The sequence below is a fragment of the Cajanus cajan genome, chromosome 2, assembly GCF_000230855.2.
Source record: "Cajanus cajan strain Asha chromosome 2, NIPB_CcT2T_4, whole genome shotgun sequence".
Lineage (NCBI taxonomy): Eukaryota > Viridiplantae > Streptophyta > Magnoliopsida > Fabales > Fabaceae > Cajanus > Cajanus cajan.
In genome coordinates, this window is record NC_138518.1 from 43,545,440 (window position 1) to 43,617,528 (window position 72,089).

At 38.2% G+C, this 72,089-nt stretch overlaps 3 protein-coding genes across 22 annotated transcripts; all 3 read right to left on the reverse strand.

Moving 5' to 3' along the window:
* Positions 1 to 2,917: 2,917 nt before the first annotated feature.
* LOC109808093 (uncharacterized) lies at positions 2,918 to 16,638 on the reverse strand. 20 transcript variants are annotated; one of them, XR_014431450.1, is made up of 17 exons: positions 16,439 to 16,636; positions 16,207 to 16,295; positions 15,836 to 15,930; positions 14,921 to 15,038; positions 14,487 to 14,583; positions 13,408 to 13,523; positions 12,474 to 12,557; positions 11,757 to 11,825; positions 11,233 to 11,292; positions 10,257 to 10,336; positions 6,467 to 6,518; positions 5,974 to 6,093; positions 5,274 to 5,508; positions 5,129 to 5,182; positions 4,739 to 4,850; positions 3,889 to 3,945; positions 2,918 to 3,480 (listed from the first exon to the last, which is right to left on the reverse strand). XR_014431450.1 is itself a non-coding variant. In XM_083068245.1 (14 exons), exons 11-14 carry the CDS (start codon positions 5,316 to 5,318, stop codon positions 3,277 to 3,279), a joined length of 360 nt encoding a protein of 119 aa, XP_082924371.1. In that variant the 5' UTR covers positions 5,319 to 5,508; positions 5,974 to 6,093; positions 10,257 to 10,336; positions 11,233 to 11,292; positions 11,757 to 11,825; positions 12,474 to 12,557; positions 13,408 to 13,523; positions 14,487 to 14,583; positions 15,836 to 15,933; positions 16,207 to 16,295; positions 16,439 to 16,623; the 3' UTR covers positions 2,918 to 3,276. The 20 variants fall into 20 exon arrangements, 3 of the variants coding, with proteins under 3 accessions (XP_082924371.1, XP_082924372.1, XP_082924370.1); XR_014431449.1 differs by having other exon boundaries at positions 15,836 to 15,933; XR_014431448.1 differs by lacking the exon at positions 14,921 to 15,038.
* Positions 16,639 to 23,250: 6,612 nt separating this feature from the next.
* Positions 23,251 to 27,101, reverse strand: LOC114916500 (uncharacterized). The gene is made up of 2 exons (XM_083068247.1): positions 23,594 to 27,101; positions 23,251 to 23,487 (listed from the first exon to the last, which is right to left on the reverse strand). The coding sequence occupies exon 1, from the start codon at positions 26,353 to 26,355 to the stop codon at positions 25,432 to 25,434; it is 924 nt and encodes a 307-aa protein (XP_082924373.1). The 5' UTR covers positions 26,356 to 27,101; the 3' UTR covers positions 23,251 to 23,487; positions 23,594 to 25,431.
* Positions 27,102 to 48,740: 21,639 nt separating this feature from the next.
* Positions 48,741 to 50,402, reverse strand: LOC145954930 (uncharacterized; the record flags this gene model as incomplete). The annotated part of the gene is made up of 3 exons (XM_083069623.1): positions 48,741 to 49,186; positions 49,747 to 50,039; positions 50,202 to 50,402. Coding segments are annotated over 3 exons (558 nt in total), but the record flags the coding sequence as incomplete, so codon positions are not given.
* Between the last annotated feature and the right edge of the window lie 21,687 nt (positions 50,403 to 72,089).

Consider the following 72,089-nt stretch of genomic DNA (forward strand, 5'->3'; position numbering starts at 1 on the left):
ATCGCGCCCTACTCCTCAACCGAATGAAGGATGATCTAAGAGAATGCCAAGACCAGGAATGACTTCCTAACCAAAGCCAGGAGTGGCTTCCAAAATAACACTCATCAATAAAGATTCAACAAATAACATCATCATGTGATCCCTCCACCAATGATGACAACAAAAGATAAAAAAACAGAAAAGGCAAGCTTCATACATGTTGAAAAAGCTGAAGCATTTAGAAAAATAGCAGAAAAAGGCAAGCTTCAAACATGAAAGAGCCAAAGCTAAACAAAAATGAACTTCAGAAAAATCTATCACAAGCAGCGCCTGGAGAGGCATCACAATACTCACGTGGTAGGGGCAACATTGGAATCCCTGCCAGCCATCCACTTCTTTGCCCACCAACACAGGGGCACAACAAACATCTCCTGCCCATCCACTTAGGGGCAGTCTTTCATTCCACAACAATCAATCATCAATGAATCAAAAGGACTCAACATTACGCCTGGAGAGGCATCACAATACTCACATGGCAAGGGCAACACTAGAATCTCTGTCACTCATCATTTACTCATTTGCCCACCATCACAAGGGCACCACCTACTAGCAATCCTCGTCTTCATTAGACGTCCTCCCAAAGAAAAGGGGAATCACATCATCATCATCAAAAGGCAGCCTGGAGAGGCCAGGCATAGTAATACTCGTCATTTACTCATTTGCCCACCATCACAAGGGCACCACCTACTAGCAATCCTCGTCTTCATCAGACGTCCTCCCATGGAAAAAGGACAATCGCATCATCAACATCAGCAGGCAGCCTGGAGAGGCTAGGTATAATAATACTCAACATTCAGCAGGCAGCCTGGAGAGGCTAGGCATAATAATACTCAGCATTCATTCAGCAGGCGGCCTGGAGAGGCTAGGCATAATAACACTCAGCAGGCGGCATAATAACACTCAGCAGGCGGCCTGGAGAGGCTAAGCATAATAATACTCAGCATTCAGCAGGCGGCCTGGAGAGGCAGGCATAATAATACTCAGCATCAGTAGGTGGCCTAGAGAGGCCAGGCATAATAACACTCAACATTAGCAGGCAGCTTGGAGAGGCTAGGCATAATAATACTCACCGTTTAGCAGGCAGCCTGGAGAGGCTAGGCATAATAATACTCATCGTTCAGCTTGCAACCTGGAGAGGCCAGCCATAATATACTCCCTCTTCAACAAGCAACAAATAAAGGCACACATTATCACAAGAGAAACAATGGAGCTTCTACTCGAAGACTAAAGATCAGGTGTACAGTTTATCAACCTTGTTACCCCATAGAGTACGCAATCAGTGCTCAACTGCTCTAAAGGGTGAGAATACGAGCAAATACACCTGTCCAAGGGAAACAACGCAGAAGCACCAACACAGAGACGGGAAGAAGACCTGGACGAAATGTCTACGTCTTTACCTGCCTTTGGAAAAGCAACACAGCTATTCCAAAGGACAAGTAAAGAGGGGCAGCTGTAGACACCCAATTTCGTCTGGGGGGCATACAAATAACAAGATAGAACATCAGAGGGCCCAAAGGCCCAAACCAATTTTTTAGTGGCCCGGAACGGGCCGTTCCAAAATCAGAATGGGCCATTCCAAGTCCGGAACAGGCTGTTCTCAATCAGAACGGGCCGTTCTGGACTTCTAAAAAGCCTAAAAAAATATAGGTTGGAACGGGCCGTTCTAGACCAAAACAGGCCGCTCCGAACCAATCAAAGTGGTTAAATTTTTACCTCGGAACGGGCTGTTCTCACTCCAGAACGGGTCGTTCTGGTTCCCTGGAACTGGCCGTTCTGATTTCAGAACGGACCGTTCTAGGGTACAAAAATGCAACACAACGTTCGGATTCGGAACGGGCCGTTCCAAATCCAGAACGGGCCGTTCCGGCCCACATCTGATGCCTATAAATTGGAATCTCGGCCACAATTCTGGGGACCCCAAAAATTTCGTCCAAAGCTCCTTAGAGCTCGAAATTTTTCTCTTTTTCTCTCTCTTTCTCTCTCTTGTATTTTTGGAGATTTTGTGAGGCATTGTAGTGTGAAAGGTTGCCACAAAGCACTTATATTTTTCATATTTGAAGATCTAATAAAGCTTGCTATGAGGTATTTCATTTAATCTTCTTAGATATTTAGGGTTAGTCGTATAATTTAATTTTTCAATATGTAAATAAATATTAATAAAGGAGATTTAATATTTAATTTATTAATTCTTATCACGTTAATTTCATCATAGGGTACCGATTGAGGGCGCTGTAAGGGTTCTTAATACCTTCCCTACACGTAACCGACTCCCGAACCCAATTTTGGTTATCAAGGCCATTATTGGATTTTTAAAAATCTTTTCTTTTTCCAATGTTTTGAGTAAAATATTGGTGGCGACTCCATGAACTCATTTTTCAAAAACCATTAATTAAGGATTAGTCTGGTGTCCGGACATTCTTTAATTAATGAGACTTTTAAAAAGATGTCTAAACCATACGTCGCGAGATCGGAAATTTTCAGGTTGCAACAACTTTGATTTCATGCATATCTAGATTTTCAAGCGTCTGTTTTATTTTCAGCACTTGTTGCCTATATGGAGTTATTATGCCAATGATTCACATTTTGAGTCACGCAAATCAATACAACTCACTCACCCTGTAAAACAAACAAGAGAGCAAATTGCAGCATGGACAGAATCATATCCTGAATTGCTGAACTTATCCTCGATGGATTAGAAACTGCAATTTAAGTGTTGCATTTTCTACGAACATCATGAAGTTCGTGCAGTCAGGTCAAATATGACCCAACATGACCAGAAGGGGATAAATATCTTCGTGCAGTCCAGTCAGGCCAAATATGACCCAAATCTAGCCTTCTAAATAAATAAATAAATAATTCCAACAAGAAAAGGATACCCTTCTGTTAAGTTTTTCTTGAATCTTAAGCAATAAAACAATATCAAATCTATTACACAAAGTACCCATCTTTTTTTATATTCTACAATTCTATAATAATCATGTTTGCTAATGTAGAGAGGAAATGTTAATTGACACATAACAAATGTTGCCAACATAAATGTATCACCACAGATGATATGGCATTCTATGATTCATTGGTTAAGATAACACAATCAAAAAGGCATGCACTTTTATTATCTACAAGAGCAGACTCTAGATCACATGAAAAGAAAATATAAAAAAATGTTAATAATTATGGTATCCATCTGATAGTATATAATGACCAGCTGATGCAACAATTTCTAGCTAAAAATTTTATTTATCCAAGTGAATGTGACCCGCAGCCAAATAAGGACCAAACCTGATAAACGGATGTGGTATTATTATCATGTCCAGATGAGAGTTTCAAAGATAAAATCCCATGAACCAGTGAGGGCCTTCTCTCAGCAAGCCCAGGAACCTCCATAGTCAAGAAATTACTGGTTCTCTTTCTCATAGATATGCATTCCATCCTCATGTCTTCCTGAAGTATAAGTCAGTATCAAGGAATTAATAACAGAGTAGAAAATTATTAGTATGAATTTTAAAGTAATTATCATAAAATATCAACAAACTTACCATATATTATATAATTTGTGATTGAATAACAGAGTAGAAAACCTTTACACAATCATTGCGTTATAATTAAATTCAAAATTAAAATAGGGAGTAATACTAAATATACATTATATTATCCGTATCAAAGCATATTTAAGTCCAATGAGACTGTTTGAGAAAACGCTTATGATTACTTTAGAGAAAGGCTAGTATAACATTAGCTAATGAGTGCTGATAAGCGATAATAATCAATATATTAAATTTGTTAATCAAGGATTCTATCATTTAACCAAATCACAGAAAAGGCAATTATGATGGTATAGAAAATACTTACAGAAAACATGCGTCCATCTCGGGTTAGAGCAACTGAATGAGTACCTCCACATGACACCTGACCCAAACCAATTATCTTCATCTCATAATTTCTTTTATAACTCTAAATAACAATTATTTTCAAAAATTCCTTTGTTTTTCCATTCCCCCCTCCCCTACTCAAATAGAAGATGTCATGATTGGCAAGACACATGAAGCACACAATATGGATGTCAAAGTATAATCAAATGTGACCAGCAGAATTCACAAATTCAAATTAAAATAGACAGAAATGTGTTATCTTTTTATTTATATTATCTTTTTATAGTCCAATTGATTGATGATTTTCCAGTAAGATGGTACATGCTTAGCTACTACAAAAAGCATAGGTGCACTTTAATTAACTCTAGCAAGTGTCAAGCCCCTCTTGTCAATGGGGTCTCGTGGATGGAACCACAGTCAAGATATAACCCGATTGAAGGTGCGGCGTTCTAATTAACAACCAAAATGAAAAGGAAAAAATTAATATACTAGCCACACCTCAAAAGCACCATTAAAGCTTACAGTAACATCATCATTGAACATATCAAGACACCAAAAAAGTTACAAACATGCACATACAGTTAAGCCTTACAGTAAAATAGTCATTAAAACTATGAACACACCAAAAAAATTAACAATGCACATACAGTTAACTACCACAGTAACATTGTCATCGAACATACCTAGATGCCAAAACACTAGAAACATGCACATAAAATTAAATCTTAAAGTAACATTGTCATGGAACACATCATGAGTCCAAATAACTAGAAATTCCAAGCATAGAGTATCATTTTCAAGATGCCAAAAAACAAGAAACATGCACATACAGACAACATCTCTGATGCTATTTTGAGTCCATTGGGGAGTGTAGTGATCTTGGTCTTGCTTGTTTCAACATGATCTGGAATACCTAGTGGATCTCAACTTCCCTCCATAGCCCTAATCACATGGTTTCATTAGACAAAAATCACAAACAGCAGCAGTAGCATTCACCACAAAAAGAATATTCCATTACACCAACGCCACCCCAACTTTTTCATGGGAATAACAAATTGTCAATTGTAACATGAAAAACAACCTAGGAATTTGCAAAACCTATTGCGTGGGATTTAATTTCGTATAATGAATCCGGGGGGTTCCAATATCTAACCCACCAACCTAATTCCCCAGAAAATCAAATAGATTAATCCCAATAGATTCCAGGAAAAAAGGGGTACCTCTCCTTCATCTATCAATGCAGTAGAATGCCATCCACCAGCAGCAATATCCACCTAGAGTTCCAAACAGATTAATAAAAGAACTTAGGAGATCAAGATACTCAATGATCTACTATAATATCATCATGCATATTACATCACATACCCGGATTGAGGTCAATTTTTCTATGGTAACAGAGTTTCCCAACATCCAGCATCTCCGAAATCGCGTTCCCAGAATCCGACGCTCTCTCAAACAAAATCTGAATCTCTTTCACTGCCTCAGAGAATCCTTTCGTAGAGTCACTACATTGCGCTTTCACCACTTCCTCTTTTTCCGATATATATATATAGTAACTTATGCATTGAGATAATTGAGAATTATCTTCCATAGGATGGGTCTATGCGTGAAACAAAATGACAACATCAATTAAGGATAATAGAGGAAGGCAAAGAGATTGCAATAACTACAACCTTGTTTGATCAAACTATTTAATTAACAAATAATTTGAGATCTATTGTTTGAAAAAAGTCCAATCTTAAAAGTTGAGATCTCTAAGAAAATTTTCAAAATGAGATTCCTTAAAAAAAAAAAAAGAATTGTAACACCTAATCACCTAACAGGTTGCCACACTTGGCACAACATACAACAGAAACCATGTAGCGGAAAACGTAAAGATCATCTAACCTAATATTCTCATACAAACATTACCTGAATATTTATGAAACAAATATATGTATAAGATGCATAAAACATAAAATGCTTTGTGACTATTTTAACTTTAAAACATAAATCCCTTTATGGGATTATATTAACCCCTATAACTATATACAAATGTCTACAAAAGGTATTCAAGAGTGGATACATAAAAACATAGGTGTCGGTCAAGCACTCTATAGAATGTTGTATCATAATAGCCCAACAAAATGTCATCTCTAACATGGTCATCCAACTTTGTGCTCACCCCCTCCAACCTAAATGAAGTCTGGCACATGGAAAAATAAGAGTGAGTTTGTGAAAGAAACAACATATAAAAGAAAAGTTGTAAAGTTAGCTTAACAACAAAGAATAACTTCAACTAAGACATCATCACGATACCACGTCATCTCTAGTATTTCAACACAACAAGCACAATTCAACTCCCAACTCAACATCAAAATGGCAACACAAAAACTTGGGGTCAACACCAGCTTATATGCACAACTCAACATTAATCATCATCAACCGTCTTTATTCAACTTATATAAACAACTTACAACATTAAAGCATCGTTAATCAATACACAACATCTTTAAAATTTATAACTTAACAAGAAAACATCTTAGAATGTAACCAACATGCATCTTAAATCAACTTACAACATCATATACAACATAAGATAGCATTGTAGACACCTAATTTCGTCCGGACCTGTAAACAAAGAAATGGACTTCTATTATGAAGGAAAGAAGCTCCCGAAGCATGGAAACAACATGATGTGACGTTAGAGGACCTAAAAGCCCTACAAGTTTGATTTACTAGCTCGGAACGGGCCATTCCAAAATCAGAATGGGTCGTTCAAAAGCTGGAACAGGCGATTCCTAATCTGGAACGGGTCATTCCTAATTACTAAAAAAGCCTGAAAACCCTGGCTGAGAACTAGTCAAAACAGGCCGTTCCAGTATAGGTTGTTATGAGCCAAGTTCAAGTTTGAAACAGGCCGTTCTAGCATCAAAACGGGTCATTTCAGATTCAAACTGAACACATAACAAACTGACCCAGAATGGGCCGTTCCGTAACTGGAACGGGCCGTTCTGGTCAGTTCTGACGTCTATAAATGTTGTCTAATATTAAATTTTTAATTATTAAATATTAAAAATTAACTAATATTTATTATTATAAAATTTAATCTTAAAATGTCAATATACATATAATCAATTTTTTCTTTGATGAAAATAAAATTGTCAAATCCAAATTAAAAATTAAAAATTTAATAAAATAAATTAATTTATTCAAATAAAATATTTAACAATAAATATAACTCTAATTTTAATAATTTCAAATTCCTTAAATTTTTAAAATAACTCATCATCCAAACATACTTAAGCTCACTCTTAAGAAATGAAAAATTATTCTCAAACTATTGCGCGTGTAGTAAATGAAATAGATTTATTGTTAAACTTCAATCAAATCTCTTTCATGCTTCTTTATCTACTCAAGCCATAGCAAATGAAAGAAGAAAATGAAGAATTGAGGTGAAATATAATTTTGAGAGTGATGGTTAACCTTTAGATATTTGGAAAATTGATGCCTTTTATGTTACCTTTTTGCTAAGAAAGCCAGCCAGGTTTAAAGTGCGAAAATCCAATTTATCATTATATTTTATAATATCGTTATATATGGTCTAGCCCCACTATGTGAGAGTGACAAACGAGATTACAGAACATCGATCTTAGGGGAAAAAAAAATAAAAAACATAGTGTTCTTATCGGAGATCGGTCGTAGGGACGATCTACTGGGCAAGATTGGTGAGCCTCCTTCGTTGGGTACGATTGCTGTTCCAAGTGGGGGTGGTACCTGCAAAAGAGACTCTGATGCTAGAGTTAGTGTTTGTGGATGTATATGTCTCGTATAAGTAATACACGTACCTTTGTGTGAATTAGGATTTTGTTGGGCCTTGGGCCTGAGATCAGTAATGACCTATTTAGGCAACCGACCTCATCTGGGCCGAGGTCGCCTAGCGCATGTCCGTGGTCAATTTGTGTTGTGATACTGAGCTGGAGTTCAGCTTCGTGGTACGGATAGTACACTAGCGCCCCGAGGGTCTTCAGAGTTAAGACCGAGCTCGATGAGGGGTTGTGACTCTTCGCGTACGTCTCACTATCATGACGCCATGTGTCATAACGGTCACCTCATTTCCAGAACACGTGGGCGGCGTGTTAATGGTGGGTGACGGTTATGTAATGATAGGCGTGCTTTGCCATGATGGGCCTCATTTAATGTGTCGTCAGTTGTGTTTTTCTCTTTCCACGTGTCGCTTGTTTTCAAATTTTTGAGACTCTTTCTCTCTCTCTCTCTCTCGCACCCTTCCCTCTTCACTTTACTCTTTTTCTTTGGCTTGTTCTTGAAGCCTCTTCACTTTCCTCTATCCGCTCTTCGTCCTCATTTCTCTTGTCTCCGTTCTTCTCCTTCGCCATTTCCGGCAACCATGTCCCTATCCTTCGTTAGTGTTCTTCCGTTTGTCAAAGGAGTACCAGGTACTTCGACCTTTCTATCTTCTTCTCCTTCTCGAATCTTTTCATCTTCTTGATGGCTGGTAGCAGTGGTGCAACTCCTTCCGCGCCGACCAAGGGTAAAGGCAAGGCGCGCGACAAGGCGGTTGCCGTCGAGACGGCCGCCGCTGAAAAGAAAAAGGGTGGGAACCACCCTAAGGAACCTTTCCCTGTCATCTCTGGCTACGAGTGGGTCAGGGGTGATGTCAGAGAGTTCCAGAGCATCTTCACGTCGTTCCTGGAGATCAATGTGATGTGGAGATCACACAGGATCTGTCAATCGTCCATCTCTAAGCTCGTCCAGCTCGAACCCTGTCAGCCAGGGGAGCGTGTATATATGGGGGGTACCTCTAATCCCCCCTTTTCTATATGTACCAGTGCTTTTTTAGGGATTTAGGTGTGTGCCTTCCCTTTTCCCAATTTGAATGCGATTTTTTAAATTTTGTTAACTCGGCTCCTTGCTAGTTGCACCCCAATAGTTGGGGTTTTTTGAGGGCTTTTCAAGTCCTGTGGTCGACCCTCGGGATAGGGTTGTCTCTGCCTGTTTTCCTTTATTTTTACCAACTTAAATTGGGTGAGCCTCCCTTGGTTGGGTGTCCTTAAACGGGAGTAAGGCTGGGGGGTTGTTTTCTCTTTACAACCAGTCTTACAAGAGCTTCAAGAAGGAATTCTTCCGGGTTTTGCCGAAGGAGGTTGACCCGTTGAAGGATGAAGAGTTTCACTTCGGCGGTTTGCCGAGGTTTCCTCTTTATTGGCAGTAGAATCCGGTCAAATTCAACGGGTCGGCCGATCTCTAGCTGTCGGAGTCGGATACTGCTGCCATCGCTGATCACATTTTCTATTGTCTACATGCCATGTAAGGTTCATTGCATCAGTTGCATTAGCAAACAATCGCTTGAACCTTGGAATAATTGGAAGATACCATAACACCTTCGCTGGAGGCCCCTTGTCAACTACATCTTCATCACTACTACGACCATCATCCTTCACTTTGTACCGTGACAACCCACAACGAGGACATTTGTGCAATGATTCAAACTCTTTTCTATACAATATGCAATCATTAGGGCATACATGTATTTTCTTATACTGTAGACCCATCGGACACAACTTTTTTCGCCTCATAATGACGATCTAGCAACGTGTTGTCTTTTGAGCATTAACTTTAACAACTCAACCAACTCTGTAAAACTTTTATCACTCCACCCATATTTTGCCTTCAAGTTCATTAATCTCAACACTGCTAATAATCGTGTGAAGGTTGTACAATCAGGAAACAAAGGTGTCTCTGAGTCACTTTTTAAAGTATCATACACATGTGATTGTGCTTGCTGGAAAAACTCTTGTCCCACATCACAAAGCATGTCTTCTATTTGATCTTCCATTTGAACATCACCTTGCTCAGTTTGGGCCACAGTTTGAGTTTCTTTATCTTCACCATGCCATATCCATGTTGTATAGCTCATTAAAAACCCATCACAAATAAGATGGTTTCGTATTTCGTTAATTACATGTCGTCTCCCATTTAAATAATTTACACAAGGACAATAAAATTTTCCATTCAAATCTGCTTGATTTTGTTGAGCAAATTCCAAAAACTGTGAACCCCGTTTTGATACTCATTAGTGATTCTTCTTGCATTTATCCAACTACGATCCATTTTTCTTCTTCTATGAGACAAATTTATTTACACAATTGAGTATTTAGGGCCTCTCTATATAGTACAAGAGCAAACCATACACTAATTCAATGTTATTTGAACCTATTATTTCATTTATCTAAGAAGGTAGAAGATCCAAATATAAGTCATCTTATTTCATCAACTACATAAATAAAATTCATCTCATTTCTTCAACTAGATAAATAAACTACATAAATATAATTGAGTTTAACGTACCTTACTAAGAAGATATGTGAAACTGGATATGTGTTGACTAATGGATGTCAAGAAGAGAAGTATGACCCTTTGCACACTTCCTGCCAAATCAAAAACAAGTTTCAGATTTACAAGGCTAGATATGTGCCTTCTCATTCTAAACTTCTGATAATATATAATTGAACAAAATATATGATAGTTATTGTTTTTAATGATATATTTATATATATTTTTATGATAATTAAATATACAAAATTTTCATAGCTTTTGGAATTAGGATTTTAGAATCATATATATAAGTTGCCAGCTAAGAATTTTGAAAGATTATCACTCTCAACACATATCATGTTTCACATGTACATTGTATTTTAGTTCCTCCCACTAGTAGTCTCTAAGTTTTGGGTATAGCTATAGCTTGTTGTATTCAATTCAAACTTTTATTAAAATGAAAAAAAAAATAATAATAATTTTTTTATATTTTTTAAATTCATTTTTTTATTTCAACCGACAATTCATTTTTTTAAATGCATGGGTTTTTTGAGTTTTTATGTTTATGTAATAATTTTTCTTAATGTACCTCAATAGTCATGAGTGATAATTGATGTGTGACTATTCTTGAAACAAACTAATACTCTAATGTTTGGAAATGATTTGAGAATGCAATTTTTCATGTTGATCATTAAAAAAAAAACAAGTTATTTTGAAATAAAACAAAACAGACTCAATTTTTGTTATTTTGAATAATGCTGACTTTTGGCTGGAAAATGGCCATCCTAGGCTGGATAAACCATGACCAGCTGAAAAAGTGACAGAAAACATGTGGGTTGAATATTGAGGGATGTGGGAAACCAGGTTTCATATAAGCTAAGTAGTTTCCTGTTCTAATCCTCAAATGGTTCAAGAGAAGATATGTCAACTTGTCAAGTCATAAATCAACTCTAAAAATAGCTAACCGATAAAAGAAAAAAGGAGGGGCCAGAATCCAATTGTCACATACCACTACCCTCAACAATTTGGCAGCAAATTTGACTGCTATCCACACACCACTATGAGTTCCCTGTAGCAGCCAACAAGCACAACATTCATTATCAATCTGAATTTTGAATTCCCGATGGCAAATGCTTCATGTCAGATTTAATACTTTCTAAATTCATTGCAGCCTAGTTAGATTTCCATACATAGAGAAATTTCACAGTTATCCTTCTCACAATATCATACTGAAAATGGTTAAATCCTTACAAGAAATTGAAGTCTATATTTTCTTCTACCATCTCAAAATTCATTCCATCTTTATCAAAAACAAATCAAACCACTTAGGAAATCAAAGACAAGGTGAACAAAACAGGTATTTTAAATACTTGAATGCAGAACCTATGCTAAACTCATTTTTTCATCTCTAGTGTTCTTGATCAAATTAAAACCCGTATGATAAGAGGAAAAAAAATAAGCCATGACTTGATTTTCCAAAACCATATTAAAGCAAAAGAAGTAATCCATCTGCACTGATTGAATGAAGCTTACCTTTCAAAGTTTTAGTAACTATGATTGTATATATTCTGATCTGCACTGAGATTCTTCAACTTGCATCAGCTATAAATCAATTATACCCTCATATTAGAAGTAGAGTAAACTTTCATGGTTCTAGGAAAATAGGAATCATATTCATTTTGTGAATTACACTTTGACAATACGGGACTACTATTTGTAATTCAGTAGCTGTCTTCTCTTTGTCTTTATTTTTTTCTTCTATTTTATTTCTTTTATTTTCCAAAACATAGTGTTATAAACTGGTTGAGATTTTTCATGAGGCAGACCCTTGCACTCAAATTGTCATTCACTTTTTTGAAGGTTCCGTCAGTTACTGTTTCTTTTATACTTTGTTTAATTAGGTTGAGGTTATATATTTAGGAAAGATTGAAATAAAGAAGACTCAAATATGGAATCGAGTTTGCAGATTAATGTCCAGAGAAATGTATAAGCAATTCTAGAAATGCCCAGAGATTAATTAGAAGGGAAGGCATTTTGATGATTAAACAGTGTATGCCAGGCAAACTCATTTTCCTAACTCATAGTGTTATTTAAGACAATGCTAATAATTTAACATTTGTGAAATAGGCAAAATAACCTTGTTGCCTCATTTTCCAAAAATCAATCATATGCCCAAGTCACCAGGAACATTCCAGCATTTATAATTGATTAGTACATTATAAAATTGCAAGGTAAAGGTTCTAAATTTACCTTTTCAATAGTGGAATGAATTTGTTGTAAAGGAGTTCCAAGCTAGTTCTGATTTCCAAACAGGTTGGTTACACCACTTGAATTCTAGTCTCAATGATTGATAAGTTTTGCAGCAATAAAAAGTGAAAAGAGTGAAAAAAAATGAAGCAGTTTTGCAGCAATAAGACAAATACCAACAATGTTCAGAGTTTTAACAAAAAATGATATGATTACATGAATTGACACATGAAAAAATTAAAAATTAAAAACACTCAACTAATCTCTTTTAAATGCCTCCTAGATACTATGAACAAAATAACGATTGTAAAATATATGAAATGCATAGATTTGATCAAACAAGATTTTAAAACCATTACTCATTTACACTAGATACTTTCATTTCTGTTTTGTTCTAATCATTTTTGTTTCTCAGATTGGAAAGAGAACTATAACAGCCAAAACTTGTTATTGGGAACTTCATGCAACAACCAAAACATGAACCACAACCAACAACAACAACAGCCAAAGCTTAAAAACTTCCTAGTGTTGATGGAGAGAGTTCTTCAGATAATAAACAACCACTAACCACAGTTGCACTTGATACCACACAAACTGGAGCCATTGAAACTGCACCCAGAAAATCCATTGACACGTTTGGACAAAGAACTTCTATATATATACCGTGGTGTAACAAGCTATTTTATTTTAAACCTATGAAAAGATATGCATGAATATTTAATATTTGTTATGTATGAATATGAGCCATCACAAATCTTTCATTACTGCTTCACATCTCAGTTTTTAAAGTTCCTTTAGTAAGTTTTGTTGTTGTAACTAGTTTTTTTTTTAAAATTTATTATATTGATTTTTTTTAAAAAAATTGTGAGAATGATGATGAAATTAGTTTTTTTTTTCTAATTGAAGGCATAGGTGGACAAGGAGGTATAAGGCTCACCTGAGGGATAATAGTTGTAGAAGAGAGGGAAAAACTCGCAAAGGAAGGCAAGGTATGATAAGCAGTCACTTCGCTTATTTATATTTATATCATACACCGGAATGAAACTGTAGTTACTGTACATAACAATTAGTCTTTATTAAGAAAGAATACGCAAAAAAACCACATGGTTAGACATAATTGAAAATTTGAAATACATAGCAACGTGATTTTCAATGAAGGAACACTGGTAATATAACAGAAAAATTACATGCACAATTTACAGAGGCAACAAGACTTTTAAATCATATATCTTTATCTTTCCCAAACTCAAATTTAACTAGTATACTATACCATACCACAAGGTTTACAATCAATAAATTAACATACGAGAATAGAATAATAAAACTAAATTCTAAGTCCATATAAAAGTTAGTCTGCCTTTATTTCCATGGGGATGAACCAATTTATATACACCTAAATTCTAAGTCCCCTAGCCACGGTCCATGGTAAATAAAATTGTTCATCATTATTCACATTTATACAAATGTTGATATATGTAAACTGATAAGATTGTTTAAAAAACCACAGTTTTTTGGTCAACAACCAACCAACAAAAATGAGAACTGCATAGTGATAATAGACATTCACTAAGGGTGTGTTGGCCCAAAGCACACCACAACCTGGGATCGAAATGGTAAATTTAGAAAAATGATAAGGAGGGGAAAAAATTAAGAGAAGATAATTTCTTTTCAAGAAGAACGTGAATGGCAATGCACATCCATTTTTTAGAGTTCTTCTGAAGTTTCTTAGCATTTTGAAGTGCAATTTTCTATCTTTGGACATGATTGATTGTGTTGTTGGCCTGAACAAGCCTCTCATTAATGCAAATCAAACTAAATATGCCCTGGTGTATCAATAATGAATTATGGTTTTCTAAGTCTTCTCTCCCCCTGTTTTAAGTAAAAGAGGAAGACAAATAGAAAAAAAATAACATAATGTGTTATTAGTTTTTTAAAGGTAAAGATAAGAAAACCAAGTCAAATCATGAGTGAATAGACCAGGCCAGGTCATGAGTGAATAGAAAATCAAAAACGTACATAGCTGTTCCAGCTGAAATACTTGGAATAATTCTACCACTTCTACTAGGAGTGTCCTCGGCCAACTTCTAGAATTTCTTTCTGCAAAATTTGCGCACTGTTTCCAACAATATTAGTAAGGTCACCACACATCAGATCTTTGTCACCACACAATAAATTTAGTAAGGTCCAATAATATTGATGCAAGTTTATCCTTAAATTTAATATCAAATATTTCCTAATTAATGCTTTGATTTGATTTTGTAATAAATTTTGTATCCTTAAATTTTGTATCAAATATTTCCTAATTAATAAATATTATCAAATTTTGGAACCATAAAGGCAACAAGGGAAAAAGGATCACATGGTATTGTCTCAGGGGTCTTTTCAAGGATTAGGAAGTTCAATGGGAGTGCATAACTCAAGTTCTGAGATATAGCCAACAAATTACCAACCTGAGAACCTAATGTTGGTTGATGCAATCTGATAGAGTGAATCCAATGGTGGATATGCTTTAGACATCTTTCATGCTTCTTTAAATAATTGAGATGACAGTGCTATGGATAGATATATCTACCAATACCATATAACAACTAATATTACAATGAGTGACAGTTACCAACGAGTAAACATTAAGCAGACCAAATTGATATCTTTAAATTAGTGTTAGTGGTGAGAAGAGAACTAATATTATACACATGATCAAAACTCATTATATGAACCACATTTTTTTTATGCAGCCAAATTCTAATAGGGTGTGAAATTGGCATACATTAAGCACATGGCCCCTGCTCCATTCCCTTAATAATTGTCAACATGATTCAATTATATCTTTTATTGAAGGAAATATTTTGCCATCACTTCAGAAAGTTAGCTACTATAACATGTTACGTTCATTATTGAGAAAGTCTTCTAAGACAACATGTATGGAAATGCAGTTAAATATCATGTTTCAAATATCAATGTAAGCATTGTAGTTCCGAACTACATAAAATTATCTTAGTCTAAACCTTGCAATTACAAAGCATGAAATTTAGTACACCAAGAATAAAATCTAATATACATTATTTATAAATGCCAATATAGATACCATTCACTGATCTAAAATATTTATCAACCAAAAGATAAAGGTAACAAAAGGGCTAGACCCATTTTTTTTTTCTCTGTGAAAGTCATCCAACATCTGATACAAGCATTCCATGATAACTTTCAACATTTCCATGTAGAACCACCAAGTCTAATAACCTTTAAAAGCATCTTAGTCACGACTAGGTGCCACAGTTATACCCCAATGAAAGCAAGAAAACACAAATCTTCTTAAAACTATACATATGATGGATGCAGCATGCTGAGAAGAATGCAAAACTCACGTTATTACTGCTGGTAAGTTCAGACACATAGTCTCTATACCATCATGAACCTCTCTGTCCACCGTGGCTACCTGTTTCTCTTTATCAAGGACAACCTACTGGAAAGCAAAAGTTAGTCATAAAATAATTTGACATTTTAGCCTAAAATTATTATTCAAATCTGCAACACTAAACTGCAATTTTTCTTGGGTATATGCTCAAAGTCTGCTGCATGTGCCTACTTAATCAAAACAATTAAGAAGTTCTACCACATGAAAGATTGATTGCTCTAATTCAAACCTTATATGCAGATGATGGCAATGAAATGGAGTAATTAACCTTTGAAGCAAACCTAAAAATTCATCAGAAAGTTACGACCAGGTGAGACAAACCTGCTATTCGAAAGCAACACAATGAGGCTTCCAATGCTTCCAAAGAGGCTTCTTCGAGGGACAGAGGTTGCACGAAACAAACGTTATACCTGAAAATAAAATAATAAGGTTATAGATGATGGTTAGAGAAGGTTATTCAGGGGCAAGGGATTCAGGGGCAAGGGCTCATGGGTGCGCGAGGTAAGAAAATCAAAGAAAAAAGGTTTTAGATGATGCTTAGAGAGGGTTATACAGGAGCAACGGATTCAGGGGCAACGGCAGGGCAACGACGGGGCAAGGGCGGGGCAATGGTGGGGCGCGCGCAGGGGGAAAGCAAAGGGTTCTCAATATTCAGGAGCAAGAGATTCAAGGGAAAGGGCTTCACGGACTGCGCGCGCGGGGTAGCAAAGACTTCTCAATATTACATCGGTCACTAACTTAACTGATGTAGATCTCTTTATGTTTTAGGCTTATTTACAAAAATGTCACCGTGCTTTTAATACTACATCGGTTCTCCTTAAACCCGATGTAGAACATTTAATATTTACATCGGTCCCACTTAAACCTGATGTAAATATGCTTTATATTATACACTTAATTACAATAATGCCACTGTGTCTTATTTTTACATCATTTTTTTGTTAACCGATGTAGAAATGGTGATGTAGATCAATATTTTTGTAGTAGTGTTAGTCTGGTATGCCCCGCTGAGCTGCTCCACCATGAGCTGAGTCGCTGTTGCAACTTACTCTCTACGCTCCGAGGTCGTGAGCCAACCTTAGCCCTGCTAGGAGTGCTTCATACTCTGCTTGGTTGTTGGTGACTTTAAAGCCGAACTTGAGGGACTATTCTCTTGTAACGTTGTTTGGTCCTTCCAGAATGATACCTGCACCACCACCTTTGGAGTTGGAAGATCTGTCAACATGTAAGGTCCATACCTGTTGTTTCGCTGCCGAGGTTGGGGTGAGTTCAGCTATGAAGTTTGCTAGGCACTGAGCTTTTAGAGGTCCTCAGCTTTCGTATTTGATGCCGAACTCGGATAGCTCTACTGACCATGCTAACATATGCCCTGCGAGCTCTGGCTTCCTCAAGATCTGCTTAATTGGGTAGTCGGTTTTGACGACCACCTGGTGACTTTGGAAATAAGGTCAGAGACGTCGAGCTATCGTGACGAGTGCTAGTGCGAGCTTCTCGATTGTCTAGTATCATTTTTCTGTGTCCTGAAGGACTCGGCTGATGAAGTAGATCGGTGTTTGCACTTTCTGGTGCTCTTGCACGATGATTGCGCTGATCGCGCCTTCGGCAACGACCAGGTAGAGGAGGAGGTCGGCGTGGTGATCCTGCCTCTGAAGAACCAGTGGAGTCGTGAGGAAGACTTTGAAGCTCCTGAAAGCCTCCTCGCATTAGTCGGTCCACTCTAAGTTCTTCAGCTTTCGCAGCAGCGTGAAGATGGCCCTGCTCTCTCCGCCAACCTGGGGATGAAACGGGAAAGGGGAACCAACCTTTCTGTCAGGCGTTAGATGTCTTTCACAGTCTGAGGGCTCTGGATCTGGATAATGGCTTTCCATTTCTCCGAGTTGGCTTCAATGCCCCTGTTGGTGATCATGAAACCAAGAAATTTACCTCCCTGGATGCCGAAGACACACTTCTCCGGGTTGAGGCGCATGTTGTGCTTCCTGATCTGGCTAAACACCTTGGACAGGTCGGCAGCATGACCCTCGGCCGAAGTGGTTTTGACCACCATGTCATCGACATAGACTTCCATGTTTCGGCTGATCTGTTGGTGAAAAACCTTGTCCATCAGCCTTTGGTAAGTGGCTCCCGCATTTTTGATGCCAAATGGCATCACGCGATAGCAAAAGTTGGCATGGTCAGCGATGAACGAATTGTGCACCACGTTCGGTGGGTACATCATGATCTGGTTGTACCCAGAGTAAGCATCCAGAAAGCTGAGGAGGGTGTGCCCGGATGCTCCATCAACCAGCTTATCAATACTCGGTAAGGGGTATGAGTTTTTGGGGCATGCTTTGTTCAAATCGGTGTAGTCGACGCACACACGCCACTTTCTCGAGCTCTTTTTAACGAGTACCACATTTGCTAGCCACGTGGTATACTAGACTTCCCTGATGAATCCAACTCTCATCAGTTTTTGTGTCTTAGCTATGATAGCTTCCCGCCTTTCCCCGCCAACCTTCCGTTTTCGCTGGGCGACTGACTTTGCCTCTTTGTGAATTGCCAACCTGTGATAAATGAAGTTAACGTCTATGCCTGACATATCGGCGCTTGACCATCCAAAAAGGTCGGCGTTCTTGGAGATCTCGGCTTCAAGTTGCTCCCGTAGTTCCAGATTTAGCTGTCTGCTTATTTTTGTGCATTGTCCAGGGAGTTTGCCGACTTAAAGGTCATCCAGCTCGCCAATGGGGCTTGGCCGTTCATCATGGGATTTCAACCTCGGGTCCAAGTCGGTGATATCGACCTGGGAAATGTGAGCTACTGTAGGAGGGTCACTTTTGTGGCGCTCCTCGGATGGTGAGACTTTCAAGCTTTCGGCGTAGCACTGCCGGGCTGTCTTCTGGTTTGCTTTGACTGAAATAATCTTGCCACCACTCCTTGGGAATTTCATCGTAAGGTGCGAGATAGACACCACTGCTCCGAGTTGGTTCGATGATTATGTTGTAGGATGTGTTGGCTTCAACGAGGAGGTAGCGAACCATGATCCTCCTTGAATCAGGAGAGGTCCCGAAGGTCGTCAGCAGATCTACGTACCCTCGAGTGTGAACTTGTTCTCCTGCAAAACCGACTAGAGGTTCTGTGTGAGGTTGGATAAGGGAGTGAGGGATGTCTAACCTGAGGAACGTCAGCCAGTATAAGACGTTAGCCGAGCTTCCTTGGTCGATCAATGTCTTGTGGACCTCCCAATTGGCGACCTCCACGGTGATGACCATTGGATCATCCTAGTTTGGACAGACGCTAGTGTAGTCGTTGTCGGTGAAGTTGATTGGTGGTGTGGTCTGGTGCAGGGTCGAGGTGGCGGAGTGAACATTGTTGATGCTGCACAAGTGTCGTTTTCGAGCTGAGATGCTAGAGCCTCCCCCTGCGAAACCACCTGCAATTGTGTTGATGACTCCTCTCAAGGGAGCTGACCTTGTTTCCTGGCTTGCCTCGGCCTGCACCGCGCCACCAGCATTTTGTTGAGATCCAGAGGGTTGGTCTGTACGAGTGTTGGAACTGCGACCTCGCCCTTGTCCTCGTCCGTTGTAACCTCCTCGGTGACCTTGTTGTCGTTGGACGTATTGTCCGAGGTGTCCCCCCTGGACGAGTTCCTCTATGCGATCTCTGAGTGTGCGGCACTCCTCGATTATGTGACCATAGTTTTTATGGTACCGACAATGCTTTGATTTGTCTGCACTATTGGGACTATGCCCGGGTGGTGGTAGAGTGAGCAGATTGTTGTTACTGACTTCCTCTAGGATGTATACTCGGGGCGCATTCAAGAGGGTGTAGAAGTCGTACCTTCGCCCTTTGTTCGCCCGAGCTACTTTCTTGAACTGACTGTCATTGGTGACCTTCATCTTGTCCTTGTGACTGTGGTCCTACTTTGCCTGTGATTTTCTGCGAACCTGGCCCCGGAAAGTAGAGTGCTCCTCCATCTGAATGTATCCTACAGTGTGGGCACGCAGTTCGTCCATGTCAAGGGGAGATCGCCGACACAGGCTGTCCATGAAAGGTCCAAGCTTGAGCGCCATGAGCATGGTGTGCAAGGCAACCTCAGGTTCACGTTTTGAATCTTGACTGAGATACTGGCAAAGCGTTCCATAAACGCCTTCAGTGATTCGTCGTCGCCTTGTCTGAGACTGGCCAAGGTGGTTGATGTGACATGATGAGGTCGACTCGTGGCATACTGCGCTGTGAATCGCCTGACCAGAGTGTCAAAGTTATCGATCGACTCCATTGGCAGTTGAGTGTACCAGTTGAGTGCTGCTCCCTTGAGCGAGGTCGGAAAAACCCTACACAGGATAGCATCCTCATTAGTGTATAGGTTTACCTATGTGAAGTATAGATCGACGTGTTCGTCCAGGTCAGTAGTGCCATCGTAGCGGTCGATGTGGAGGAGCTTCCAGCCAAAAGGTAGGGGTTTCTCCATGATGCCGTCCACAAAAGGATGGCGGCGAATGCTCGCCCGGTTTCCAGGGTCCCGGGCAAGAGCATTGCTGACTTCATGGGCCGACCTGTTCATTGGTGCGTGTGATCGATGTGTGGCAGGCCTGTGGGTCGGTGCCCTAGGTGCAGTTAGAGGTTGAGAGACCGAGTGCCCCTTCTCTTCGTGTTGATTACTCTGTTAAGGGGGTTGATCAGAAGGGCGCTGAGGAAGGTGGGCTCGAATACGCTCATTCTCGGCGCGTAGCACCGCTAGGTCGGTCTCTTTTACAGTACGCAGCGCCGCTAGGTCAGTTTCATGCTTGGCACGAATGTTTTACAGATCGGCGGCGTGTTACTGCCGTATTTGTTTGACCTATTCGATCAATCTTCTTAGTGCTGCTTCGCTGTCCATTCTTGTTGTGCGATCTGTGTCGTCTGTTGCTCGAATGTTATGGCTTCAGGTAAAAACCATAAGAGGGGTCGATAAGAGCTGTCTTGATTGGCCCCACGTTGGGCGCCAGATGTTCTTACCGGAGATCGGTCGTAGGGACGATCTGCTAGGCAAGATTGGTGAGCCTCCTTCGCTGGGTACGATTGCTGTTCCAAGTGGGGGTGGTACCTGCAAAAGAGACTTCGATGCTAAAGTTAGTGTTTGTGGATGTATATGTCTCATATAAGTAATGCACGTACCTTTGTGTGAATTAGGGTTTTGTTGGGCCTTGGGCCTGAGATCAGTGATGACCTATTTAGGCAACCGACCTCGTCTAGGCCGAGGTCGCCTAGTGCGTGTCCGCGGTCAATTTGTGCTGTGATACCGAGCTGAAGCTCGGCTTCGTGGTACGGATAGTACACATAACCTTCTTTTTCTTTTTAATTTTTTATGCAAACGTAGCTTTCATATTTTATTATGGCTACCAGTCAATAATTTTTTAAATTGTATTATTCACATAACTAAAAAATAATTTAAATATAGATAATGTTAATCTAGTATCACTAGCTGAACATCTCTTTGTAGTGCTTCCGGACCTATGTGCTACATGGATTGGAAAGAAGTCCAGCTACCTTGTAGTTTCTTTCCATGAAACCGTGAATGATGAATACATATTAGCATGTCATGATAAAAAGTATGCAATGTGCATAAAGGAACATGATTTATCCACTACTACAAAAATACTATTTAACATCGCTATATTTACATCGGTTCTAGTAGAACCGATGTAAATCATAAACGCGGTGGCAAACTTGTAAATAAGTAGAAAATATGAGAAATTCTACATCGGGTTTATGATTAACCGATGTAGAAATGAAATCTGGGAATTGTTCTACATCGGTTTTACTTATAACCGATGTAGAAATGAGACCTAATATTCGCAGGACTACCCTTTCACTCATACGTAAACCTAGCCGCCGTGAGCAATGGGAACCTCTCTTCTTCGTTCCACGATTTGTCTAATCTCCACCACCTCGTTCTCCTTCCTCCCTAAGTTTCGAAGACGCTATATTGTTAAAAGTTCAAATTGTTCTATTACGAGGACGCTTTTTCTCCGTCGCGCTCTGGCAGCTATTCTGGTTTGAGGACGCCATCACCGCCTCTGCCGCTAAGCAGCTCGGCTTGGGATTTCCTGAACTTCTTTGAGCCGTACGAGAGATACCATGTGTCGTACATGGCTACCGACGACGTTGATGTGGCGAAGAAAGGTTTTTGGACATCACTTAGTTTCGCTCTGAAACGACGACGTTCAGGTATCTATGCGACAGCGATCGAGTGTTTATACTTGGAAGAAGCACCACCGATTGTATTGCATTGTCTTTTGAAGCCATAAATCTATTAGATAAAAACTTCTACTATGGAAACATTGCATTAAAAATTGACATTAGCAAAGCTCTTGATACACAACTTTCTCCTCAACGTATTAAGAGCATTCGACTTTTGTGATAGCTTTTGCCACTGGATTGAATCTCTCCTAAAGTCGGCCAAACTCTCCATTCTCTTAAATGGCTGTCCTATTGGGTTCTTCCCATGTAAAAGAAGGGTTCGACAAGGGGACCCCATATCGCCATTACTTTTCTGCATTGCGGAGGACGCCCTCAGTAGAGCAATAACCTCTTTAGTGGAATCTGGCAAGTTACAGAGATTTGAAGGGGCCAATCAATATCCTTTTCCTTCACATGCCCTATATGCTGATGATATCATGATCTTCTGCAAAAGCTCTCAAAAATCTCTCCCAAATCATGGATTTGCTCAGAGCATATGGAAATGTAACTGGCCAACAAATAAATTTGCAAAAATCCAAATTCTATGTCAAAAGCACCATGCCCCTAAATAGGGTTGAACGAATAAAAATATGCCTTGGCTTCTCAAGAGGTACGACTACGGTTCGTTATCTGGGTGTGCCAATCTTTAAAGGCAAACCAAAAGCATCTTGTCTAATGCCTATTGCTGATAGGATTAAGAATAAGCTTGCAACATGGAAAGGAACTCTGTTATATTACATGGGGCATGTTCTACTTGTTAAAACTGTCCTCCATAATATGTTAATTCATAGCTTCCAAGTATATAAATGGACGATATGCTACTGAAACAAATTGAATCTTGGTTCAGGAACTTCATCTGGACTGGTACCATCTTAGAATCCAACCCCAATACTGTCCCTTGGCATATGGTATGCACCATGGTTTTAAATTGCGGTTGCGGTCACGGTTGCGGTCGCGGTTGCAGTTACTGCGGTTGCGGGTATTGCGAGTATTGCGATGCGGATTGTGGCTATTGCGGTGTGAAATTATTAATTATTTGCACTAAATATAAAAAAATTGTAATTATTGATATATGTTTTATTTTTAAAAATTTATACATTTTTATTCCTTTTTTAAAACATTCTATTATTTTAATGAATAATTTAATTTATTTTAAAATTAATTTAAAAGTAAGAGAAACACAATAGTGGTTAGATTAATTCCTACATAATATTTGTCATAATATCTCAAAAGCAAATTGTCTCATTGACACAAATAAAAAACTTAAAGGTACACACATTTAGACAAATTTTAAATAGACAAGAAAGAAAAAAGGACATGGCTTGACATAAAGTAATATGATTGCCCACAAGTTTCATTGTCATCAATTATCTGAGAAGCAATGCCACCCTTCAGAGATGCATTTCACTACAAGGAAAAAATATGAAATTTTTATTAATATTGTAAAACTATAAAAAGCATGAACTTTTTTTCACAAGTGAAAAATTATAAATATAATAAATTTATAACTCACATGATACTTATTACCACATAGTAGAGTGACGAGGATGATCATAGCCTCCACTCTCGCTTTGGCTATCCCCTTGTGTGGCTCCTTGTCAAAAACATAATCAAAAAATCCACCACTTTATTGTTGATAATAAAGATCATTATAATTCATTGATGGTTGGTGGTATGAGGGAACTTGGTCACTTCCATATTGATTGTATGCATTAAAATAAGAATGTTGATAAACTAATGGTGTATAGTACCCTTGACTACTTTTTGAAGAATCATCAATATTGAATTCACTAAAACTTTGTTCAATATGAGAAGATGAAGAATCTTGACATGACACATTTTGTTTATTTTTTCCTCTTCTAACTTGTGAATTGTCTCTTCTATTATCACCTGAAAATGAACGATCAGGAGGAATCATACCTGGCATAGAAGTAGTGAAATCAATTACCAAATTTGTGTCACGCCTATTATATGGAGTCTCTTGATATGGATCATTTTGTCTTTGTTCATCCTCATCATCCTCACCATCATTTTCTTCACCTTCAATATCAACACCATCATCACCACTATTATTACTTGGTGGGCTTAAGTCACCACCATCATTATCACTATCTCCACCTTCCACATCTTCATCATCTGTATCAATTCGAGGCAACCACTCTGAATTTTGAACTCCATCTAAAAGTGGATTTTCTCTTTCTTCTATCCATGCAGATAATGGATCATCTTCTCAAAATATATAATCAAGATTAATTGGATTGAAACTTGATTCAATTTCTTCTTGACTTTTTCTCTTTTGATGCCTCATTTTCAATTTCATGTTGTAATGTGTAAAGACAAGTTTTTGCAACTTTTTGTACTTAAGCCTATTCCTTGTCTTTGTATGAATATAGCTAAACGTACTCCAGTTTCTTTCACAATTTGTGGCTGAAGTTGTTTGACTTAAAACTTTAATAGCCACATGTTGAAGTTCAGGAGAGCATGAACCAAACATCAACCACCATTCAGCTTTTTAAGAGATCAAGAAAAAAAAAGTTATTATTTATAAAAAATACATTTATTTATTGAGAAAGGAAGAAATTATATTTACCTGGATTCATTCTAGACCAAGCTCTTTGAGCTTAAGGTGTAGCAAATGTTTCACCCATGTCTTTAAACAATACCAACTATATAACATTATATTGTATAAGATATCAATACATAGATATATAACAATAATTTTAAACAACAAAATATAATTATTTATTACTAACACAGTTTAAAGCTTTAATTTGATCATCCATGTTTCTCTCCAATTTCATAATGACCTTTTTGGTTCCTTCAAATGTCTCTCGATACACATCATATCCATGTTCAACTCCATATTGAAATTGTGGATTAAGAAAATACCCTAAAAAATAAATAGTTAATCAATATGTATCTATAATTGTATTTATTAATGTATTGCTTTATATAATAAACGTAAAATTACAATGATATACCAGCAGAATGAAGATCAGAATGCATGAATCTCCAACGCTTGTCAATTATTTCTTGGTATTGAGAATAATAATGAGAACTTTTTTGAATTGATTGTTTTGCTCGATCAATTGCCTCATATATAAAACCCATTGTTGGTTTCTCATCACCATCAACTAGCCTCAAAACTTTTACTAAAGGCTCAAATACCTTCAATATATCATTAGCCTTGCTCCAAAAATCATTGCCAATAACAATTTGTCTTGCTTCAAATGCCAATCCATTTTTGTCTCTTCCAAATTTAGATCGTCTAAATTCTTCTGAGTTGAACATGTTCCTCAAGCCTTGCTTTTGTTGCACAATTGCTTGAAGTTGTAAGAATTGTGTTGCAAATCAGGTAACACCAGGACGAACAATTTCTCTACCTCCAGTGTATTTTTTCATGAGATTTACAATCCATGTGTGATTGTAGATAAAAGTTGTTACTACTTTTGCATCACTTAATAACTTTTGCACATTCTTTTTTTTCCCTATATCCTCCAAACAAAGATCCAAACAATGTGCTGCACATGCAGTCCAATATAAATGTTGTCTCTTTTCCATCAACTTTTGACCAGCTGCTTTAAGTGCTTTTTCATTATTTGTAACAACTTGAATTACAAATGCTTCTCCGACTTCATCCACAAGCTTATCCAATAACTGAAAGTAGTAATCAGTATTTCTACTGTCAACATTAGAAGCATCAATAGATTTCAAGAAAATTGTTCCCTTGCTACAATACACTAGAAAATTCATAATATGTGTATGATTTACACTATCTGTCCAACCATCACACATTATTGTTACTCCTTTTTCCTTCCATGTAGTTTTCAACTTGCTTATCCATTCTTGCATGCTTTTATATTCAGCTTCTAAATACACATCAGAAACTTCATAAGGTGTAGGGCATTTAACTGATGGACCTACCTCAGCTGCTGCAATAATCAAATTATGCAACCATGGAGAATTTGATAAATTCATAGGTAAGCGTTCATAAATTATAAACTTGCTTACCGCTTCTCCGAGCTTTTTCTTTAATGTTTGCATAAGACCCCCACCTATTTTTGGTTGTTTCATACTTTTACTTCTCACAAGATCCACATTTGTAGACCTTAAAGCAAAAGTAGCATCTTCTTTTCTTGAAGTTTGACTAACATTCATGCGAGAGCTTCCACCTGATTCATAGATGTTATTAGATCCCTCTGTTTGTTGTCTGAATCGTTGTCTATCTTCCCACTCACGTTGTGATCTAATGCTTTGTTGCGAAGCTATCCTCATCTCCTCGTCACTATCTTCTTCATCATCTTCTCTTAATCGAGATTCAAATTCTTCTTTTCTTTTTCTAAAGTCAATTTTTCTTTTCTTTTCTATCTTTGAGAAGTTTCATCATATTCTCCCTAACAAATGACGTGACTCTTGGACAACCTGCTACTTGACCTTTATCATGTGCTATGTGTTACTTCAATCTTGTAATGCCACCCCTTATTATCTTTTGACAAAGTTTACATTGGACATTGTTGCGATTTCCTGCTATAGGTACTCCAAAATGCCATCCAATATCGTCGCTTGGAGCACCTTCTAGTCTTCCTATAGGAAATTCTTCATTTGATGTCATTATGTATTATATCTGTATAAAATTTTGAAAATATAATATCAATCAATAATTAAATTATATTTCAAACTTCAGAACAATGACTAATAAATTAACATAATAATAAAAATAAATATAAACAACCTAATATTGATATACATATAATTAGGCTAAGCATATTATATATAAAAATATTGCAAAATATTCTAATAATCATTCACATCTATACTAATATATAAAAGGGATACCCTTTTCGGTAACCACTTTGGTCTTCGCATTTTTTAACCATTATACCCTTCTATTTTAAAAAATTTAAAAAATATTTTCTTTTATCAAATTTAAAAACTTAAAACTAATTGACTAACAAAAATACATTATTTTATGTAAAAATAAAATAAGTTGAGTTTAGTTTTAAAGATATGCTAATTTCATTTAGTTTAAATTAGATAATAATTTTAATTATATTTTTTAATTTACTATTACAATATTTGTATATTCGGTAGTGATTATCATGGTAGAAAACATTTACTAACAAAAGCATTTTTTTTTTGCATTTTACTGGCTAAATAATAATAAAAGAAAGATTTTCATCCATGTGATAAAACAGCTGCATTTGTACTTAGTTTACAGTTATTATACTTTTTAATGAAATTAAATAGCTTCAGTTAACAAAAAAAACTAAATTAATTGATGACTAATGGCCATTTAAAATTTTAATTAAAGGCCACAAACACAAGCCCAAAGCTAGCCCACGTCTATTCTAATTTGATGACTAAAGGTCATTTAAAATTTTAATCAAAGGCCACAAATAGAAGCCCAAAGCTAGCCCACGTCCATTCTAATTTTTTTATGCTCCTTTAATTCCTAAACACTAAAACGTTGATAGAGTCCATGTCCAACATTCAATTTGGTCCCCATCACATGTCCAACTCACTAAATAAAAAATGATATTAAAAGAAATTTAGGTTTTCTTTCCTAATGTTGCTCATTGCTGGAATGCGCCGCCGCCGCTGTTAATCCCCAAACCCAAACCCCACAATCCATATTCACCGCAGCATTTCAAGCAAAAATCAAGCATTTCAAGAAAAAATCAAGTGAAATGAAGCCAAAATCAAGCAACAATCAAGCAAAAATCAAGCCAACAACAATGGCAAGGATATCAACGAACAACAACAAAGAGAAACAGGGGTGCGTAAGAGGCAGAAAACTTACCATTAACAACCAAGCTTCCTCTTCTTGGTAGAGATACAAATGGAGTTCCGAATGAAAGTGTAAGTTCTATGAATCTATGCTTTGTTTTTCACCTTTTAAGTTAAAGTTTGAACGATCTCGTGAATAATTTATCTGTATCTCTGTTGCGTTCTCTGAAAAGATTCCCAAAAAAAGTTAACTTTTTTAAAAACGATTCTGTTATACATTGTCGTTTGCGGATTCAAAATGGAGGTGTTGTGGACGCAACACCGTTACGTTACGGAAAAAGCCGTGATTTACGGTCTCACCGCAATTGCGGTCCGATGCCGTTGCGGACAAGGCCGCAACCGCAATATTACGGCCGCAATGCGGGATGCGGTCCGCAATTTAAAACCCTAGTATGCACAGACTTGGTGGAAGGTGGGCTCGACCTCAAATCACTACTGGAAATCAATAATGCTTATATGCTAAAACTCTGCTAGAATTTCTTGAAAAGGGAGTCAGATTGGGCTGAAGCTTTAGGCCCTAGAGTTACCAAAAAGGATGGCATTGTAGCTCGCTACTTATCATCCACAATTTGGGCAAGTATTTGTGATTCATACCCTATGGTTAAAAACCATTCAAAATGGATCATTGGTCAGGGCTCCAAAGTTAATTTCTGGACCGACAGATGGCTTTCTAGGCCTATAGTGGATATAATGAATATCCATGCCTCTGTCCATCCTAGGTTCAAATGCTCGGTAAAACACTTCCTCAAAGATGGATCTTGGCACCTCCCCTATGAAATTCATGCTAGGGTAGGCAATCAGATTGCCAATATAGACATCCCTCTTAATGAACTTGAGGATAGACTAGTTTGGGAATCTACCCCCAATGGGGACCTGTTGTTTAAAGATGCATATCTTTTCTTGAAGCAACCGAAACCCAAACTCAATTAGGCCAAAATAATATGGAATAAGCACATACCCCCTTCAAAAACTTTTGTCTTCTAGAGACTCCTTCATGGGAAAATTCCCACTGAGGATCTGTTAAGAAGAAAGGGGGTAATCATCACATCGGTCTGTTCTCACTGCTATAAAGACCTGGAAACATCTAAGCACTTGTTCTTTGAGTGTCATTTTGCCTTACAACTATGGGACAGGCTCTCCAGATTGATGGAGGTCACCCTAAATACCTCAAATATATTGGAAATATTACAAAAACCATGGAGCAAATTTGCTAAACTAATCATATTATCTGCTATTACTTTTACCATAGATGAAATATGGAATAATAGAAACATGATAAAATTTCATAATTACTCTAATAGGTTAGAACATCTAAAGAATAAAATAATAACACTTGTCAACTCTTGTAGCTCTGTTGCCCAACTACCTATGAATAACAATATAAAGGAACTCAAACTATTAAAAAGTTTTTTGTTGCCTTGCAGGGTCAGGAAATTGGAGCAGCCAGTAGAGATACAATGGACGCCTCCTTCGGCAGGATGGATCAAATGCAACACGGATGGAGCCTTCTCTACCTTTACTTCCTCAGCATCATGCAAGATCATCTTTCTAGATAGTAGCGCTAACCTAGTTGGATGCCTTGCCGAGTCAGTGGGAGCCAAATCAGCATTGGAGGCAGAGGTCTTGGCCATCATTCATGTAGTTCAGATTGCTAGGAGTCGGGGATGGATGTCACTCTGGATAGAGATAGATTCAATGCTTTCCATTCACGCCTTCTCTTATCCTTCACTTGTCCCTTATAGCTTATCTATTCAGTGGCTGAACATGTTATTTCATGCGAGGTAGATGAGACTTCGTTTCTCTCATATCTTTAGAGAGGCAAACGGATGTGCAGATAGTCTAGTAGGCTTTGGCCTTAGGCATAGAGGTTACCATTGGTGGAGTGTTGTTCCATTGTGTATCATGACTGCTTATTCAAGGGATAGGGGAGGTCCACCTCACTTTAGAGTTCCTTAGGATAAGTTGTAAAACACATTTGTACTTGTACTTTTTCTTTCTTTTACCAGTTTAGTATATTTTTCGATATGCTGCAGATGATTGGTGTGGGTTGAGGTGCTAACCTAGTTAGGATCTTTCTTCCACATAGTGATGCCTTATCATATCTATGTTTTATCAAAAAATACAACAACACATTCTTTTGTTTTGTTTTTCACCTCTTCACTTATGAAATCTTATACTTCTCACTTTTTTCTTTTCCTTTTTCTCTCGTCATTGTAAAATTATTGTAACACTATACATTCAAATATAATTATTATATTTTTTGATATCAAAACTATATTGAAAATATATTTTTATCTGGGAATTTTAGTATGCTAAAACTATATTGAACTATCAAGGTAGATAGAATAAGATCACCTAATTCCTATTTTATCTAATAATAACATTCACAATTAATTCAATCCTACTTAAAATAAATTAAATTCCTCACCTCGTGCTTATATATGAATAGATTAATAACCAGTGACACATCTAAAATATATTTAAATAATAAATATATCTATACCAGATAAGGGCATGAGTACCAGGTCAAAAAGAAGAAAAGGATCGAGGATTCCTCGATATGATTACACCAAGGAGTCCTCGGCTCATTACAATAACCTACTTAACCTACTTATTACGGATAAACATTAATGGATCCTCTTATGGGCCTACATATGGGCCTGTGCCCATTAAAGTTGGTATAAATAAGTGTGATTAGTGACAAAAAAAGGGTACATTTTCATAATTACTGATTTGAGTTAGCATTGAGATCTCTTACACCGAGGACTGACTTAAGCATTGGAGTGTCTTTTGTAGGTACCTAACTCTCTCCTTAGGATACCTCATGGAAGACGAAGACCCAGTAGGAGTAGCAAAATTACAAAAGTACCTTGTGTAGGTATATTTTGGCGCCTACCGTGGGGCCAATTTTGAAGGCCCACATTGTTTATTTGTTTTGCAGGAAGAAGATTTCGTAGAAGATGGTCGCTACCAGGAAGAACAACCACTCAGTTCAACCTGAACAGGAATCGAGGCCAGTTGTTGTGGAAGATCAAAATAATCTCTCAAATGCTGTGAATATGCTTCGTGAAGAAATAGCAGCCGTCAAGCAAGCCCAAGAGAGAGACGCTCAGGAGCCTGAAGCACTTAGGAGAGAAAATGCCGAGTTTAGAAGCTTGAACAGAACTTGGAACCCTACCGAACAACCCAATAATGAGGCCTCCTCATATCACATACCGACAACTCCACAAACACACGATCCTCCCATGCAGTTGTCAACCATTCCTAGGCAACCTCCCCCTCGGATAGTGGCAACACCCGGCTCATACAAACACCCTTTCACTCAAAACATTATGGAGACAACCATATATGATAGCTGGAGAAATCTTCCTCTAGAGAAGTACGATGGATCCTTGGACCCCGATGACCATTTGCATGCATACCTCACACAAGTTACCTTGCTGACAATAGCAGAAGCTGCTTTGTGTCGCCTCTTCCCCACTTCACTAAAAGGACGAGCATTAAGTTGGTTCATTAAGCTTTCCCCCAGCTCCATAAATTCGTTTGAAGAACTGGCATCTTTATTTACGGTGCAATTTGCTACAAGCAAACCTTACCAACTGACATCATTGGTGTTAGCCAACATCAGACAGGAATATAAAGAATCCTTAAGGTCATTTATGGATCATTTTCACAAAATCGCAATGGAGATAACAAACCTGAACCCGGTTGTCGCGATGGATAGGTTGAACACAGCATTGAAACCCGGACCGTTTGTAGACAGTTTATGTAAAAAACCTCCATTGGATATGAATGACTTGAGGAGAAGGACTGAAAAATACATGCAAATGGAGGAATTAACTGAATCAAGAAATCAAGCTAGAGTCGAGGCCATGCCAAGCAGAAGAGAAAATGAAAGTGAAAATTACCAAAAGACTAAAAGGGAAGATACTGAAAGAAACTATCAAGTAAAAAGACCTCGTTACACTGACTACACCCCACTAAATACAAGCAGAGCAAGGATATTAGAACAAGCCCTAGCATAAAAAAATTTAAGCATCCCAAGAAGAGCCCATACACCCCCGAAGTCAGACCTATCAAAATCGTGTTCGTATCACTAGAACCATGGTCATTCAATAGAGGAATGTGCCTCTTTAAAAGATAAAGTGGAGGAGTTCATAAAACAAGGATAGCTGAAAAAATATGTCGAGAATCAAAACACTAACCGAAGGTACGATAATGAGAAAAATAGTTATACGCAAAAAGGAAGGGAGACAACAAAAGAAAAACGTACAAGCAGAAGGGAAAGGAGTCGGTCAAGAGAAAGGAAAAGAGAAACAAGCTTTAGAAATCAAGAAAAGAGAGTCATCAACACCATCTCGGGAGGATTTGCAGGGGGAGGAGCAACCTCCTCTGCTCGAAAAAGACAGTTGAGAGCGCTTAAAATAGTAAATTTTGTAGAAAAAAGGAAAAGGAAAATGCCCACTATAACTTTTACAGATGAAGATTTTAAAGGAGTAGACCCTGATCAAGACGATCCTATGGTTATTAGTGTGCAAATCAACAATTGTATCATCAAGAAAATCCTAGTGGATCAAGAAAGCTCAGCTGACATATTATATTGGAAAACATTCAAGAAAATGGGGATCTCGGAAGAAGAATTGAAACATTATGATGAACCGCTGGTGGGTTTTTCCCGAGAACAAGTGACAACAAAAGGGTGTATCGACCTTTACACTTGTTTCAGTTTCAATCAGATATTTCAAAAACTATAAAGATAAGATATTGTGGTGAATGCAAATACTTCTTATAATATTTTGCTAAGAAGACCGTCGATCAGCGCATTGGGAGCCATCGTCTCAACCCCACATCTAGCCATGAAATTTCTTAGAGAATCGCAAAAGATAGTTATAATTCATGTCGATCAGAAAATCGTGAGAGAATGTTATATGGCCAATTTGAAAATACGACCGATGGTGGAAGAAGAAGACAAGAATGTACATATGGTATCACCAGAAATCAAAAAAGTATTAGACACCGCAGACTTGGATCCATGGTTGGGAAATGAAGACCTTAGGGTGGAACCAAATGAAGAAACTTTACCTTTTCGGTTGGGAGATAAATAAGGGCAGAATACATATATCGGATTAAACTGGAGAATAAGGATAAAGAAATGATACAAGAGGCAGTAAGAAAGAATAAAGAATTATTTGCATGGATGGTAGAAGATATGCTCGGCATTGATCCCATATTCCATTGTCATTGGTTAGCAATATGCAAAGAAGCAAGACCGGTAGCTTAGCGTAAAAGAAAAATAGGAGAAGAAAGAAGAAGAGCAGTAGAGATAGAAGTACAGAAATTGGCAAATGCACGATTCATACGAGAGGTACAGTACACAACTTGGCTAGCAAATATGGTAATGGTGAAAAAAGCCAGCGGGAAATGGAGAATGTGTGTAGATTACACCGACTTGAACAAAGCATGTCCTAAGGATGCTTACCCTCTCCCCAATATTGACCGACTTGTCGACGGCGCTGCAGGCCCTCAAATCTTCAGTTTTCTAGACACATATTCGGGTTATAACCAAATTAGAATGTACCCAGGAGATGAATCAAAAGCAACATTTATAATAGAATCAGCAAACTATTGTTACAAGGTAATGTCTTTCAGCTTAAAGAACGCGGGGGCAACTTATCAGAGGATGATGAATAAAATATTCCACAAATAGATCGGCAAAAATGTTGAGGTCTATGTAGATGATATGGTGGTGAAATCAAACAGTGTAGAGGAACATATCAAAGACTTAAAAGAAGTATTCAATGAAATTAGAAAATACAAGATCAGACTCAACCCCGAGAAATGCGCTTTTGGTGTTTAAGGAGGAAAATTCCTTGGGTTTATGTTATCGGCCAGAGGTATACAGGCAAACACAGACAAGTGCCAGATGATACTAGATATGAGGAACCCAAAGAATATAAAGGAGGTGCAACAATTGATCGGGAGACTCACATCTTTGTCTTGATTTATTCCCAGATTATTGGAAAGAACCAAACCAATATTGAAATTGCTCAAAGAAATCAAGGAATTCTAGTGGACCGAAGAGTGTGAAGAAGCATTTCAAACCCTAAAGGAAAACTTAGCCTCCCCTCCAATATTAACAAAACCAGATATGAGCAAAGACCTCATTGTGTACTTATCGGTCTCCGATGAAGCCGTAAGTGCAACTCTAGTTCAAGAAGAAGAGGGTAAACAACAACCAATATACTTTGTGAGTCAAACCTTACACGATGCCAAAACCCGTTATCAATTGGTTGAAAAGACGGCGTTAAGCTTGGTTTATGCAAGAAGGAGACTACATCAATATTTTCAAAGTCATAATATTGTTGTCAGGAAATATTGCCCTATTGTTAAAATCCTAAAAAAGCCCAAGTTAGCAAGAAGAATGATGGCATAGGCAATAGAACTTTCAGAATTTACCATTCATTACAAACTGCGAGGTCCAATTAAGGCACAAGTGTTAGCTGATTTCGTAAATGAATTACATCCAAAAGAGATAGTTGAATTGGTGTGGTGGAGCCTTCATACAGATGGATCCTCGAATAATCAAGGAAGTGGGGTTGGTATCATATTAGAAGGATCGAACAAATGTTCAATCGAGCAGTCCCTTCGGTTCAATTTCAAAACATCCAATAATCAAACCGAGTACGAAGCTTTGATAGCTGGTCTTCAGTTGGCCAAAGAAATCAATGTACAGAAGATAAATGTCACACTGACTCAAAAGTAGTAGCAGAACAAATTAATGGAACATTCCAAATAAAAAAACCACACCTATTGGGCTACTTTCATCTTTTTCAGAGAATGAAAGGTGACTTTGAAGAAGTACAAATCCTGCACATACCTCGGAATGGCAACGAGAGAGCAGACAGGTTAGCTAGATTGGCCAGCAGTCAAAAACTCGGGCATTTGAACACTTTGATTCAACAAGAATTACAAATTTCGAGTATAGAAATAAGGGAATGTTATCAAGTTGAAACCTCGAACAAAGGATGGATGGAGGATATTTTGAACTATATGAACAAAGGCATATTACCACAAGATTCGTTGCAAGCTAAGCAATTAAGAACAAATGTGACTCGCTATGTACTCATTGCGGGATAATTATATAGACGAGGATTTTCGTTACCCTTGCTCAAATGTTTGACGACCGAACAGTCTAGTTATGTGTTGAGAGAAGTACATGAAGGCATATATGGTTTCCACTCAGGAGCGAGAACGACTGCAACAAAAATATTAAGGGCAAGATATTTCTGGCCGACATTAAAGAAGGATTGTGAAGACTTCGTTAAAAAATGCAAACCATGTCAACAACATGGCAACATCATCAGAAAACCTGCTGAAGAGCTACACGGTATAAGCTCCCCATGGCCATTCGCTACATGCGGAATGGACATCCTCGGCCCGTTCCCTATGGCTAAAGGACAACTCAAATTCCTCATAGTTGTTGTTGATTTATTCACGAAATGGATAGAAGCAGAACCACTAGCAACCATATCGGCATCAAACATCTAGAAGTTCACATGGAAAAATATCATAACACGATTCGGAATACCTTACGCTATAATCACTGATAATAGGATTTAGTTTACTGATAAAAAATTCAATGAATTCCTAATGAACTTACATATCAAGCACAAAACCGCCTCGGTAGAACACCCCTAGTCAAATGGACAAGCAGAATCGGCTAACAAAGTCACACTGTCAAAATTGAAAAAAAAAAGTAGAATTGGCAAAATGAGCATGGGTCGAACAACTACCAAAAATTCTATGGGCATATAGATGTACTCCGCAATCTTCAACAAAAGAAATACCTTTTAGACTCACCTTCGAAAACGATGTGATGATTCCGGTAAAAGTTGGAGAACACTCGTACAAACGAGTGTATTTTCAAGAAAAGGATAATTTAGAAGATTTAAAAATAGAACTTGAATTACTAGAAGAAGGAAGGGACAGAGCCCTCATCAACGTTGAAGCATGCAAAAAAAGGATGATGAGAAGATTTAACTCGGGAGTGAGACCGCGAGAATTTCACAAAGGCGATTTAGTTTGGAGAAGCACAAGGGAAGCAAGGAAGAATCCAAGGGAAGGAAAGCTCTCAGCCAATTGGGATGGACCATACAGAATTAATCAAAACATGCAAAATGGAGCATACAAGCTAGAAGAATTGGAACGAAAAGCTAATCCTAAGAACATGGAATACAACACATTTGAAAATGTATTACGGTTGAAAAACATTGTATTTCGGTCTACTATTTTCCTTGCTTAGCTTTTTATCCCTAAAAGATCGTGAAAGGGTTTTTGCTAAGCAAGGTTTATAACGAGACATCCTGGTGAATAATAATACAAGAATTTTTTTTCGGTTTAACAAGCACCTAAACTCAAGACCTCGGCCGAGAACCTACTCAGTCAAGCTTGAAAAACAACTCAAGACCTCGGCCGAGAGCCTACTCGGTCGAGAGTGAAAAAAATTCATGACCTCGGCTGAGAACCTACTTGGTCGAGTGTGAAAAGAAACTTAAGACCTCGGCCTAGGACACACTCGGTCGAGCTTGAAAAACAACTCAAGACCTCGGCCAAAAACTTACTCGGTCAAGCTTGAAAAACAACTCAAGACCTCGGCTAAGAACCTACTCTGTCGAGCGTGGAAAACAACTCAAGACCTCGGCCGAGAGCCTACTCAGTTGAGCGTGAAATGTTAAGCCAGACAAAAAAACTCCCAACAAGGTTTTGAGTGAGACAAATATAATACATGTTGTTATCTCTAACAAGTGTGTTAGTGTTTTAGATAAACATAAGTACAGGAAAAATGAAGAATAAGACAAAAGCGCGTCAAGCACAATCTAAGGCGAAACATAAAGACTCAGACGAAAGATGGTTAACGACCTTAAAGAAACTCCAGATGAAATTGAAAGTCTGACCATATACAATATTGACCAGATGAAAGGAAAAGTCAATATGTTAATGATAAATACTCAGAAAAAGGTCGAAGGTTGAACTACATATAGACTACCAGACGTAGACGGAAATTGTCACACATTCACCTGAAGAATCAAGCTTCAAAAGACAATTCGAATATCGTTCACGCTCACAGGAGAACACACGAAGTCATGGAAACTGTGAGAAGAAAAGAAGGAAGGAGAAAATCAAGCACAAAACCAAAAGCATGCATGTGTCAGAAAAAGTACATTACTTTTTCAGATAAGGACAACACTCCGCAGCTACGCGACTGGAAAGGACAAAAAGGTTCCTACGTCTCTGCTAAATTCAGACACAGCTGCTAACAAGGCAAAGAAGACTACACACAATGTCCATAAACAAGAAGCAACATTTAATGCAAGATCTTGAGCATTAAATGAAAAGATCAAACTAGTCATGAACGAATATATCAACTTCAACAGACATATGAAACAGACATATGCAACAGGTAGATTCTACAAGGTTATAAATATGCCATAACCTCAAACTGAAAAAGGCTGGCAAGAGGCAACGAAAGAATGACTATATGCATTGCCCAGGGCTTTTAACATTAAGAACCAAAAAGTGACATCAAGCTCAAAAGAAAACAGAGAAATCAGAGATTGATTCTTCATAGTCAAATTTACAATGTATCATTGTATTCATCTCTGTAGTCTAAGGTGTCCCAAGTTTATCTTAGGAAGGAGACCTTAGTGAGTGTTGTAATCTTATGTATCCTCTTTATAAAAAGTAACCCACACACTCAGAATCTCTGTAAAACTAAGGTAGTGAAACCTTAGAGAGTGTAGATAATATATGTATCCTCTCAGTGAGAGTAACCTAAACACTTAATCCAAAACCATCACTTCATTTGTAAGGCTTGGAGAGGCCAGGGAAAGAATACTCATGGCTAGCCAAGTGGCTGATCAGAATATATTAGCGTCAACAAGTGAAGCCGACAGGCCAAGATTTGGTTGACAATACTCACTAAGGGCTAGAAGTGGCTGAACAAAGAATACTAGCACTAGTGAGTGATGCTGGTAGGCTTGGAGAGTGTCGCCACCCGCCGAAACGGACCTTGGCATTCGCGACGATGGTCGGACTCTTATTAATGTTTTGAAAAGTGGTGGATTGTTAGAACGACTTATTCTCAAACTGAGACCTTGTCGAGCTAACAATTTTATTAAATGATTCACTAATCCATGTTAACCCCAAGCGGGACCCTCCATGGATTAGTGGTTTTCGCAAAAGGTAGGGTTCTTGGAGTCGCCACCAATGTTTTACTCAAAACATTGGAAAAAGATTTAAGGCAATTGATTTTATAAATCAACCTTGGCCATTACAACCAGAGTTGGGTAAGGGAGTCGGTTACGTGCGGGGAAGGTGTTAGCACCCCACAACGCCCCTTTCGGGTTCCCTATGACGGATTATTTATTAAATAATAGCGTAAAATTACTAAATTACCCCTATTTATTATAAACGATTGTATATTAAATATCTACATGATGACGAATTTAAATATGCAACAATCAGAAAGCGGTAAAAGAAGGGATTTTTAGAGAAGAAACCTCTTGAAGCGTGCTTTTTATATATCAATGAAGTTTAGGAGGCTTTTTGGCGCTCCCTCCCTCTACAAGCTCGCTCGCTCCTTCCTAAAAAATAATTTTTACTATGGAAATCCAAAAGATTTCCCTTCGACTAAGTTCGAGACTCAAGCAAATGGCTCGTGACTCAAGAACTTCGTCGGATCGACTCCCAGAGAGATTTCTAGGGCAGAACACTGCTCAAAAACCCCAGAATACTCAAGGAGGGAGTCAAAACTGTTTGTGAAAGTGTGGAATGACGTCCAAATGACGTCCTATTTATAGGGATGAGGCGCAGTACGGCCCCTGGGTTCAATACGGCCCGTATTGAGTTTTTGTACTTCAATACGGCCGTATTGAATTCAGTACGGCCGTATTGAAATACAGAAACTTCAATACGGCCGTATTGGTTTCAGTACGGCCGTATTGTAGTACAAAATGTGCAGTACGGCCGTACTGAACTCCAAGGAGGCCGTATTGAGCTCCAAACCTCCCACTTTCTTATTTTTGGCTACTCTAAGACCTCTAAACCTACAGATAGTCATCCTATGGTCTTCTAGGAGTCCTTCTGGCTGACTTTCCTTTGATCTTTGAGAGTCTTCGAGTCTTATTTCCGACCCGGACAATTTTAGGGGTCTACAGTTGCCCCCCCTTTACTTAGTCAAACGGCCTTTTGGTGTACCGTTTGATAAGTAAAGGAGTTGACCCAATTGTCCGGGGAATAAGCCATCCTTCCGACTTGTAGTGTCTTCAGGTGGGAAAATTGTTGAGTAGCCTCTCCAGGTTGAGTTTGCCCTCTCCAGGGTGAGTATTAGTCGTCGCCTCTCCAGGCTCGTGCATACCTCTGCGCTTCTAGTCACTTTGGTAGCGTGAGTCTTGCCCTCTCCAGGGTGAGTATTAGTCGTCGCCTCTCCAGGCTCGTGCATACCTCCGCGCTTCTAGTCACTTTGGTAGCGTGAGTCTTGCCCTCTCCAGGGTGAGTTTGCCCTCTCCAGGGTGAGTATTAGTCGTCGCCTCTCCAGGCTCGTGCATACCTCAGTGCTTCTGATCACTTTGGTAGCGTGAGTCTTGCCCTCTCCAGGGTGTTGCCTCTCAACATGGGCAGCTGAGTTTGCCCTCTCCAGGGTTTTGCCTCTCAACATGGGCAGCTGAGTTTGCCCTCTCCAGGGTTTTGCCTCTCAACATGGGCAGCTGAGTTTGCCCTCTCCAGGGTTTTGCCTCTCAACATGGGCAGCTGAGTTTTCCCTCTCCAGGGTTTTGCCTCTCAACATGGGCAGCTGAGTTTGCCCTCTCCAGGGTTTTGCCTCTCAACATGGGCAGCTGAGTTTGCCCTCTCCAGGGTTTTGAGATAAGTTTGTCTCCACAGTCCACAATGCTGCTTCGACAGTTTGTTTTTCTGATTTTGTGCCGCTGAGGGCTGGATAACGCAGGGATCCGTCTAGGGGATGTGCAGTCATTCATAGGTTTTTGTGCCCCAACTTGCATTGCTTAGTTGGTACCCATGGGGAATTTCTAACTCCTTGGGGTGTAGACACAGATGCTCTCTCTCTGAGTTGAGCGATGCCTTATGTTTGGCTGACGTCCTTTTGACGTAAGTGGAGTATCCCGGTTGTCCTTATTCGGGTGTCTCTTTTGATTTTCTGATTTTTGTAGCCTCTGTGTAGGCTGTTATCCGCTGGGGGATTCTGTCGTTCAATTCTTGACTGGCCTCTTCTGTTAGGCAAATCATCTTGATGTTCGGTGTTTGGCTGAGAGCCGGATTCCACTTGGGGAATGATTATTTGTCTTTTGTGATTTTTCTTGAAGGGGTGCCTCTGAGTAGGCGAGTGGGGATTTAAAGTTTATATATCCCAGAGTATTATTTAGAAAGCCTCTTCAGGCTTAGCTTCACTCATCGCTTGAGTTGGAAAGCTATCCTCCACTGAGGAGGTCATAGTCCTTTCAACTCGGATATTCTGTTTAGACGATCAAACCCTCCTTGGGGAATCTTGCTGATCTTGGTTTGATAGCTTTCACTGGGGAATTTGGCCCGTGAGTGGAAGCTGAGATATCTCTGGGGAGTATTATTTCGGCGAGCCTCTCCAGGCTCAATTATTCTGTACAATTTGTTGAGTATTATTTCGGCGAGCCTCTCCAGGCTCAGTTATTCTGTGGGAGTATTGTTTCGGCAAGCCTCTCCAGGCTCAATTATTCTGTACGAGTATTATTTTGGCAAGCCTCTCCAGGCTCAATTATTCTGTGGGAGTATTATTTCGGCAAGCCTCTCCAGGCTCAGTTATTCTGAGAGAGTATTATTTCGGCAAGCCTCTCCAGGCTCAATTATTCTGTACGACGCGGAATCTTTGCCTTTTTTTGTCGAATTTTGACTTTTTCTGTATTTTTGCCTTTTTTGTCATTTTTTGGCTTTTTCTGTATTTGATTGCTTTTTCTGTCGATTTGCGGCTTTTTTTGTTGACCGCTGCCATACACAAGCAATTTTTCCTATTTTTCTATTTTATGCAATTGCCTCATGAAGAGGTCTTTGAAAATTTCTTTGTGGCTAATACGGCCATATCCATTTCAGTACGCCCGTATTGAGTTGAAAATTTGTTCATAACCCTATTTTTAGTACGGGTGTACTGAACATGATACGGGCGCATTTGTTTTTTCTGAAGTTTGATTTTTTTTTTTTTTTAATAAACAGAGAATAAGTGATCTTCCAGTACACCTATCATCTGTATGCATGTATGCGGTATGATGCACCTAATTCTATTTGATTCATTTTTCAAAAGAATTAACCGATGCGTTTCTCTGTTTGAATTTTGCCATTCCTCCAGACGGGCTGTGCGATGCCGATTTCTGTAGCCGAGGAATGATGCGTGTTATATTGAGATTTGGTGTTATCAACCAAGTGATTCTTCCCTTCCTGTAGAAGATATGTCAACCCTCCTATTGACCACTATATCTCCATGTTTCCACTAGATTATCCTAAAATCGCTTGGGACAAGAGAGAAAAGAAAGGAAAGGTATATATTTTTCGAAAGTTTGTGTTTTAGAGGGGTTTTTATTTTCATTTTGAAAAATGGTTTTTGTAAGAATGGCTGGCCAAGGTAGGCTTATTGTGTTTAGGCTTGTTTGTTTAAGCATTTATGAAGTTAATCAAATCTTGTTATTGACGTTGTGATTTGACAACTTAGATAGCTTTCCCTGAACTTTTTCTTTTTGAATTCTGTTCATGGTACCATCATGGATTTCTTTTCGCTTTTTGATTGTCCTTATTTTTGCCTAAAACACCCTTTTGTGGCGTTTTAGCGGACTTTTGTTTTTGTTCATTTTTGCAACCCTAACTTTTGCCTAGGTCACCCTTTCGTGGGATTCCTAGCGGGTCTTTTGCTCTTATTTTTGCACAGCCCCCTTTTTGGGTTTCCTGCCGAGCTTTTTTGTTTTTATGGTTCTTGTTTTTAAAGGATTTTCTTTTTATCCATGATGGCACTTGTCGAGGCCAAGGAAAGGTGCTCTAAGTTGTCACGCACACTTCCACATAAAAATGATGCGGGTTTATTGTTATTAAGACAATCTTAACCTCATTCATGCTTATTCAAACAGGGTTAAAATAATGTGGTCTAGAATTTTATTATAAGCAAGAAGAGAAGCAGTAAGAAATAATAAAGAATGATTTTATTATAATCATAATGGAAACATGTGCCCTATCGAGGCTCGGGGGTCGGGCTGTCCCCGAGGAGTGATCTCTAATAGTCATCAGGTCTATACATCCCTATCAGAAGGAGAAAAGCACTTGATGACAACGACCGGCCTTGACGTTTGTGAACCGGCCTTCCTAAAGATCTGGCTTAAAGAACGTCGAGAAGGATCTTGGTTCCTCTTTGTCCTTTGATCTTTATTAGGGTTGTATCCTAACCCTTATTTCCCCGGATTATCCTTGATAGTGGGTAGCTCGGGAATTCCTTGGGAATCCTTGCCAAGTCCTTGTTCTGGCAAGTATCCATTCTTGGTGAGCATGGAGGCTACCTTCTTCATTTCTCGGGGAAACGTTTCGACATTGGCGATTTCCAATGCTTGGAAGGCGGTTTCTAAAGCTTCCTCCGCTGCATCCACGTAAGGTATGGTGGATGGTTTGCTGATGAGTATGTCGTCTTCAGCTTGTACAGTCACCAGCTTGTCACCCACAATGAATTTGACTTTCTGGTGGAGCGTAGAGGGAACAGCTTTCGCATCATGAATCCAAGGTCGGCCGAGGAGACAGCTGTATGCAGGAGTAATGTCCATCACTTGGAATTCGACATTAAAGATAGTGGGTCCAATTTGGATTGGAAGATTGATCTCTCCCACCACTTCTCTTTTAGAACCGTCGAAGGCTCGAACGATCATGTTGCTCGGGCGCATTTGGACTCCCTTGATTGCCACTTGATCAAGTGTTCTTTTTGGCATTACGTTCAAGGAAGATCCATTATCCACCAAGACTTTAGCGATGTGATACTCCTTGCACTTTACAGAGATGTGCAAGGGCTTGTTGTGATTCGGTCCCTCAGCGGGGATCTCTTCATCGGTGAAAGAGAGGTGATCACTAGCCGTGATGTGACTAACAATCCCCTCAAACTTGTCTTGGGAGATAGTGTGCGACACATATGCCTCGTTCAAGACTTTCAACAGAGCTTGCCGATGCGGTTCGGAGCATAGGATCAACGACAACAGAGTAATCTTTGCTGGCGTCTTATGAAGTTGATCCATGATGGAGTACTCGCTTTGTCGGATGTACTTTAACAGCTCGTCAGTCTTCTCCTCGGATTCTTTGTTTTCCTCGGTTTTCTCTTCTTTTTCTTTCCCTTTATTCTTGGGAGCTTTGTCATGAAGATCTTCGGGAGTGCAGATCCTGCCACTCCTAGTCATGCCCCCAAGTCCAGCGATGTTAGAGATATCGCTGTCGGCAGAAGAATGGATGTCGTATATCCATGGCACAGCCTTATTTGATTCGTAAGGGAAAGGCCTTGGAGCGGTGATCCTTAATGGTGTTGGACCTTCCCCTTTGTTTGTCTTGATTACCAACAACGGAGTTGACGTGTGTTCGATTGGCGCGGTTGTTGGCTTACACTTGATAACGAACGGCGTGCGATCCATTCTTTGAACATACGCATCGATTAATTTTTTCTTTTTATTAATGTTATTAATGGATTACTAGGAGAGATGTATGAAATGAATGACTCCTAGATCTCTCCATGATCTATATGCATGATATGAGATGATGAGGTTGAATATGCATGCATTGTGTTTATTGAACTAAGCATTATCATGTTTTCGGGATGTCCCTAAAATGATGCATGATATTGCTTGGTTTTGGGTAAATATCATTTTTCTTTATTTTTTCTTTGGGTATTTTGTTTTTATATATATATTTTTTTTTTGGGTAAAGAGGGAAACTACCTATATGAATGTGATGAAGGTAGATGTTAACACCATGTAATGGAAGATTCTTATTTCTATTTATTTTTATTTTAAAAGGGAATGTTGTATGTTTAAAGAATGCAATGTATGCTCAAACAATGTCACATAAACAATGCACAAACAATTCACTCATCCACGAACAGTCACGAGCGAATCACGAGGTAGGGGTATCCTGCAGAAAAGTGCATATTCAAGGAGGTTCTAACTGTTCTCACTGGTCTGAGGCCCCCAAGGTGCCCCCATTATAGGGACCCAATTCCTCTCGTCGTAAGTCGATGGAAAGTTCCAACGCACTGTCGGACTCGAGTTCATGGTTATCACCTTGAGTGATGTTTTCCGACAACGGTCTACGGGCACCTATAGACCCATTCGACAACCGGCCGTACTAACATCCACTCCCTATGGCTTTCCACTCATGCCCCCGGGTATAGAGGGAACTGTTGTGTGCAAAGGTTTGTGTGCAGTTTTTATTTCAAACAATTGCGAGAATTTAAACATACAACAATTATTAAAGCCAAATAGATAAACATGTTATCATACAAGTGAGGGGTAATAAAGTAATTTTAAACTATTATTTTAGAAATAATCCATCACTAAATGGGACTGACTCTCGAAGCTTCCCCAGTGGAGTCGCCATCTGTCGCCACCCGCCGAAACGGACCTTGGCATTCGCGACGATGGTCGGACTCTTATTAATGTTTTGAAAAGTGGTGGATTGTTAGAATGACTTATTCTCAAACTGAGACCTTGTCGAGCTAACATTTTTATTAAATGATTCACTAATCCATGTTAACCCCAAGCGGGACCCTCCATGGATTAGTGGTTTTCGCAAAAGGTAGGGTTCTTGGAGTCGCCACCAATGTTTTACTCAAAACATTGGAAAAAGATTTAAGGCAATTGATTTTATAAATCAACCTTGGCCATTACAACCAGAGTTGGGTAAGGGAGTCGGTTACGTGCGGGGAAGGTGTTAGCACCCCACAACGCCCCTTTCGGGTTCCCTATGATGGATTATTTATTAAATAATAGCGTAAAATTACTAAATTACCCCTATTTATTATAAACGATTATATATTAAATATCTACATGATGACGAATTTAAATATGCAACAATCAGAAAGCGGTAAAAGAAGGGATTTTTAGAGAAGAAACCTCTTGAAGCGTGCTTTTTATATATCAATGAAGTTTAGGAGGCTTTTTGGCGCTCCCTCCCTCTACAAGCTCGCTCGCTCCTTCCTAAAAAATAATTTTTACTATGGAAATCCAAAAGATTTCCCTTCGACTAAGTTCGAGACTCAAGCAAATGGCTCGTGACTCAAGAACTTCGTCGGATCGACTCCCAGAGAGATTTCTAGGGCAGAACACTGCTCAAAAACCCCAGAATACTCAAGGAGGGAGTCAAAACTGTGTGTGAAAGTGTGGAATGACGTCCAAATGACGTCCTATTTATAGGGATGAGGCGCAGTACGGCCCCTGGGTTCAATACGGCCCGTATTGAGTTTTTGTACTTCAATACGGCCGTATTGAATTCAGTACGGCCGTATTGAAATACAGAAACTTCAATACGGCCGTATTGGTATCAGTACGGCCGTATTGTAGTACAAAATGTGTAGTACGGCCGTACTGAACTCCAAGGAGGCCGTATTGAGCTCCAAACCTCCCACTTTCTTATTTTTGGCTACTCTAAGACCTCTAAACCTACAGATAGTCATCTTATGGTCTTCTGGGAGTCCTTCTGGCTGACTTTCCTTTGATCTTTGAGAGTCTTCGAGTCTTATTTCCGACCCGGACAATTTTAGGGGTCTACAGAGAGGTCGAGAATACTTGGACCAGGAGTGGTTCTGACCTGGGTGGTCCATAATACTCACTGCTAGCCTGAAGAGGCTGATAAGAAAATACTAGCGTTGATGAGTGAAGTCAACGGGCCAGGAGTGGTCGAGAATACTTGGAGAACCAGAAGTGGTTTAAGAATACTAGCGCTGGTGAGTGAAGTTGACGGGTCAAGAGTGGTCGATAACACTTGGGGAACCAGAAGTGGTTCAAGAATACTAGCGTTGGTGAGTGAAGCCAACGAGCCAAGATTGGTCAAGAATACTCAAGGCCAGGAGTGGTCGAGAATACTCAGGTCCAGGAGTGGACGATAATACTCAATGTACTTCATTGTATATCTAGTGGAACCCTTCAACTGAAGAAGACTGGACGTAGCTCAGTTTAGCGAATCAGTATAAAAATATGTGCATCATGTATGTATGTCTTGAACATAAATTTTCTTTAACTGTCAAATCATATTGAAAAAGTTCGTCTAGCGTTTATCTTTCAAGTAAACTATTTCAGACGCAGACACAAACCTTACATAGCAGAATCACTTTACTGAAAGTTTCGTCTGATACTCATTTATAGAATGAAATTATTTTAAGACGGAAAACGTCTATAAATGATTTATTATTTGAAAGAGACTTTTTCCCTGAGTATGACGATAAACATTCAAACACAAAAACTCTACTAAGCATATCACAGTCATTAATTGGTCAAAATATATTTTCATCAAGACGAACCAAAGTGTCATTTGCTAAAATAGTTTAAAATTCCTTTGTTTATACTCACACATATTCAACCCCCCCTTCTATGTGTATTTCTGCTAACTTCATGAAAAACAACTCAAGACCTCGGCCGAGAGCTTACTCAGTCAAGAGTGAAAAACAACTTAAGACCTCGGTCGAGAACCTACTCGGTCGAGCGTGAAAAACAACTCAAACCTTGGCCGAGAGCCTACTCGGTCGAGAGTGAAAAACAACTCAAGACCTCGGCCGAGGACACACTCTGTCGAGCGTGAAAAACAACTCAAGACCTCAACCAAGAGCCTACTCGGTCGAGCTTGAAAAACAACTCAAGACCTCGGCCGAGAACCCACTCGGTTGAGCGTGAAAAACAACTCAAGATCTCGGCTGAGAGCTTACTCGGCCGAGCTTAAAAAACAACTCAAGACCTCGGCCAAAAATCTACTCGGTCAAGCTTGAAAAGCAACTCAAGACCTCGGTCGAGAACCTACTCGGTCGAGCTTGAAAAACAACTCTAGACCTCGGTCAAGAACCTACTCGGTCGAGCTTGAAAAACAACTCAAGACCTCGGCAGAGAACCTACTCGGTCGAGCGTGAAAAACAACTCAAGACCTCGGGCGAGAGCCTACTCGCACTAATGGAAAAAAGACTTTTAAAATCGGTTATTTTTTACTTTTAAAATCGGTTCTTTATCCGATCTTGAAAGAGCCGATTTTAAAAGTTAGACTTTTAAAATCAGTTGTTTTATAACCGATCTTAAAAGTCTGGATGTGCGAAAAAAAAATAAAATGGAACGGGCCGTTCCAGTTTGATCAAAATGCCTAAAAGGGCACTTGGAGCACAGCCCGTTCTCCTTGCAGAACGGGTCATTCCAGTTTCGAACCCCACTGGACCTACAACACAGAGACGAGAAATCATGAATAAACGAAAAGAAACACAAAAATAACATGAGAAGACGAAAATGAAAACGAAAAAGAGAACGAAATTTACCTTATTGGAGACTTTAGAAAATGAGAGCTTCAGGGAAAGATTGAAGAGAATGACAATGGAGGGAAATATAAAAGATTTCTGACGATACATACAAAATCAGTTTTGAAATAACTGATTTTAAAAGTAGTACTTTTAAAATCGGTTATAAAAGAATCGATCTTAAAAGTGACACTTTTAAGATCGGTTACAAAATAACCGATCTTAAAAGTTCTTTTAAGATCGGTTATTTTGTAACCAATCTTAAAGTGCCACTTTTAAGATCGGTTTTTTTTATAACCGATCTTAAAAGTGCTTTTAAAATCGGTTATATTATAACCGATCTTAAAAGTGTCACTTTTAAGATCGGTTATTTTGTAACCGATATTAAAAGTGCCACTTTTAAGATCGGTTCTTTTATAACCGATCTTAAAAGTACTTTTAAGATCGGTTAAATTTCAACCAATCTTAAAAGTGTTTATGTTATTTACAAAATTGTCACCGCGTCACTTTTAAGATTGGTTACCTTATAACCGATCTTAAAACTCCGATTTTAAATCCAATTTTTGCACTAGTGTCGATTGAGAGTGAAAAACAACTCAAGACCACGATCGAGAACCTACTTGGTCGAGTGTGAAAAACACCTCAAGACCTCGGTCGAGAGCCTACTCGATCGAGAGTGAAAAAGAACTCAAGACCTCGGCCGAGAACCCACTCGATCGAGCATGAAAAACAAATCAAGACCTCGACCGAGAACCCACTCAGTCGAGCACACTACAAGAAAAATGACTTATGCCTACACACAAAAAATGTCACTAAAAGTCTAAATTCCATAGGTAAAGGTATCATGGACTTTGACCTACAGACATTGAAGTTGTCAACTTTGAGGGGCCATATAGCTACAACTAATAGCCTATCACTATAAGTTTTACCTACAGAGATAATTTTACCTACAACTACATTTGACTGTCACTATACGTGCTACCTACAATTTGCAATATGCGTTGGTAAAAATCATTGACTTTTATTTACACTCCCTACTATAGGTAAACACCATTAAGTTGTACTTACATGTTATGACTGTAGGTAAAAGTCATTAACTTATTCTTACATACTCTGACTATAGGTAAAAGTATTTTTTATTTTATTTATTTATTTATTATTATTATTATTATTGTACCTATAAATATATATATATATATATATATATATATATATAATATCTCTTATAAAGAATATGTGTACTCTATATGAAGTGTAGTTCAAATTTTATTATTACCTTGTATACAAAAAAATGACATTAAAGTATAAAAAAAATTCAAATTTCATTAACTGATATATTTAATTTAAGATTTTGTTCTTGCTAAATTTCATTAAATAATAAAAACTATATATACAAAACATAAAAAAAAGGAAAAGATAAGTAGATGACTTATTCACATACTAGTCTAATATGGAGATTCTATATCAGTGTCAACAACCAGTAATTATTATCATATTATTCTAAACATCATGTATGTATTATATTTCAAGTATCATTGTTCATAGAGCTAAAGACATATTGCATTGACAAATGTCATTCTATAAGTATTTCTATCTATGTTGATCCACTGCATGTAAATCCTTCACCAATCCTAAAAAAAAAAAATATGAAAAATGCCACTTTTGCAGATTGTGGCCCACCAGGCAATCCTCGTTCATTTATGGCATCAGCCATGTCAACAAAAGGACCAAGAGTGTACCAGGACCTCCATACTCCAAGTGCAAGAAAGTGCTAAAAGTCTGTTCAATTCAACATATAATCACAATTCACAGCAAGTTAAATATGGACAATAATATTTCATCATAATATTAGATATAAAGCCTCGGGAGCCTAAAAAATGATAATAGCAGATAATAGCACATAGCGACCAGCCTAAAAAATGATAGAACAGTATATAGCACATAGCAAGATGGTCACTATTTTTTATATACAGATTGAATAATTTACACCATAACATTATAAAAAATACTAAAAATCATGACATTCATATTTAACAATGAAAGCTCATGGTCATGGGTTTTAAGCAAAACATACAAAAAAAAAATAACAACCAGCCTAAGAAACAAACAAATTCAGAAGACATATTCATATTTCAAACACAAGAGACATCATAAAAACTCAATAAAAAGTGAGGGTGGGTGTAGCACAGAGAAGAGAACAGGAGGGGCTGAGGGTTCAGAGTTAGACGTAGGAAACTACATCCAATTAGGGATTTGGTAATTCTAAAAAAGGGGGAAGTAGATCTCAAAACTAATTAACAAAATAAAATGCAAGGACAAAAGAAAATAAGATGTCTGACCTTTGAAGTTGGGCTTTTAGTACATTCACATATGCAAGAAGCTCTTCCTTCTCTTTCGTTGCTGCAGATTCTCTCTGAACAACCTCCTTTATCCTAGCTTCAGCATTTGCTTCTGCCACCCTAACCTTTTCTTCCGCTCTTACTACAGCTGCTTCTAAGATCACATCATGCTTTCTAGCTTTTGCCAATTCAGAACGCCACATATTTGCTTCCTGAATAGCAACATCTCTCTGCTTGATTACTTGCTCTCTTTCTTTGATTAAGCCTACAATCTTTTCTTCGGACTCTTTTAGCTACAAAAAACAATTTAAGAAAAGATGAACACTCAAGACAATTTCATTGCAAGTAACACCCATAGTAATAGCTAAGGGTCAATTGTCCAAAGCAGTTTACTGAATCACTTGAATTTTTGTTGCCCAAAAAATATTTTCATATGAACCAGCACAAAGGCATACCTTCTGTGTAAACAAGTCTTGCTGCTTCTCAGAATCTTTATTCAAACGCTCAATTTCTACACAAGCAATTCTCTGTTGCTCATCCATAGTATAAGCAGCAGATGTTGCAGCCTCAGCAGCTTCAGCAGTCTCAGACAGTTTATCTGCTATATCTTGGTCCCTAGGAATGTAGCAGCTGAAAAACTCATATATACCTGGTGATCAAGCTGCAATGTAGATTAATCTTTAAAAGTGAGCCCGGAAGATCTTATTAGCTGAAAACTCTGAAAAATAATATGATGAACAATGTAAGAGATAAGTTATGATATACACTGAGAGCTAGAGAGGTGAGAAGAGTAAATTTTGGCAAACAATTATATACGGATGATCAAGGTTGATTTAATTAATTTTAATCTTAGCTGTCCACTTCAATTATACAGTTAAGATTTGCTTCTTTCACACACTCATCTTTCACTGATTTGTTTTTGTGTCATTTCTTCAGATCAATGAACACGTGAAAACATATGATCTTCACATCTAAAAGGCTTTAAAGCTTGCTTGTCAAACAGTGAATTGCTGTAAACTGCATTATTTGGCTGTTAGCTAATGGACAAGGGTGGTTCTGGTGGCAAGCTAGCTTTCAGTTTGAAACAAAAGTCAAAGCTGGTGCCACCCCCTGTTAAGTTGAGTGCTGATGAGGATGAAGAAGAAATTGAAGCTGGGTATGTTTAACTATAAAAGTCCAACTATTGAGCGGCGCAGAAAAAGAAATGGTTAGAAAAGGGAGCATAGTAAAAAATTAAAGAACTTAAGTTATTTTTAAGATAGTTTAACAGTGCACTGAACTGCACTTTTAGAGGTTCAGTTTTTTAAAATTAATCTATAAAATGGTTCAATTTAATTTTTAATTAAATCAGTTTAATTTTTTCAGTCCAATATAGTACAGTTAATTGACAGTTCAGATCAATGCAGTTAATTTTGTCCACCCTATGTAAAACGATAATAAAATTATAAAAAAAAACACATGCATAAACAGTCATGAGATTCCTGTTAGAAATGGATGGAAAAACATTGAGTCCAATAAAGTTGAATTTCCACTCGAGAAATTGGAGCAAATTACTTAGCTCAGCAATAATTCCTCCCAAGATCCAAACCTAGTAGCTAACCATCCTTGACGTGACGTTTAATCAAAGAATGTTTTGTGAACATACATAGTAAAAAAGTTAAAAAAGTTGTCGACAAGAACAAAACAATTGAATATTTTCGTTTGTTACAGCAAAATCTTTTGTGGACCAAAATGTTATTTCAATCTTCCTTTTCAACACGAAATCTTTTCTTTGCTATTTTCCGCATATGACTTTAGGGAATGAAACAGCTAGATATATAACAGCGAGATTTCAAACATTTAGACACTATTTTAAGTAAATTTAAATCACTTATACTTAACACATTATCTAAAACAACACAATAGCCACAGCAAGACCTAAAAAAATTACAAGATTAAAAGTTAAACAAATTTACTTTTAGACATAAATAAAAAAACAAGTATATTTCATATTTTAAGCCATTTTGATATTATAAATCAAACCAGTGGCAAGTTTTGTAAGCTGTAATAAGACAAAACAAAAGCCAAATAAGGGTGTGTAATAGGGCAAACTTTATGATTTACAAGGTGTGAAACCAAACTATTCAGCAGCAACAATTGTCTTTGGTGCTTTATGGTGTGCATGTGGCAGAACAGGAATTACAGGATCACCTAAACTGAGCAGCAAAAATATGAAAAAAGACATGTACAATGAAATGCCCTGTTTTGGGGGGAATCAATCAGAAGATGCAACATTAATTCAACCAATCGGCCACTCCATTAAACCAATCATCACTGAGCAGTGTGTACTTTAATAGTTGTGTGGAATTAAACCAGGTTTTATCAGGGCTTGATGTTTGATAACATCATTAAGCTGGAATTTCCTACATTTTTCATTTTTAATCTCAAGTTTGAGCTTCTGTCTATAAATTAAATCCACATTTATTAAAAATAAGACTATAAATATGAAGACATGTCATTACATGACAGATTCAAGTATACCAAATCAAATATACAAGAACATGCAAATTAACTTGTCAAAAAAAGAGCAGATATATTAGACACCTGTTTTTTCCTCTGCCTTCTCATATCAGCCTATATTCAGAACCAAGGTTTCAAAAACCAATAAAACAATCAGATTCCAGGAAAAAATGTAAAAATCTTCAACCAGGAATTAAAAAAAGAGTACGAGATAAAATTCTATAAAATACCTATTGACAAACTGGTGAACGTTCTAATACGAGATCTGTGAGTGCTTCTTCGACATCTGTTAGCAAACTCAGTACCAATAAACAAATCCTACATTAGAATCAAGAAGAAAAAGAGTACGAGATAAAATTCGAAAGTAAAGCGCAATGTAGTAGAGGACTTGGGATTATATGAACCAAAAACCTAGATCAGAAGAAACAAATAAGCTGTAGGAGATATGCAAATTCATGATGAAGAAACCTGTGAACGGAGACATGATTCGAGACTTAGAACGGAGACATGATTCAGAATGGACACGAGCGAGGAATGGGTGCGGAGTAATTCAAAACGGAGACCTATGAAGAGAACTGGATTCTGTGGCTTTTGGGGTTGGGTTGGGCGGCTCTGATGATGGGCCTCACCATACATGGCCCAGGTCTATTACTTCTTTTATTTTGTACACTTCCTTTGTATTTTTTTATTTAATTTCTTTTATTTCATACGTTGCAAGATGGCTAACTTCGTGTGGGTGTAGTGCAGGTCAAAATAAAGTAACTTGTCAAAATAAACCTTAATTATTTAATTCCAATTTTTAAGTATATATTTTATATTAATATTGATGTTCTATGAAATTAATTAGTCTTATATATAATTATTTATTTGTTTTACATGGATTTTTATTTATATTAAATAACTATAGGTATAAATTTTGTAAATTTTTTACCTACCTAAAATAGTAGTAGGCATAAGTCTTTGTAGGTTTTTACCTATATTGACAATTTGTTGGTAGAAGAACTTTAAGTTGTATTGAGTTTTGCCTACACCAAACAAAAGTGGGTATAGATTTTTGAGTTATACCTACATTAAATATTTGTAGGTAAATTTTTTTTTTAGTTTTACCTACACTAATTCAGGTCTATAGGTAAAAGTGTCTGTAGGCACAGGTTATTTTTTTTGTAGTGGCATGAAAAACAACTCAACTCGGTCGAGAACTTACTCAACCGAGCATGTAAAAATAACTCAAGACCCTCGACTGAGAACACACTCGATCGAGTGTGGAAACAAAACAAAACTCAATCGATGACACGATCAAATGTGTAAATAGAAAATCCTGGACCGAGGGCATACCTGGTCGAGATACGAGCAATATCAAACTCAATTGAAAATGCAAAGAATGAACTCGATTAAGTATGAATTCAAACGTTTAACACACCTCGTCCAACGGCCTTTATCTTGAAAAGACCTCTCGGCCTATGAATTTGTAAAACCTATCGGCCTAGTATAGTTATTTTAAAAGCCAGTCGGTTTCAAATTCTTAATCAAAATTTTCGAGGCTATTATATCCCATAACTTTGGCAAAAAACCTTCGGACAAAACCTTTTGAATATATCAAAGACCCTTGGACCATGAAACTCTTAAAATCCACGGCATAAAAACCGTATAGACGAGCTTTATATATTAATAGCCCTTGGCCAAATAAAATGTGAAGGCTAAGTTTTATATATTAATGGTTCACGGCCAAAAAATTGTCAGGGATAAATGTTTATAACCCCTCGGCCAAAAACTTTTCAGAATGATAATTATGACTTCTCGGCCAAAAGCTTATTGATCAAATTTTTTAATATTGAAAAGTTTCAGCCAAAAATTGTCAAGGCTAAATTTTTATAACCTCAAGTTGAAAACTTATCAAATTTTGTGATAATTAAGACCCCTCGGCCAAAAGTTTATTAATTAAATTTTTCAACAATAAACAAGAAAGTACACTTTAGTCATTTTGGGAAGGTATTAAAAGGCTTAGCCGAGGAGTATTTCTAATAGAATAACATTATTTTTTTACCTTAAATTGTTTTCAAGGATACTAAGTCATGGCTTCGGTGGAGATAAGGCATAACAACTAAAAAGAAGCATAAGGAACGTTAACACTTCACATTCATAACATGGATGGAGTACAAACTATGAAGAGTGCATAATAACAATCATGAAACAAAGAGTAAAAGCCTAAGCCTAAGGAGGGGTGTTAGCATCTTCGGTGGTAGCCTCATCAGGAATATCGTTTAAATCCATGAAGTTTCCCTTGTAAAAATCCTTTCCAAGGTCAAATTGAAAGTCCGAGGGAACATCAAGGAAATGAATGGCCTGCCGAACGGCATGATTAAAGCCCTCCTCGTGCTCATTGTAAATCCTTTCCTCGGCAACATTTTTGTAGGTCGTATAATTGGAGATAACTTTGTCTCTTTGAGCAGTCACCTCTTCAAGTTGTCCCTCGAACTCTTCCACCACTTTGGCCTTCGATGCCTCGGCCTCACCTAACTTCTCTTGAAAATTGCTTACCAAGCCATGCAGTTTCTTGCACTCGGCCTTAAGCTTGTCAAGTTCGGCAGAAAGCTCTTCATTTTTGCTGAGAGCCGAAGCAAGGGCAACTTCCGAATTCTTCAAGCCGGTACGAAGCTTATCCATCTCAGTGATCGGTTCCATAAAGAGGGTTTGAGTTATTGCCATAGAACGACCCATCAACTCACACAAGAGAGACCACTTTGTCAACCGAGTTCTCTTTAGATAGAAAGTTACGACCTTCCGGGGAAATAAACCCTTAGCCAAAGACTTCACGTGTGTTGATTGTCGGATTCAGAAAACTACTCAAAGTCAATACAGGGGGCAAGGTACATGGACCGATGAAGGAAGGAGTCAAATACTTTTGTTTCTTAGATCTCATTCCAGCCTCGGCCTCGGTTTCCATGCGTTCGGTGGTTCTACGCTTAGGGCCCTTACCCTTGTCTTTTGAAGGATTCTTCTTCTCAGCCCGAGGAGGGACCACATCCACCAAAGGCTCAGCAAGGCAAACCCCCACTGTAGGAGTAGCAGTAGCAGCAGCGGCCTCGGCCTTGGCACATTCTTTTCGACTTGACAGAAGGAAGGGACATTGGCATTAGAAGAAGCCATAATACCTATGAAAAAGACAAGTTAAAATCAAATTCACGATCACGAAACATGAGCAAAAGAACAATATATACCTTCAAGGTCCCGAATGGGATTGGGAGACTTAAGAAAATTTATGAGTCGTCGGCACGAAAGATTACGAGGAACTGTAGACCCCTAAAATTGTCCGGGTCGGAAATAAAGCTTGAAGACTCTCGAAGACTGAAGGAAGATCAGCCAGAAGGACTCCTGGAAGGCCCTAGGAGGGTTCTCTGTAGGTCTAGAGGTCTTAGAATAGCTCAAAATAAGGAAGTGGAGGGAATGAAGCCCAATACGGCCGTACTGAACTTAATACGGCCGTATTGAAGCTTCAATACGGCCGCAGTGAACTCAATACGGCGTATTGAAGTTTCTGAAACTTCAATACGGCCGTACTGAAATCAATACGGCCGTATTGAAGCTTCAATACAGCCGTATTGAACTCAATACGGCCGTATTGAAATTTCTGAATTTCAATACGGCCGTATTGAACTAAATACGGCCGTATTGAAGTTCAAAAATTTCAATACGGCCGTATTGCTTCTGTAGGCCGTATTGCGCCTATTCCCTATAAATATGACGTCAATTGGACGTCATTCCACACTTTCACACTCAGTTTTGACCCCCTCCTTGAGTATTCCAGGGTTTTTGAGCAGTGTTCTGCCCTAGAAATCTCTCTGGGAGTCGATCCGACGAAGTTCTGGAATTCCGAGCACTTAGCTTGGAGATTCGAACCTAGTCGAAGGGAAATCCTCCGGATTTCCATAGTCAAAATTTTATAGGAGAGAGCGAGCGAGCTTGTAGAGCGAGGGAACGCCAAAAAGCTTCCCAGTTTTACTCAATATATAAAAGCACGCTTCAAGAGGTTTCTTCTTAAATCCTTCCTTTTACTGCTTTCTGTGTGCATATTTAAACTGTCATCATGTAGATAGTTAATTTATAATTGCTTAGAATAAATAGGGGTAATTTAGTAATTTTATACTGTTATTTTAGAAAATAATCTGTCATAGGGAACCCGAAAGGGGCGCTGTGGGGTGCTAACACCTTCCCCACGCGTAACCGACTCCCTTACCCAACTCTGGTTGTAATGGCCAAAGTTGATTTATAAAATCAATTGCCTTATCCCTTTTTCCAATGTTTTGAGTAAAACATTGGTGGCGACTCCACGAACCCTCCTTTTACGAAAACCACTAATCCATGGAGGGTCCCGCTTGGGATTAATATGGATTGGTGAATCATTTAATAAAATTGCTCGTTTGACGAGGTCTCAGTTTGAGAATAAGTCATTCTAGCAATCCACATTTTTAAAACAAATAGACGAGTCCAACCATCCTTCGCGAATGCCGAAAGCCCGTTTCGGGCCGGTGGCGACAGATGGCGACTCCACTGGGGAAGCTTCGAGAGTCAGTCCCATTTAGTGACAGATTATTTTTAACAAATAATAGTTAAAATTACTTCATTACCCCTTGCTTGTATGATAACATGCTTTATATATTTGGCTTTAAATAACTGTTGTTTGTTTAAATTTCTGCAATTGTTTGAAATAAAAATTGCACACAAACCTTTGCACACAACAGTTCCCTCTATACCCGGGGGCATGAGTGGTAATCCATAGGGAGTGGATGTTAGTACGGCCGGTTGAATGGGTCTATAGGAGCCTACGAGACCGTTGTCGGAAAAACATCACTCAAGGTGATAACCATGAACTTAAGTCCGACGGTGCGTTGGAACTTTCCATCGACCCACGACGAGAGGAATTGGGTCCCTATAATGGGGGCACCTTGGGGGCCTCAGACCGGTGAGAACAGTTAGATCCACCTTGAATATGCACTTTTCTGCAGGATACCCCCACCTCGTGATTCGCTCGTGACTGTTCGTGGATGAGTGAATTGTTTGTGCATTGTTTATGTGAAATTGTTTGAGCATACATTGCATTTCTTTAAACATACAACATTCCTATTCTTTTAAAATAAAAATAAATAGGAATAAGGATCTTCCATTGCATGGTGTTAACATCTACCTTCATCACATTCATATAGGTAGTTTCCCTTTTCACCCAAAAATACAAAAAAATATAATAAATAAAAAATACCCAAAAAAAAAAAAAAAAAAAAAAAAAAGAAGAAAAAAGGGTTATTTATCCAAACCAAGCAATATCATGCATCATCTTAGGAACATCCTAAAAACATGATAATGCTTAGTTGAATAAACACTATGCATACATATCCACCACCATCATCTCATATCATGCATATAGATCATGGAGGGATCTAGGAGTTATTCATTTCATACATCTCTCCTAGTATTCCATTAATAAATATTAATAAAAAGAAAGAAATAATCGATGCGTATGTTCAAAGAATGGATCGCACGCCGTTCGTTATCAAGTGTAAGCCAACAACCATGCCAAGCGAGCATACGTCAACTCCGTTGTTGGTAATCAGACAAACAAAGGGGAAGGTCCAACACCATTAAGGATCACAGTTCCAAGGCCTTTCCCTTACAAATCAAATAAGGTTGTGCCGTGGATATACGACATCCACTCTTCTGCCGACAGCGATATCTCCAACATCGCTGGACTTGGGGGCATAACTAGGAGTGGCAGGATCTACACTCCCGAAGATCTTTATGATAAAGCCCCCAAGAATAAAGAAAAAGAAGAAAAGAAAACCGAGGAAAAAGAATCTGAGGAGGAGACAGACGAGCTGTTAAAGTATATCCGACAGAGCGAGTACTCCACCGAGGATCAACTTCATAAGACGCCAGCAAAGATTACGCTGTCGTCGTTGATCCGAAGCTCCGAACCGCATCGACAAGATCTGTTGAAAGTCTTGAACAAGGCATATGTGTCGCACACTATCTCCCAAGACGAGTTTGAGGGGATTGTTAGTCACATCAAGGCTAATGACCACCTCACCTTCATCGATGAAGAAATCCCCGCCAAGGGATCAAACCACAACAAGCCCTTGCACATCTCTATAAAGTGCAAGGAGTATCACATCGCTAAAGTCTTGGTAGATAATGGATCTTCCTTGAACGTAATGCCAAAAAAAAAGCGCTCGAGCAAGTGGCAATCAAGGGAATCCAAATGCGCCAACAACATGATCGTTCGAGCCTTCGATGGATCTAAAAGAGAAGTGGTGGGAGAGATCAATCTTCCAATCCAAATTGGACCCACTATCTTTAATGTCGAATTCCAAGTGATGGACATTACTCCCGCATACAGCTGTCTCCTCGGCCGACCTTGGATTCATGATGCGAAAGCTGTACCCCCTACGCTCCACCAGAAAGTCAAGTTCATAGTGGGTGACAAACTGGTGACTGTACAAGCTGAAGATGACATACTCATCAGCAAACCATCCACCATACCTTACGTGGATGCAGCGGAGGAAGCTTTAGAAACCGCCTTCCAAGCATTGGAAATCGCCAATGTCGAAACGTTTCCCCGAGAAATGAAGAAGGTAGCCTCCATGCTCACCAAGAACGGATACTTGCCAGGACAAGGATTAGGCAAGGACTCCCAAGGAATCCCGGAGCTACCCATTATCAAGGATAATCCGGGGAAACAAGGGTTAGGATACAACCCTAACAAAGATCAAAGAACGAAGAGGAATCAAGATCCTTCTCGACGTTCTTTAAGCCAGATCTTTAGGAAGGCCGGTTCACAAGCGTCAAGGCCGGTCGTCGTCGTCAAAATGTTTTTCTCCTTCCGATAGGGATGTATAGACTCAGTGACTATTAGAGATCACTCCTCGGGGACAGCCCGACCCTCGAGCCTCGATAGGGCACATGTTTCCATTATGATTATAATAAAATCATTCTTCATTAATTCTTTATTGCTTCTTTTCTCGCTTGCAATAAAATTCTAGACCACATTATTTTAACCCTGTTTGAATAAACATGAATGAGGTTAAAATCATCTTAATAAAAATAAACCCACATCATTTTTATGTGGAAGTGTGTGTGTCAACTTGGAGCACCTTTTCTTGGCATCAATAAGTGCCATCATGGATAAAAGAAATCCTAAAGATAATAAGCTCGGCAGGAAACCCAAAAAGGGGACTGCGCAAAAATAAAAGCAAAAGACCCGCTAGGAATCCCACAAAAGGGTGACCTAGGCAAAAGTTAGGGTTACAAAATGAAGACAAAAACCCGCTAGGAATCCCACGAAAAGGGTGACCTAGGCAAAAATTAGGGTTACAAAATAATGAACAAAGACAAAAGCCCGCTAAGACATCACAAATAGGTGTTTTAGGCAAAAGTTAGGGTCGTCAAAAAAAAGAAAAACAAAATAAATCCATGATGGTACCATCAATTGAATTCAACAAGGGGCTCAAGAAAAGCTATCCAAGTTGTCAAAACACAATCATTAATAAAAAAGATGTGCTTAACCTCATAAGTGTTTAATCGAACAAGCCTAAACACATAAGCCTACCATGGCCAGCCATTCTTACAAAAAACCATTTTTCAAAAAATAAAATAATCCCCTCTAAAACACAAACTTTTGAAAAATATACCCTTTCCTTCTTTTCTCTCTTGTCCCAACGATTTTTGAATAATCTAGTGGAAACATGGAGATATAGTGGTCAATAGGAGGGTTGACACATCTTCTAAAGAAAGGGAAGGATCATTTGGTTGATGACACCAAATCTCAAATATAATACGCATCATTCCTCGGTAACAGAAATCGGCAGAGCACAGTTCGTCTGGAGGAATGGCAAAATCCAAACACAAAAACGCATCGGTTAATTCTTTTGAAAAAAGAATCAAATAGAATTAGGTGCATCATACTGCATACATGCATACAGATGATAGGTGTACTGGAAGATCACTTATTCTCTGTTTATTGAAAAAACAAAAAATATATAAACTTCAGAAAAAACAATACGCCTGTATCATGTTCAGTACGCCCGTACCAAAATTAGGGTTATAAACAAATTTTCAATTCAATACGGGCATACTGAAATGGATGCGGCCGTATTGGCCATAAAGAAATTTTCAAAGACCTCGTCATGAGGCAACTACATAAATTAGAAAAAATAGGAAGAATTGCTTGTGTATGACAGCAGCAAACAAAATGCAAAGATTCAGAAAATCAACAGCGTCATACAAAATAACTGAGCCTGGAGAGGCTTGCCGAAAGAATACTCTCAGAATAACTGAGCCTGGAGAGGCTTGCCGAAAGAATACTCTCAGAATAACTGAGCCTGGAGAGGCTTGCCGAAAGAATACTCTCAGAATAACTGAGCCTGGAGAGGCTTGCCGAAAGAATACTCTCAGAATAACTGAGCCTGGAGAGGCTTGCCGAAAAAAAAATACTCTCAGAATAATTGAGCCTGGAGAGGCTTGCCGAAATAATACTCCTACAAAATAACTGAGCCTGGAGAGGCTTGCCGAAATAATACTCTCTCATAATAACTGAATTTAATTTCTTTAGCACTTTTAATTTCTGTACAGCAAAAGCCAAAAACATAAAAAAGGAAAAATACAGAAAAAGCCAAATCAGAAGAAAAGGCAAAATACAGAAAAAGCCGAAAATAAAAAAGGCAAGGATATAGAAAATCCAACAAACAATTTGTACCGAATAACTAAGCCTGGAGAGGCTTACCAAAATAATACTCCACATCCTCCACAGTATGCAGAATAACTGAGCCTGGAGAGGCTCGCAGAAATAATACTCCCCAGAGGGAACCTCAGCTCAAGCTCACGGAAAAATCCCCAGCGAGAGCTATCAAAGCAAAATCGACGCAATCCCCAATGGAAGTGCGATCATCCAAACAGTATATACAAGTCAAAGGACTTAACACTTCCTCAGTGAAGATAGCTCTCCAACTCAAGTGTTGAGTGAGGCTAAGCCTGCAGAGGCTTCCTAAATAATACTCTGGGATACATAAGATCCCTCATTCCCCAATCGCCTACTCAGAGGCATCCCTGCAAAAGGAGAAAAATCAAAAAAAACATCAATAACTATTCCCCAAGCGGAATTTGGCACTCAGCCGAACACTGAACTCCAATTCCTCAGTCGCCTACATAAGAGGCACTCCTTCAAAAGGAAAAATCATAAAAAGATCAATAATCATTCCCCAAGTGGAATCTGGCTCTCAGCCAATCATTGAACATCAAGGTAATATGCCTAACAGAAGAGGCTAATCAAAATCAACGACAAAATCCCCCAGTGGATAACAGCCTACACAGAGGCAACAAAATCCAAGAATTAAAAAGAGTTACCCGAATAAGGATAACCGGGATACTCCACCTACGTCAAAAGGACGTCAGCCAAACATAAGGCATTGCTCAACTCAGAGAGAAAGAGCATCTGTGTCTATACCCCAAGGAGTCAGAAATTCCTCAAGGGTACCAACAATGCAATGCAAGTTGGGGCACAGGAACCTGTGAATGACTGCACATCCCCTAGACGGATCCCTGCGTTATCCAGCCCTCAGTGGCACAAAATCAAAAACAATCGTCGAAGCAGCATCGTGGATTGTGGAGACAAAATCAACATCCAGAATCCCCAGCGGATAACAGCCTACACAGAGGCAGCAAAAAATCAGAAAATCAAAAAGAGTTACCCGAACAAGGATAACCGAGATACTCCACCAACGTCGAAAGGACGTCAGCCAATCATAAGGCACCGCTCACATCAGAAAGAGCATCTTTGTGTCTGCACCCCTAAGGAATCAGAAATTCCCCAGTGGGCACCAACTACGCAATGGAAAGTTGGGACACAAGAACCTATGAGTAACTGCACATCCCCTAGACGGATCCCTGCGTTATCCAGCCCTCAGTGGCACAAAAATCGAAAAACAACCGTCGAAGCAGCATCGTGGACTGTGGAGACAAAATCATCACAAATCCCTGAAAAGGAGATATTCACGCTACCCCCGTCGTCACAAACACGGAGGTATGCAGCTTCCGGCTCGAGCAATGAGCGAAGCTATCTCTGGAAAGGAGGTACTCACTGCTTACCGTTGTCACAAGGGTACTTAGCTTCCGGCTCGAACAAAGAGTGAAGCTAAGCCTGGAGAGGCGGTACTCACAGCTTCCAGCTTGGGCAGCAAGCAAAGCAAAGCCTGGAGAGGCGAAACTCACACTGCTCACCGTCGTCACAAAGGTGCTTAGTTTCCGGCTCGAACAAAGAGCGAGACTAAGCCTGGAGAGGCGAAACTCACACTGCTACCATTGTCACAAGGGTACTTAGCTTCCGGCTCGAACAAAGAGTGAAGCTAAGCCTGGAGAGGTGGTACTCACAGCTTCCAGCTTGGGCAGCAAGCAAAGCAAAACCTGGAGAGGCTACTCGACAATTTTCCACCGGAAGACACTACAAGTCAGAAGGTTGGCGTATTACCCGGACAATTGGGTCAACTCCTTTACTTGTCAATCGATACACTAAAAAGACCGTTTGACTAAGTAAAGGGGGGGCAGCTGTAGACCCCTAAAATTGTCCGGGTCGGAAATAAAGCTTGAAGACTCTCGAAGACTGAAGGAAGATCAGCCAGAAGGACTCCTGGAAGGCCCTAGGAGGGTTCTCTGTAGGTCTAGAGGTCTTAGAATAGCTCAAAATAAGGAAGTGGAGGGAATGAAGCCCAATACGGCCGTACTGAACTTAATACGGCCGTATTGAAGCTTCAATACGGCCGCAGTGAACTCAATACGGCGTATTGAAGTTTCTGAAACTTCAATACGGCCGTACTGAAATCAATACGGCCGTATTGAAGCTTCAATACAGCCGTATTGAACTCAATACGGCCGTATTGAAATTTCTGAATTTCAATACGGCCGTATTGAACTCAATACGGCCGTATTGAAGTTCAAAAATTTCAATACGGCCGTATTGCTTCTGTAGGCCGTATTGCGCCTATTCCCTATAAATATGACGTCAATTGGACGTCATTCCACACTTTCACACTCAGTTTTGACCCCCTCCTTGAGTATTCCGGGGTTTTTGAGCAGTGTTCTGCCCTAGAAATCTCTCTGGGAGTCGATCCGACGAAGTTCTGGAATTCCGAGCACTTAGCTTGGAGATTCGAACCTAGTCGAAGGGAAATCCTCCGGATTTCCATAGTCAAAATTTTATAGGAGAGAGCGAGCGAGCTTGTAGAGCGAGGGAACGCCAAAAAGCTTCCCAGTTTTACTCAATATATAAAAGCACGCTTCAAGAGGTTTCTTCTTAAATCCTTCCTTTTACTGCTTTCTGTGTGCATATTTAAACTGTCATCATGTAGATAGTTAATTTATAATTGCTTAGAATAAATAGGGGTAATTTAGTAATTTTATGCTGTTATTTTAGAAAATAATCTGTCATAGGGAACCCGAAAGGGGCGCTGTGGGGTGCTAACACCTTCCCCACGCGTAACCGACTCCCTTACCCAACTCTGGTTGTAATGGCCAAAGTTGATTTATAAAATCAATTGCCTTATCCCTTTTTCCAATGTTTTGAGTAAAACATTGGTGGCGACTCCACGAACCCTCCTTTTACGAAAACCACTAATCCATGGAGGGTCCCGCTTGGGATTAATATGGATTGGTGAATCATTTAATAAAATTGCTCGTTTGACGAGGTCTCAGTTTGAGAATAAGTCATTCTAGCAATCCACATTTTTAAAACAAATAGACGAGTCCAACCATCCTTCGCGAATGCCGAAAGCCCGTTTCGGGCCGGTGGCGACAGGAAGACTTTCCAAAAAGGTGAAATCAGAAGACTCCTCGGGTGTAAGGAAAAAAGGAGGAAGAACGTCATATCAGACAGGAGTTTGGGTCCAATAAAAAGGAAACAAGAGAGTATTATGACTATCAAAAAAGTAAGACCGACCACTCGGATGTATACATAACTTGAAAAATCCTACTTTAAACTTTTTATAAGAAGAAGTGAAAGGTTTTAAGAGTTTCCGAGAAGGCACTCGGGCTAAAGAGACCCACTTAACTTGTTCGGTCAGACGACAATAATAGTAAAAAAGGAACAAACTAGAAGTGGCTTTCACATGGGTAAATCTACAAAGGCTCCAAAAGGCTTGCATGGCCGCCCAACTATTCGGATCATATAGAAAAAGGAAGAACGATACCAAGGTCTCGAAATAAATAATCATATAGAAAAATTGCTTCGGATCTGAATAAGGTTGACACACAAAAATATAATCAGGGTTGGAGGAAGCATCAATTTTACAAGTTCTAACATAAATGGGATAGGGCTCCTCCTCGGTAAGAAAGGAAGAAATCTCAACAAGGCCTACAAAAGTTTCCAAAATCCTAGGATCGCTAAACCTAGAATTATATGTGGCTACCTCCGGATGGACCCATTCAAACCCAAGCACTATTTTTGACTTGCTATTATAAGGGAGATCTATGTCTTCATCTTCGTTCTCGACCGAAGGCACACCGTCCTCAAGGTTTGGTCTTTGGACTAGAATGAGAAGTCTCTATAAATTATGTGAGAAGAACCTTCGCCCTTGGACGAAGATGAATCAGAAAAAAGGTTAAGAAACTAAAATAAAAGATATTAGATAGTTAAAATTACTTAGTATTGTGAATATTTAATAATTATATATCTAATACTTTCATTTCAAAGAGTACGATAGGAATTAATCATGCTCAACACCGTAGAAATATAGCATCTTCTACTCTTATTGAGTGCTTTGTCGAAGATGCTAAGTAATGGTAAGTTGTTCACCAGTCCACACATGTCAAATAACAACTAACACTCTCTTAAATTTACTATGCATTAACTTTTCTTGATTTATATAAAATAACTAAAACAATACCTTTTATTGGGGGCGGGGGGAATCATGAATAAAATATGTCTTAATGTGTTTCATTCTTTGAGAAAGTTCAGTTCTATACTAAAATCAAAATATTAGCATTAATTTACATATAGCTTAGGCAAATTGCCCAATATTCTGATTCCATTACTTAGAGTAACTACACTTTACTTCTTTCTGCTTTATGAAGTACATGCAATAAAACCCACTCAAGTCAAGTCGAATAGCTTGCCCACTCGTATCCCACTCGCCGTCACACAATAAAACCCTAATAGTGTGTTTGGATGAAAAATTTAAGTGGAGTAATTCATTTATTTGAAAATTTTCAAATTCTTTGATGTGAAATACTTTGTTTGGATGAGAAATTTATAAAGAATTTGAAATTTAAGCATTTCTGAAATTCCTTGAAATAGTAGAATTTCAAATTCTCTCAAAAGAGTAAGAATTTGAAATTCCTCATAACTTTTTCTTCTTATTTCACTTATATATTTTATCTTATCTCTTATCTCTTCATGTTTTCAATTATTAAATATTCAAAAATATATTTAAAATTATTAAATATTATCTAATATTAATTTTTAAAATTATTAAATATTTAAAAATTAGCTAATATTTATTTTTATAAAATTTAATTTAAAAATATCAACATAAAATATATTTTTAAAATTAATTTTATCATGGTGGAATCAAATTATCATATCCAACCTAACAATTTAAAATTTCAAAAATTTGAATTGACTTTTCCAAACAAAATATTTTAAGAATGATAGAAATTGAAATCAAAGTAATTCAAATACCAAGAATTTAAAATTCTTTGAATTTGTAAAATTTCTCATCCAAACACACCATAATAGTGTGTTTCGATGGAGAATTTAAATGGAGTAATTCACTTATTTGAAGAATTTCAAATTTTTTGAAGTGAAATACCTTGTTTGGATGAAGAATTTATAAGGAATTTGAAATTCAAGCATTTATGAAATTCCTTGAAATAGTAGAATTTCAAATTCTCCCAAAAAAGTAAGAATTTGAAATTCCTCATATTTTTTTTTTCTTATTTCACTTATATATTTTATCTTATCTCTTATCACTTCATATTTTTAAGTATTGAATATTCAAAAGTATTTTTAAAATTATTAAATATTTTCTAATAATAATTTTAAAATTATTAAATATTTAAAAATTAGCTAATATTTATTTTTATAAAATTTAATTTAAAAATCTCAACATATAAATATATTTTTAAAATCAATTTTACCATGGTGGAATCAAATTATCATATCCAATCCAATAGTTTAAAATTTGAGAAATTTGAATTGATTTATCCAATCAAAATATTTTAAGAATGATAGAAATTGAAATCAAAGTAATTCAAATACCAAGAACTTAAAATTCCTTGAATTTGTGAAATTCCTTGAATTTATAAAATTTCTCATCCAAACACACCATAAATGATTAATCTCTAACAGCTAATAAGAATCTCAACATGGATATCCTCCTCAATATTGTATTTTGGCACATAGCGATCACACAATATAATCTTTACTTATATGGAAAAATGTCTCTGCTAATCAATGACAATATCCCTATGCAATTATAGCGGGATATCCTCGAGATATCATGCAACATTATTAAACACATATATACAGACATCAGGTATCATATACTATCCAAACCTAATTCTTCATCTAAACTCTCCTCTAACTTGAACGTCAGAGTGTCTTCGTAGGTACCCTCCTTTTTTATTGGAGTAACGAGGATGTCACACTACCTTAGGAGCAATTGCAAGATTATAGTAAGAATATTTGATGATAATTGTGGGGCCAAAGCAAAAATATCTTCCAATCACACATGACTACCACCTAAGAATGAGTAAAGAATAACATCATGGCCTCTATACACACTATCATCGGCAGATTCATCAATGGTGGTCCCTCAAACGCTTCGCACAAGAAGCACTTCAAAATCCATAGTAATACAACCATGACACATATAGTATAACACCCTCATCACTATCCCCCATTACTTTCACTAGCAATGATTTTCCAGGGGTAGACTCAAGTAGCCATGACAATGGGCCCCATGGGGGCGGGTAATAGTAAATCCATCCCTGCCCCGCTGGATGAAAATTGGCCCCACACCCACCCCATATCTGCGCGAGTATCCATTAAGTGGGTATCCATGAATTTCTTGAATACCCACGAATATCCATGGATATTAATAATTTTTTTAAGAAATTAAAAAATTATATTACAAATAATGTTAAGTTTATATTTAATGTCATTGAAATATTAAAAATAAAAATTCAATGTTAATTTTGAACTTGTATTTAACATTAATTTTGTTGAAATAATAATAAAAATGCAAGATAATCAATAACTTAAAATACATCAATCTCACAAGTAAGTGAAAGTCTCATATCACAAAGATGAGAGAGTGTAGTTTTAGGGTTATGTGGTACAAGGATAATTAGGATATTTAAGAAACATTATTAAGCGGGTACTTGCGGGTATGGATATCATCATACCGCCCCCGCCCCATTTATAAATGGGTAAAAAATTATCCGTCCCCATTATCTGCCGGTACCCAATTAGCCTATCTATTTATTATCCGTAGCGGATTTTACCCAAAATAAAGCCCTAATTTCTAAGTGCCCCAAAATACAAGGGCAAAATAGGAAATACAAAGAAAATAAATTCTAAATCCTAAGCACCCCAAAATACAAGGGTAAAATTGGAAAATAAAATAAACCCTATGCTAATGAGACTTTAGGAGAGTATTTAGTACTCTATGATCACGAGGAGGGTGTCCATTGGTGTGTGAGCTCTCCTTGGTGTGTGAGCTCCCTCTTCCTCTTCCACTCTCCTAGTCATGGACCTAGTGATGGGTCCCACATAAAGCTCCAAGGATGGTCCTCCATCAGTTACGTCGAAAGTATCAGAGTTGCTCATGCAAAGGAGACTACCTCCACTAGTGTTGGGCAAACTACAAAATTGAACATCTCATTGCCTATCATAGGCTCTAGCCTCGATCCTCAATCTGGATATAAAGATAGTTGCCCAACACCAAACAACAAGTTGGAAGACCTCTAAGTTGGTCCTGTGCCCAACCAAGTAACAACGATGGGCAAACAACTACCCCCCAGCAAACACTCAGGCATCATCCAAATTCTACTTAAAAACATTGACCTCCCACTACTACAAAAATACTATTTAACATCGCCATATTTACATCGGTTCTAGTAGAACCGATGTAAATTATAAACACGGTGGCAAACTTGTAAATAAATAAAAAATATAAACATATTTACATCGGTTGGGAGGGGAAACGATGTAAATATGAAAAATTTTACATCGAATTTATGATTGACCGATGTAAAAATAAAATCTGGGAGATATTCTACATCGGTTTTACTTAGGACCGATGTAGAAATGAGACCCTAATATCGCCCTGCAAAGGCACACTTCCCTTTCAACGTCGTCAACCTCCAACCACACCCAAAACCCTTTCATCGCTAGAGAACCGCTGAAGACGGTGTTGTCGTGGGAGAGGAAGAGCAAGCGGTCCAAGAGGCTTAAGATGCTTCCGCTCTGAGCGATTCTCTGGAGGACCTTCACCATCATGAAGGCGCTGGTGGAGTCGAGTCCGGAGGTAGGTTCGTCCAGGAAGAGGATGATGGGGTCGTGGATGATGTCGATGCCGATGGAGACGCGGAACCGTTCGCCGCCGGAGACGTCGCAGTGGCCTTCGTCACCGATGACGGTGGAGGCAGCGAAGCGGAGGCCGAGCTGGTCGATGAAGGCGTGGACGCGGGCTTTTTTCTTGGACTTGGAGAGGGAGCGGGAGGCGGAACTCGGCGGCAAAGGTGAGGGTTTCTTCGACGGTGAGCATGGAGATGACTTTGAGGAGGCTGGATTCGAGAGCGTCGCCGTTCAGCGTGAGGGACCCTTTCTGGCTGTCTTTGGAGATGCGCCCCGCGAGTGCGTCGATGAGCGTGGACTTGCCGAAGCCGCTGGCGTGGATTTCGGTTTGGTTTTGGTGTAGATTGAAAAGTTGTGCTTTGAATTGATTTTTTGTATTTTTATCTTAGGCATGATTGTAATTAATTTGTGTTCTAAACTTTCAAATTTGATGATTTCGGTTTGGTTTTGGTGTAGATTGAATATTGACTAATAATACATGATGGGTGTTTTCAGCAGGTTGGCTTAATCTTTGCAACTTCCTTCAGTGAAAAATGGGCTGAGAGGTGTAAAGAATTGTTCTTTCATGCTTCACAAGCCAATCTGGGATTAATTTCAGTATTTGGTTACATGTTTTTCCTGTTCTACACTGGGTTCAAAATAGACATGAGTGTGGTGCACAGGACTAGAAGGATTACCACCAACATAGGCTCTATTTCTATAATTGCTCCCTTTCTATGTGGCGTAGCTGTTGTGCATTTTCACTCATCAAGATTCCTAGACATTGGTGATGCAGCATGTAACGTCCCAAATTTTATTCAATAAAACGGGTTATTTTTATATTTATGGGATTATTAAAGGTTAAAAAAAAAATATAGTTTATTATTTATGAATAGTAAATATAATATTATTTTAATGAATAGTAAAATTTTTTTTATTTTAATGAATAGTATTTTACTATGCTGCATAGTAATTTAAAAATAAAAAAAAACAGAAACGTAATTTTTTTAATGAATAGTAATTTATAATATTATTTTAATGAATAGTAAAAATAATATTATTTTAATGCATAGTAACTTAAGAAATTCTATAAATAGGGGCTAGGGGCTGAAGGAAATTCATAACTTGAGATAAGGAAATTCTGGAGAAAGAAAGAGGAGAGAGAGAGAGAGAAAGAGGAGAGAGAGAGAAAGAGGAATCTAGAAGAGGAGGTTCTGCCCTAGTTCCGATAATCGTTTAAGAAGAAAGAGAAGAGATTCTGCCCGAATTCCTTCTTATCCAGGTAAGGGGGGGAGTGGGAAACCTCGCTTAGGGGTGTAGGAATATTTGTTAAATAGTTTGTTTCTTGGATTGGCTCCCGATCCCTTGCTTGTTGTGTTGTTGCTTTGAATATTATGCATTATTATTGTGTTTTGCTTTATTTTCTATTACGTGATTCTTTGTTTGAGGTAATAATTAAATGTGTAATTAATGTTAAAAATGATGAGGATCTTAAATAATTTTTAACTACTAATTTTATGTTTATTATTTTAAAATATTTATTGAATGGAAGGCTGAGCCTCCTATTAATTTAAAAATTAGAATTTATTATCTGTATGGAAGGTTGAGCCTCCTATTAATTTAAAATTGGAATTTATTATTTGAATGGAAGGCTGAGCCTCCTTATTCTCCTTTATTTCTTTTAAAATTTTTACTTTACCTAAAGACCTTGAACTATTGGACCCTTGACTTATTGATCTTTGGACTATTGGACTATTGGACTTTTGAACCATTGGATTATTGGACTAATGAACTGGATTAATAGACAATCGAGATAAAACTATGATTAAGAGAATATAATATATAATATACTAAGTTATGTAATAAGTTGAGTGTTGAGTCAATAATTGTATGACATGCATCATATGCACATATTATTCTAGGTGTGCCGCCGAGGCCGCATACCAGTGATGCTAACAAGGTGTGCCTTCGGGACACCAGTGACGTAACATGCTAACAAGGTGTGCCGTATGGACACCAGTGATAGGTTTACCTTTGGGTCACCAGTGATAAACTCTGAAACTTCCTTATGGCGCCACATGCATGTATTTGTGAGTCGAGTCAATGAATTATTGCATGATATATGAGCATATATGTGATATTGATTATATTGTGTGTGTGTGTGCTATTTAACTTTTATTTCTATACCTGCAACTGAGTGAGAAGTTTCTCACTCCCTTGTTATTCTTGTATATGTTTAAATTTATGTTGCAGGTAATCGTAATCACGAGGATGTTGGTAATGAGGTCTAGAGGCTTAGTGGGCATGCTCTGATAGGATGTGACATCGGGCTTGGCTAGGCTTCTATTATTATCTTTTTCTTTTCTTTTATGATATTGAACGAATAAATTTGTATTTTGTAATATTATGATTTGAAAGTTATAAATTGATTCCTAACTAGGAAGCACTGCCACCTTTACTGGGATTGATTTATAATCTTTGTTTTATTATGACTTCTTAAGTTTGGTATATATGTTAATGAATTATGAATGTGCATCTTCTACCTTATGATGTTTATTTTTTAAATTACTTTAAAATATATACTTTTTATAATATAGTTAATGCTTATTAAGTAATTATGTTGGGGTAGAGGGTGTCACACAACAAAACTTGGAGTTATATGTGGTTTGTTCTCTGTGACCCCTTTCCCTAACATATGCTTGGTTTTAAGTGAGCTCAAGATCCTGAATTCAGAGTTAGGAGGATTAGAAGATAACATTGCTTACTTTCTCTAGAATTATGTTAGAAGATAAATCAAATGCTTGGATGCATCTTTTAGGTGCAATGTTGTTTGTATTATTGGTTCGTCATTCGCCCTGCCATGTTTTGCTCTCTTTGGACCTTTTGTTATCGTAGTAACCACTGTTTGTCATGGTAAGCATTCTATTTCATATCTTGTTAATTGACAAATAAAAAAAATTGAATCAATATTCTTGGGTGTAAAAAAAAAAACTTTAATAACTTTTCTGAAAACTCGCATTCACAACATCTAAACTTATACCAAATTACTTGCAATATCTTGTTTCCTTTACCCTACCTACACATCCATTAATTAATAAAAGCCAGGTGAATTGTGTTAATAAAATGGTTATCCATTAATGTTATGATGCTATATTAATTAGTTTTAATCAAAACAACTCTATAATGTTATCCAACGACTTTCATGTATGTTAAGATCATTAATTTAAATCATATACATGCATCATCAATG

Bases quoted from the DNA above. Each gene is read 5' to 3' on its own strand.
- LOC109808093 (XM_083068245.1), bottom strand. From the start codon at position 5,318: ATGTTGGGAAACTCTGTTACCATAGAAAAATTGACCTCAATCCGG. The intron at 5,183-5,273 runs GTATGTGATGTA...TTGGAACTCTAG, and splicing joins AAAAATTGACCTCAATCCGG to GTGGATATTGCTGCTGGTGG. The intron at 3,481-3,888 runs GTAAGTATTTTC...CTTATACTTCAG, and splicing joins GAGATGGACGCATGTTTTCT to GAAGACATGAGGATGGAATG.
- LOC114916500 (XM_083068247.1), bottom strand. From the start codon at position 26,355: ATGAGGATAGCTTCGCAACAAAGCATTAGATCACAACGTGAGTGGGAA.